Here is a 71336-nt window from a genome sequence, read left to right on the forward strand (position 1 = left end):
TACCACTACTATAACTATAACCAGTCACTACCATTACTATAACTATAACCAGTCACTACCACTACTATAACTATAACCAGACACTACCACTACTATAACTATAACCAGTCACTACCACTACTATAACCAGTCACTACCACTACTATAACTATAACCAGTCACTACCACTACTATAACTATAACCAGACACTACCACTACTATAACTATAACCAGTCACTACCACTACTATAACTATAACCAGTCACTACCACTACTATAACTATAACCAGACACTACCACTACTATAACTTAATTCAAAATCATACATACTTTAAACCAAGCTTGCAAGCACACCACATTTTCTTCAGGAAATGTACTTTTTCTAGTTAAGTATCAATTCCTAGTTCTATTCAGCATTTATTTCTGGAAAACCAAAAGTTTATTTTGAGTCTATAACACTACAACACTATTCAAGGCAAAATATTATTGGGAAAGAAGGAAAACTCTTATCGTGTATTATTGGGAAAGAAGGAAAACTCTTATCGTGTATTATTGGGAAAGAAGGAAAACTCTTATCGTGTATTATTGGGAAAGAAGGAAAACTCTTATCGTGTATTATTGGGAAAACGATGTTGTCTGACCAATCACTTGCATGTTGAATAATAATAAACTGTAAAGATATTATTGTCATTTATTTAGTTGTTGTAGCTATGGTGTAAATATGATTGGTTCTAATGTTGATTAGCAGCAGTGACACCATGTGGGTAGTTATTACGCCATGTGGGTAGTTATTACGCTATGTGGGTAGTTATTACGCCATGTGGGTAGTTATTACACCATGTGGGTAGTTATTACACCATGTGGGTAGTTATTACGCCATGTGGGTAGTTACTACGCCATGTGGGTAGTTATTACGCTATGTGGGTAGTTATTACGCCATGTGGGTAGTTATTACGCCATGTGGGTAGTTATTACGCTATGTGGGTAGTTACTACGCCATGTGGGTAGTTATTACGCCATGTGGGTAGTTATTACGCTATGTGGGTAGTTACTACGCCATGTGGGTAGTTATTACGCCATGTGGGTAGTTACTACGCCATGTGGGTAGTTATTACGCCATGTGGGTAGTTATTACGCCATGTGGGTAGTTATTACGCCATGTGGGTAGTTATTACGCCATGTGGGTAGTTATTACGCTATGTGGGTAGTTATTACGCTATGTGGGTAGTTATTACGCCATGTGGGTAGTTACTACGCCATGTGGGTAGTTATTACGCCATGTGGGTAGTTATTACGCCATGTGGGTAGTTACTACGCCATGTGGGTAGTTATTACGCCATGTGGGTAGTTATTACGCCATGTGGGTAGTTATTACGCCATGTGGGTAGTTATTACGCCATGTGGGTAGTTATTACGCTATGTGGGTAGTTATTACGCTATGTGGGTAGTTATTACGCCATGTGGGTAGTTACTACGCCATGTGGGTAGTTATTACGCCATGTGGGTAGTTATTACGCCATGTGGGTAGTTATTACGCCATGTGGGTAGTTATTACGCCATGTGGGTAGTTATTACGCTATGTGGGTAGTTATTACGCCATGTGGGTAGTTATTACGCTATGTGGGTAGTTATTACGCCATGTGGGTAGTTATTGCATGTTTTCTTTGCCAAGTAGAACAAGTAAACAAACAAATGTGTTTTTTGATTATCAAAAGTCACTCTGTAAACACAATGGCTTTTTATTTATTTATTGATAATATCCATATTTATATCATCGTTGATACAAAAAAAAAATCTTACAGATTTCCAATAATTTTCTGCATATTGTATAACATACACACCAGTAATATTGTGATAATCAATCCAACTCATTTGGAATGCATTGCAACTTTCTAGAATGAATCGTTTTGCATCATAACTTTGTTTAATGTGTAAGAAATATATTTACTGACATAACATTTTGTAATTTTATATTTAATCCATTTCGATATAATGATACATCTGGTCAAAATGTTTTGATTATAAAATGGAATATGAACTATTCTTAGAATGTATTTATTCTTGTATTTTTAATAAAACCACCACATTTACATATTCGAACATTGTAGATGTGTTTGAAGAGAACTCTGATTGTTCTACCTTTTATCTAGTTGGTGTTAAAGTTCAGATAACAGACAAAATAATGTATTATCTTTTCACACTTCCATGTAACAAAACGGTGCCTTCGAAAAGTATTCAGACCCCTTGACTTTTTCCACATTTTGTTTTACGTTACAGCCTTATTCTAAAATGGATTAAATAGTTCTTTTTCCTTCACACCTGTATTTGGGGAGTTTCTCCCATTCTTCTCTGCAGATCCTCTCAAGCTCTGTCAGGTTGGATGGGGAGCGTCGCTGCACAGCTATTTTCAGGTCTCTCCAGAGATGTTCAATCAGGTTCAAGTCCGGGCTTTGACACGCACTGTCAACTGTGGGACCTTATATAGACAGGTGTTTGCCTTTCCAAATCACGTCCAATCAATTGAATTTACCACAGGTGGACTCCAATCAAGTTGTAGAAACATCTCAAGGATGATCAATGGAAACAGGATGCACCTGAGCTCAATTTCGAGTCTCATAGCAAAGGGTCTGAATACTTATGTAAATAAGGTATTTATTTTTGTTATTTGTAATAAATTGGCAAAAATGTCTAAAAACCTGTTTTTGCTTTCTCATTATGGGGTATTGTGTGTAGATTGATGAGAAAAAACAACAACTATTTAATCAATTTTAGAATAAGGCTGTAACGTAACAAAATGTGGAAAAAGTCAAGGGGTCTGAATACTTTCTGAATGCTCTGTATGCAGGCTTGTATGATGTGTAACATCCACAGAGTATACCAAACATTAAGAACACCTTCCTAATATTGAGTTGCACCACCCTGTATAAAATGAGCAATGTTGAGGTGGTCGAACTAACTAAATGAAACATGCTTGGCTCATGTCTGTTATTTCCATATAGGCTATGTAAGTATTTGTAAAAAAAAACTGCCCATTATTAAATTGGAGAAATGATTTCATTGAGCTTTTTATTTTTTTTATTCACTTACTTGTTCTATTGTTGATGCATTGTCGTGAGGTTAACCTGCAAGGAAGCATTTCACTGCACTGTGTACTCCATGTACTGGGCTCCCGAGTGGCGCAGCGGTCTAAGGCACTGCATCTCAGTGCTTGAGGCGTCACTACAGACCCCCGGTTCGATTCCAGGCTGTGTGTCTCCTTGGTAACCAGATACTCTTTCTGCCATAAAATCCTTAAATAATGATGCCTTTATCTTAGGAAATATTTGAGGGGCTCTATGCAACGCCCTTAGGTAAGGGAAAACTATTCCTTAAGGGAAATACTTCAGATGTTTTATGCAACCGGGCCCTGACCTACAGTAGGTATATGTATGAATGCACACTACCAGTCAGAAGTTTGGACACACCTACTCAGTCAAGGGTTTTTCTTTATTTTTTTACTATTTTCTACATTGTAGAATTATAGTGAAGACATCAAAACTATGAAATAACACATATGGAATCATGTAGTAACCAAAAAAGTGTTAAACAAATCAACATATATTTGATATTTGAGATTCTTCAAATAGCCACCCTTTGCCTTGATGACAGCTTTGCACACTCTTGGCGTTCTCTCAACCAGCTTCACCTGGAATGCTTTTCCAACAGTCTTGAAGGAGTTCCCACATATACTGAGCACTTGTTGGCTGCTTTTCCTTCACTCTGCCGTCCGACTCATCCTGTCGGGCTGTCGGGCTGTATCACCGCCTGGTACGGCAACTGCACCGCCCACAACCGCAGGGCTCTCCAGAGGGTGGTGCGGTCTGCCGAACGCATTATCGGGGGCAAACTACCCGCCCTCCAAGACACATACAGCACCCGATGTCACAGGAAGGCCAAAAAGATAATCAAGGACATCAACCACCCGAGCCACTGCCTGTTCACCCCGCTATCATCCAGAAGGCGAGGTCAGTACAGGTGCATCAAAGCTGGGACCGAGAGACTGAAAAACAGCTTCTATCTCAAGGCCATCAGACTGTTAAATAGCCATCACTAGCACATTAGAGGCTGCTGCTGCCTATTGAAATCACTGGCCACTTTAAGAAATGGAACACTAGTCACTTTAATAATGTTTCCATATCTTGCACTACTCATCTCATATGTATATACTGCATTCTATTCTATAATATTCTACTGTATCTTAGTCCATATATGTATATATTCTTAAATTCCATTCCTTACTAGATTTGTGTGTATATGTTGTGAAATTGTTAGATATTACTTGTTAGATATTACTGCACTGTCAGAGCTAGAAGCACAAGCATTTCGCTACACCCGTAATAACATCTGCTAAACACGTGTATATGTGACAAATAAAATTTAATTTGATTTATTGAAACCAGGGCACCTCCACAAATGCTGTTTCCATTTATATCCATACTGAATGAAGCAGTTCAGGGACCTCATGGGCACCCTTAACTTTTTCACTTAATTTATGGGGGAAATTCACCTTAAAATGTTTTGTGCAACTGACTTAAAGTTAAGGAAACTTTCAGGGCAATTATGAGGAGAAAAATAACTTCAGACGTTTTATGCCACCTGGTCCTGGTTGACTAAGTCAGTTGCACAAAACATTTTAAGGTGAATTTGTGCAGGTGAATGTTTTCCTCTGCCCTGGTTGCAAAAAGGAAAACATCAACCAGCTAGCTAGGTGTAAAGCTAGCTAGCTACTTAGCGAAACAATGGAAGGGGCACAATCCATTGCCTACAAAGCTAGCTACTTGGCTAGCTACCTGGCTAGCTAGCTAGCTACCTACTCTGTAAGTTAGCTCGATGTGCTAGAAAGTAATAGAAACAAGCTGAGATTAAAGTAGAGAAACATGTTTTATTATCTTCTGAATCAACTTGTTTCCTCCTGTCTTGAATGTAGAAGTTCTATTTTGCGATCTCCCAAAATAAATGCTCTTTGATGAGACGTTCAGTGAGTGAATCGGGTCATCTCCCGCCTTACATGACTTCAAACTACCATAAAACCCCTTAAGTATGCCCTTACATGACTTAAACCCCTTAAGTATGCCCTTACCTACATAAGGACCCGAAACGGCGGCGTCCGTATGATCGGTGGGACTCACCATATGGCAAATGGACGGCCCCTTACTGGACGTATGCGCGCAACGCCCTTAAACAATTCCCTTAAGGAATCATTTCCCCTTACCTAAGGGAAATCCTTAAGGGAAACACTTAAGATGTTTTATGCAACCGGGCTCAGGGCCCCAAGTGAAACTTAGTTGCTGGCCGGTAGTACTTTATTGTCCATTAACTTAGAGAATGGAAATATGTCTTTATGGTCACAACCCAGTCCCCCGAGACACACCCCCCCTGCTGGACTGGAGGCAATGGGTCATCTGCAGTGCAGCGCCCCTTACCAATCAATTATTTATTTTTTTGCCGACATGGGCTAGTTGAGGGATGATGCACAACTACATTTCGAAACGGCACCTTGTGTTTTCTACTAGTAAGTTGACACCCCGACTGAACTCCATTTATTTACATTTTATATAATTTGGAAATCGATCCACGGGCCTACAAAAGGTTGCAAGTACATGATCAGATAAAACAAACAAAAAATATACTTTAGTAGCATCTTCGACAAAAAGACTAATGTCAACCATAATCAAAATCATTGATAAAAGTCTAGAAATATTTAATAATATTAAAGTAGCCTAGTGGTTAGAGAAGCGGGCCAGCACCCGGAGGGTTGCCAGTACGAATCCCAGCTCAGATGGGAAAATCTGGTGCATAGTGAGCCGGCAACCGGAGGGTTGCTGAAATCATCCTAGATACCGTCCCTTGCCGTTGTGCCAATGACCAAGGCACTAACCCCCTACAAATTGTTTCAGAGGCGCGGCACTGCAGATGACCCATTGCCTCCAGTCCAGCAGGGGGTGTGTCTCTCGGGGGACTGGGTTGTGAGCATAAAAGACACATTTATATTCTCTAAGTTAATGGACAACACCCTTTACTGGATGTCCTGTATGTGTGAGTATGAGACACATTGAGTTATATACACCATATTAACACAAGATATTGACAGACAGGTTGAAATGATCTAGCAGTAATCTGTTTAAATAATTATATCTATTTAGCCCACATATGGTCATCCTCAGAGTTTACAGTCATTGACAAACTGGATTTAAAAAGGTCAATTATTCTCCTTCTCTTTGGGTTTGGTCTTCCGCTGCTTTTCCATGCCTTTGAGTTTGGAGTCCAGCTTCCTGTGTAGATAGGCCTTCTTGTTAGGATCTACAGACCTGTCCTTGTGTCCACTACCAGCATACAGCACACCTTCTTTACTAATCCTCATCCTGGCATTGGCCTTGGCTTGATCTCCACACCCATGGACCTGGAGGAGTTACAACACAGTACATAGAGGAGTTACAACACAGTACATAGAGGAGTTACAACACAGAGGAGTTACAACACAGTACATAGAGGAGTTACAACACAGAGGAGTTACAACACAGTACATAGGAGTTACAACACAGTTACATAGAGGAGTTACAACACAGTACATAGAGGAGTTACAACACAGAGGAGTTACAACACAGTACATATGAGTTACAACACAGTTACATAGAGGAGTTACAACACAGTACATAGAGGAGTTACAACACAGTACATAGAGGAGTTACAACACAGTACATAGAGGAGTTACAACACAGTACATAGAGGAGTTACAACACAGTACATATAGGAGTTACAACACAGAGGAGTTACAACACAGTACATAGAGGAGTTACAACACATAGGAGTTACAACACAGTACATATGAGTTACAACACAGTTACATAGAGGAGTTACAACACAGTACATAGAGGAGTTACAACACAGTACATAGAGGAGTTACAACACAGAGGAGTTACAACACAGTACATATGAGTTACAACACAGTTACATAGAGGAGTTACAACACAGTACATAGAGGAGTTACAACACAGTACATAGAGGAGTTACAACACAGAGGAGTTACAACACAGTACATAGAGGAGTTACAACACAGAGGAGTTACAACACAGTACATAGGAGTTACAACACAGTTACATAGAGGAGTTACAACACAGTACATAGAGGAGTTACAACACAGTACATAGAGGAGTTACAACACAGAGGAGTTACAACACAGTACATATGAGTTACAACACAGTTACATAGAGGAGTTACAACACAGTACATAGAGGAGTTACAACACAGTACATAGAGGAGTTACAACACAGTACATAGAGGAGTTACAACACAGTACATAGAGGAGTTACAACACAGTACATAGAGGAGTTACAACACAGTACATATAGGAGTTACAACACAGTACATATAGGAGTTACAACACAGTACATAGAGGAGTTACAACACAGTACATAGATGAGTTACAACACAGTACACAGATGAGTTACAACACAGTACATAGAGGAGTTACAACACAGAGGAGTTACAACACAGTACATAGAGGAGTTACAACACAGTACATAGAGGAGTTACAACACAGTACATAGAGGAGTTACAACACAGTACATAGAGGAGTTACAACACAGAGGAGTTACAACATAGAGGAGTTACAACACAGTACATAGAGGAGTTACAACACAGTACATAGAGGAGTTACAACACAGTACATAGAGGAGTTACAACACAGTACATAGAGGAGTTACAACACAGAGGAGTTACAACACAGAGGAGTTACAACACAGTACATAGAGGAGTTACAACACAGTACATAGAGGAGTTACAACACAGAGGAGTTACAACATAGAGTTACAACACAGTACATAGAGGAGTTACACCACAGTACATATAGGAGTTACAACACAGTACATAGAGGAGTTACACCACAGTACATAGAGGAGTTACACCACAGTACATAGAGGAGTTACACCACAGTACATAGAGGAGTTACAACACAGTACATAGTGGAGTTACAACACAGTTACATCAGAGAAGACCGTTTTCAAAAATGTGAAACTAAATTCAGTCTACCAAATACAAAATATTCCTTAACGTGACCATTGGTAGATAAGAGTTACTAAAAATTAGGGCTCTGGATAAGAGCGTCTGCTAAATGACTAAAATGTAAATGTAAAATGTAGACCAATAACAAAGAGAGTTTGCCCTCTTCTCTGCCAATAAGAGCTGGTTTTCTCCCATTAGGCCCCTCCCCCTCAGACCACTTACAGACTGTCCTAGATACATTCTTGCTTGAGAAATTGCATTTTGCTAAGAAGCTATTTTTGTGTCTTTGGCCATTTTAATTAAAAACAATCATAGTAAGGTACTTATTTGTTAACCAGAAATGATTTGATAGAGATCAAAACGGCTGCATTGGACTTATGATTTTTCATGCTAAAAACATTACAAGAATATAGACATCTTGATTAAATGAACTCGAGTTAACGGATTAACTCTGACAGCTAAAAACGCCAATGTATACTATACAGTGGAACACAATACAGGCAGAAAATGATTTTCCTACATCTAGAAACAACCTGAGTCTTACCTCAGGGATGTGGTGACCGAGGCAGTACTGAGTCTTACCTCAGGGATGTGGTGACCGAGGCAGTACTGAGTCTTACCTCAGGGATGTGGTGACCGAGGCAGTACTGAGTCTTACCTCAGGGATGTGGTGACCGAGGCAGTACTGTCTGTTGCAGAACAGACAGAGTTGTCCCAGATGAACTACTGACGTTTTACACTTGACAAAACTACAGACGCGTTCTGCCTTCAACACAGCATCTATTAGGGTGTCGAAGTCATCGTCCGCTGTGGCAGCCGCAGCGATCTCACAGGCACCCGCTTTGGTCTTCTTGGTCTTCCCTAAGGGGAGAGAAATGATCAATATAAATATCGGATCAAACATGAAGCAGGCAATTAGAGTGAGCCTTGACAAATGTTGATCAAACATTTTTTACACTAACCTTTTGCCTTGGTCTTCTTAGCAGACGGAGTCTGTCCTGCTGAACGGACGGCTGATGCTTCTAGATGCTTCTCCTCCCTCTTCTCCTGCTCCCGTCTCATTCGTTCCAGATGTAAAGTCTTCAGATCTACAGGTGCTGCTGGTTGACATGAAGGTCCTGCAGGAGGCTCTGTGACGCTCTTCTCTCCCTCCAGGACGGCTGCTGGTTGACATGAAGGTCCCGCAGGAGGCTCTGTGACGCTCTTCTCTCCCTCCAGGACGGCTGCTGGTTGACATGAAGGTCCTGCAGGAGGCTCTGTGACGCTCTTCTCTCCCTCCAGGACGGCTGCTGGTTGTAGGGATTGTTGCCCCTCTCCTTCCCCAGCCTCGCTAGGCCCTGCTGGGAGTCTGGAGACGGTGATGCATCTGTCCTTTCCCTCTCCCTGGCTCTCATGGTTCAGGCCCAGCTCCTCTGCAACCTGTTTTAGATTTTAGTTGTATTTATTTGCACAGTAACAAACAAAGTACAACACAGGCCCAGCTCCTCTGCGGTGTCGAAGAGAAACACAAAATGAAAAGCCTCACCACAATTTGTACATTGATAAATGTACAACTACAAAAAGGTAATTTTCCTGAAGAAAAACGGTGCTTGTTTCAGCTGTCCAGAAGTATTTTAATGGTAGCGGTAGAAGTTAAGTTGCAGATGCAAGCACACTAATAAAAACTGTCAGTCAACAAAGCATTATATACCTGGTGAACCAGCAGGCGGTCGTGGGAGTTGAGGGTCGAGGGAAACCGTAGCTCAGTCTGGTCTGGGTCCCGTAGGAACCACTCCACCTGGTCCTTGATCTCCAGGTACTTCATCTGGGTCTGTCTCTGCTCCTCCTCTGTGGGGGTGGAACGTCTGGCTCCGCTCTGTGCGCTGGGACCTGTGTCATGCGAATCAACGTGAACATGTTCAAAGTTTTGATTCATTTTTGAGTTGCGTGCATATTTCTGTATCACTACCACAGCAAGGGGTTAGATTAAACCTGCAATAAAAAAAGTATTTTTCAATTGAGGTTCTCCATTGAGCTTGATTTTGTAGTCTAGGACTAGGCTTAATCTGTGTCTGGAAAACCAGCCTCCCCAAACCGTTAACCTTGATGTCCATATTATTACAGTGTACGAGTGACGCCACACCTGAACCTGTCCGGGTCTGGGTCTGGGTCTGGGGGTCTCCTCCCTGGGACTTGTTCCCCCCAGAGGTCCTCTTGTGTCCTGGCTCCACTTTGCTCCCAGCCTGGCCCTTCTGCTTATTGGAGGAAGAGCTGCTAGCAGTAGCTTTAGTGTTGTTAGTCTTGGTGTCTCTGTGGTCTCTGGTGTAGTTCTGGGGCACAATGTCCTGTAGGTAGGGATGGATTTATACCAACTTATTTCTCAGGCTAATATTGCCGATATGGATAACAATATTTTTTTAGACTAGTATTGCCAATATCGTAATCAATATTTTTTTGGCTAGTATTGCCAATATCGATATATTTTAGGCTAGTATTGCCAATATCGTAATGTTATGACTAACTACTGTTCCCTCAGAGGGAAACGAGGTACAACATACTATGGGAGTTGCACTCTCGCGACTTCGGTTGAAGGATCTACACGCCTGACAAGGCCAATGAAATCCGCGCCTCGCTAGAAGCCCCGCCTTCCACAGGTGATAAGCGTGAGGCTCGGATTAATTCCTTCAAGTTAATCCCGCTCTTCACCGAGCCCAGGAACGGGCGGCGCGGGGCAAAACAGGTGTTGTACCTAGTTTCCCTCATTCAGGGAACAGTAGTTATATAGTCATAATGTTACGTTCCCTTTCAGTCAGTCAATTTCGGTACAACTTGCTATGGGGAAATATAATCACGCCCCAAGCCGGCCCCAACGGATACCAAATGAAACGGCCCGTGGCAGACCACCCAGACCTGACCCCGCCAGATGCAACCGTCTGGGTATTGCGCACACGGCGTGCTGCCTAGTGACTTTCCCCGGTCCCAACCGTAAGCACGCTGTGGGCTACACTGGGAGCAGTGACATCCAAGACATAAAACTTCACAATAGTGTGGTGATGCCCAACTCGCAGCAGCACAAATATCTCCTATTAAAAACAAACGCCCAAGACGCCGGCAGACCCCTGGTGGAGTGGGCGCTGACACCACTAGGTAACCCTTGCTGCTATATGCCAGGGAGATAGCCACCACTAGGTAACCCTTGCTGCTATATGCCAGGGAGATAGACACCACTAGGTAACCCTTGCTGCTATATGCCAGGGAGATAGACACCACTAGGTAACCCTTGCTGCTATATGCCAGGGAGATAGCCTCCACTAGGTAACCCTTGCTGCTATATGCCAGGGAGATAGCCTCCACTAGGTAACCCTTGCTGCTATATGCCAGGGAGATAGCCTCCACTAGGTAACCCTTGCTGCTATATGCCAGGGAGATAGCCTCCACTAGGTAACCCTTGCTGCTATATGCCAGGGAGATAGCCTCCACTAGGTAACCCTTGCTGCTATATGCCAGGGAGATAGCCTCCACTAGGTAACCCTTGCTGCTATATGCCAGGGAGATAGCCTCCACTAGGTAACCCTTGCTGCTATATGCCAGGGAGATAGCCTCCACTAGGTAACCCTTGCTGCTATATGCCAGGGAGATAGCCTCCACTAGGTAACCCTTGCTGCTATATGCCAGGGAGATAGCCACCACTAGGTAACCCTTGCTGCTATATGCCAGGGAGATAGCCACCACTAGGTAACCCTTGCTGCTATATGCCAGGGAGATAGCCACCACTAGGTAACCCTTGCTGCTATATGCCAGGGAGATAGACACCACTAGGTAACCCTTGCTGCTATATGCCAGGGAGATAGCCACCACTAGGTAACCCTTGCTGCTATATGCCAGGGAGATAGCCACCACTAGGTAACCCTTGCTGCTATATGCCAGGGAGATAGACACCACTAGGTAACCCTTGCTGCTATATGCCAGGGAGATAGACACCACTAGGTAACCCTTGCTGCTATATGCCAGGGAGATAGCCTCCACTAGGTAACCCTTGCTGCTATATGCCAGGGAGATAGCCTCCACTAGGTAACCCTTGCTGCTATATGCCAGGGAGATAGCCACCACTAGGTAACCCTTGCTGCTATATGCCAGGGAGATAGCCACCACTAGGTAACCCTTGCTGCTATATGCCAGGGAGATAGCCTCCACTAGGTAACCCTTGCTGCTATATGCCAGGGAGATAGACACCACTAGGTAACCCTTGCTGCTATATGCCAGGGAGATAGCCTCCACTAGGTAACCCTTGCTGCTATATGCCAGGGAGATAGCCTCCACTAGGTAACCCTTGCTGCTATATGCCAGGGAGATAGCCTCCACTAGGTAACCCTTGCTGCTATATGCCAGGGAGATAGCCTCCACTAGGTAACCCTTGCTGCTATATGCCAGGGAGATAGCCTCCACTAGGTAACCCTTGCTGCTATATGCCAGGGAGATAGACACCACTAGGTAACCCTTGCTGCTATATGCCAGGGAGATAGACACTATATGCCAGGGAGATAGCCTCCACTAGGTAACCCTTGCTGCTATATGCCAGGGAGATAGCCTCCACTAGGTAACCCTTGCTGCTATATGCCAGGGAGATAGCCTCCACAATCCAGTGGGAGAGACCCTGTTTAGAGAGCGCCTTGAAGAAGCACTGAAAAGGAACAATTCCTTTACCTTGGCACCAGAGCTCAAAACGCTTGCCACTTATATGCATACAGCCATCTCATGGAGGGCGCCCCTGCAGACTGAATGGTAGCAATAACATTCAGAGGTAAACCTCTAGCCATCAGATTGGCCCTCTCAGGGGCCAGGACCATGAGATCCGAATCTCTGGCCTCACTTGCCAAACCTGCCTGTGGGCCTGGGACAACAGGTCCCTGCACAACGGGAGTTTCCACGGGTCCCCGCCTAAAAGGCGATTGATCTCCGTGAACCAAGGCTGCCTGGGCTAATGGGAAGCCACAAAATTAAATGGCGCACCCTCTCCAACTTGGGCTGAATCAGAACCACTGGTGGAAACGCGTAAAGAAGGGGACCGAGGCCACTGGGGCGCCAGAGCGCCCGTTTCCAAGGGGGGCACTCGGGTCCCTCATCGAGAAAACTAGACTGCGTGTTTTCTCACGATGCGTAAAAATCTACGTCGGCCCTGCCGAAAATGTCCCATACTTGGGAGAGCCGCCACTCCAGAGAGAGAGGGTCCCACCTGGATAAAAGATCTGCACCCAAGTTGAGGCAACCGGGGACATGCGTCGCCCAAAGCAAAAGCATGTGCGCACTGCTCCCCAGCAATAGGGAGCGAGCCAAGGTTAGGAGGGAGAGGGACATCAACCCCCAGGGTGGCAGGGAGGCAGGGTGGCAGGGAGGCAGGGAGGCAGGGTGACAGGGAGGCAGGGTGGCAGGGAGGCAGGGTGGCAGGGAGGCAGGGTGGCAGGGAGGCAGGGTGGCAGGGTGGCAGGGTGGCAGGGTGGCAGGGAGGCAGGGTGGCAGGGAGGCAGGGTGGCAGGGAGGCAGGTTGGCAGGGAGGCAGGGTGGCAGGGTGGCAGGGTGGCAGGGAGGCAGGGTGGCAGGGAGGCAGGGTGACAGGGAGGCAGGGTGGCAGGGAGGCAGGGTGGCAGGGAGGCAGGGTGGCAGGGAGGCAGGGTGGCAGGGAGGCAGGGTGGCAGGGAGGCAGGGTGGCAGGGTGGCAGGGAGGCAGGGTGGCAGGGAGGCAGGGTGGCAGGGAGGCAGGGTGGCAGGGAGGCAGGGTGGCAGGTTGGCAGGGAGGCAGGGTGGCAGGGAGGCAGGGTGGCAGGGAGGCAGGGTGGCAGGGTGGCAGGGTGGCAGGGAGGCAGGGTGTCTCTCCCTGTCTGTTGATGTACGCCACCACTGACATATTGTTGGTTCTGTCCAGCATAAGCCGGACCGACAAAAACAGGGGAAAGTGCCTGAGTGCCAGATACTCAGGGTAATTGACATGCAGTGCGCTCCGCACCAGTGTCCATACCCCCCCCAAATCAATTTGCCTTAGTGCAGCGCACCCCTCCTCAGGGTGGATGAGTCTGTTGTGATCACCTTGCAGGATACAACTCAGCCCATGGGAGCCCCCTGACGGTAGCAGATGGTCCCCACCACAGGGCCAGGGCCCGTAGGCCTGACAGTAGCAGATGGTCCCCACCACAGGGCCAGGGCCCGTAGGCCTGACAGTAGCAGATGGTCCCCACCACAGGGCCAGGGCCCGTAGGCCTGACAGTAGCAGATGGTCCCCACCACAGGGCCAGGGCCCGTAGGCCTGACAGTAGCAGATGGTCCCCACCACAGGGCCAGGGCCCGTAGGCCTGACAGTAGCAGATGGTCCCCACCACAGGGCCAGGGCCCGTAGGCCTGACAGTAGCAGATGGTCCCCACCACAGGGCCAGGGCCCGTAGGCCTGACAGTAGCAGATGGTCCCCACCACAGGGCCAGGGCCCGTAGGCCTGACAGTAGCAGATGGTCCCCACCACAGGGCCAGGGCCCGTAGGCCTGACAGTAGCAGATGGTCCCCACCACAGGGCCAGGGCCCGTAGGCCTGACAGTAGCAGATGGTCCCCACCACAGGGCCAGGGCCCGTAGGCCTGACAGTAGCAGATGGTCCCCACCACAGGGCCAGGGCCCGTAGGCCTGACAGTAGCAGATGGTCCCCACCACAGGGCCAGGGCCCGTAGGCCTGACAGTAGCAGATGGTCCCCACCACAGGGCCAGGGCCCGTAGGCCTGACAGTAGCAGATGGTCCCCACCACAGGGCCAGGGCCCGTAGGCCTGACAGTAGCAGATGGTCCCCACCACAGGGCCAGGGCCCGTAGGCCTGACAGTAGCAGATGGTCCCCACCACAGGGCCAGGGCCCGTAGGCCTGACAGTAGCAGATGGTCCCCACCACAGGGCCAGGGCCCGTAGGCCTGACAGTAGCAGATGGTCCCCACCACAGGGCCAGGGCCCGTAGGCCTGACAGTAGCAGATGGTCCCCACCACAGGGCCAGGGCCCGTAGGCCTGACAGTAGCATCCCAGAAATGTTCCATTCGCACAAAAAGCTTATTTCTCTCACATTTTTTACACACATTTGTTTACATCCCTGTTTGTGAGCATTTCTCATTTGCCAAGATAATCCATCCACCTGACAAGTGTGCCATATCAATAAGCTGATTAAATAGCATGACCATTACACAGGTGCACCTTGTGCTGGGGACAATAAAAGGCCACTCTAAAATGTGTAGTCTTGTCACACAACACAATGCCACAGATGTCTCATGTTTTGAGGGAGCGTGCAACTGGCATGCTGACTGCAGGAATGTCCACCAGAGCTGTTGCCAGAGAATTTAAATGTTCATTTCTGAACCAACGTCGTTTTAGAGAATTTGGCAGTACATCCAACCGGCCTCACAATAGCAGACCACATCCGCCCAGGACCTCCACATCCGGCTTCTTCACCTGCAGGACGTCTGAGACCAGCCACCAGGACAGCTGATGAAACTGTCTGTAATAAAGCCCTTTTGGGGGGGAAAAACTCATCCTGATTGGCTGGGCCTGGCTCCCCAGTGGGTGGGCTTGGCTACCAAGTGGGTGGGCCTAGTCCCACCCATGGCTGTGCCCCTGCCCAGTCATGTGAAATCCATAGATTAGGGCCTAATTTATTTATTTCAATTGACTGATTTCCTTATATGAACTGTAACTCAGTAAAATCGTTAAAATTGTTGCGTTTATATTTTTGTTCAGTATATATATATATATATATATATATATATATATATATATATATATATATATATATACACACACACACAGTGCCTTCACTTTTTCAAAATTGTATTTAGTTACAGCCTGAAATTTAAATGGATTAAATTGAGATTTATTGTCACTGGCCTACACACAATACCCCATAATGTCAAAGTGGAATTATGTTTTTATACATTTTTACAAATTAATTTAAAATGAAAAGCTGAAATGTCTTAAGTATTCAACCCCTTTGTTATGGCAAGCCTAAAAAGGTTCACGAGTAAAAAAAAATGCTTAACAAGTCAAATAAGTTGCATGGACTATAATAATAGTCTTTAACATGATTTTTGAATGACTACCTCATCTCTGTACCCAACACATACAATTATCTGTAAGGTCCCTCAAGCGAACAGTGAATCTCAAACACAGATTCAACCACAAAGACCAGGGAGGTTTTCCAATACCTCGCAAAGAAGGACACTGATTGGTAGAACGGTAAAAAAAGAAGAAGAAGCAGACATTGAATATCCCTTTGAGCACGGTGAAGTTATTAATTACACTTTGGATGGTGTATCAATACACCCAGTCCCTACAGAGATACAGGCACCGTTCCTAGCTCAGTTGCCGGAGAGGACACCCGAGAGCAGTAAATAGAAAACTGCTTACGGTGAATAATCTGGTATTAGCATGACCGTTCTATTAACAGCCTTTGACCTCACAGCAGATTACTGGATGATGTTTTCACTTTGTCATTACGGGGGTAATGTGTGTAGATTTGTGAGAGATTTTTTTTTACATTTAATCCATTTTGAATTCAGGCTGTAACACAATGTGGAATAAGTCAATACTTTCTGAAGGCCCTGTATTTTTGGCTAGTATTGCCAATATCGATAGCAAAATAATTACATTTAAATGGGGAGGACTACAAAAACATTCCTTGATTGATTGATACGTTATTGATCCCAAAAGGATATTGACCTACCTGCAGGTACTCAAAGGCGGTGCGTACATCTCCGTGCTGGGTCATGTGATCGACGAGGGACTTGAGGAAGGCGTGGGTCTGGACGGTCTGCGTGTCACACACTAGGGCCAGGTGACGTCTGGCTCGAGTCACCGCCACGTTGATCCTCCGGTCCTCAGCTAAGAACCCTATCTCACCTGAAGGAGAGACGTAAACTTAGTACATCAGCACATTGGTGATGAAACAGACTACACACACACACACACACACACACACACACACACACACTAGTTTACCTTTCCTGTTGGATCTGACCAAGGTCAGCACCACAGCCTCCTTCTCTCTGCCCTGGAAGCCGTCTACAGACTTGATCTCCAGATCAGGATGTCTCGCTGAGAGACGCTGGCGCAGGAGATCCACCTAAAACACAGACCATCAGAACACCCACCTTCTGTCACAAACACGTTTCAGATCTTACAACACACTGGGCTCTGCAAAACTCAACTGATCTCCACTAAAAACAGAGGTGAAAGTTCAACACGGCAGAAAAGCAGCCCTGACTCACCTGCAGATTATAAGGGGCAATAACAGCGATGTCTTTGGGTTTCACCCCTGCTTCAGTCAACGCTTTGATGTGCAGTTCCACAATGTCCACCTCACCTGTTTGTCAGAATAAGAGTTAATCACAATTAGTTTATTCGATTTAAGAAGACAAGATACCCGAGTGAGCTTCCTCTTAGTTTAGACTATGTCATAGTGTTGAGTTAGGGGACATTCTGGTTTGGTAATAGTAAAAAAACATTATCACAACAGAATCATATACATAAAAACGACCAACCAACAGGGAATAGGACACCTTATCAGAACATTTAGAAAGCTGACCTTGGTTTCCTTTGGACTGTTCGTCGGTCACCTCCATCTCACTGAGCCCACACCCTGCTGTGTCTATGAGGAGGAGAGGGGTGCTGGTCTCGTCAACACTGGCTACTCCTGGGAGATCTCTGTTCAGGGGAAAGATCAATGTTAGAACTGGGTTCCTTACAGGGTTGGGGGTCAATTCCATTTCAATTTATGAAGTGAAAGCGAAAGTCAACTTCATTCAGTCAATCCAGGAATTAACTGAAAGTCTGGAATGAAAGTCAAAATTGGACTTTCAGTTTAATTACAGAATTCACTGATTTGAAATGGAATTGACCCCAACCCTGATCCTAAACCCTCATTAAAATGTATAATAATTTATGTGAGATCAATGGACTGCGTTTACACAGGCAGCCCAATTCTGATATTTTGCCTAAATTATTGATATTTTGACCAAATCAGACCAGATGCCAATAATTGGGCAAAAGATCAGAATTGGGCTGGCTGTGTAAACGCAGCCATGGAGCCAGTTGTTACTTGAGCAGATGTTTCTCCACTGAGCTGTGTGCGGTGAGCTTGCCCTGGTACATCTGCTCCGAGGCCCAGGTCATGATGTTACTGTTCATTCGGTACTGCACGGTCAGCATCCTGACTACGGAGTCTCCATACTTCTGAATCAACCTCTCCATCAGGCTGACAGAAAGGCCTTTAGATGCAGCCCTGGATGAGGAAAATAGCATTGATTGAAATCAAAGTCTCTATTTTAAAATACGGCAACAGTATAGACACCACCACCTGTTTAACAAACTATTTACCTGGCAGGAACGACTGGGGACAAGTCAGAACCCATCACCTGTGGTGTCCCCCAAGCAGGGCTCGAAACTCACTTTTATTCATCACCTTTCCAGAATCGTCCCGAACTGAAGATGAACCGTCCCAAATGAAATAGTTTTATGGGTCTACTCTAGGTCATTCACAGGGATTTAAAGGCAGTGGTGTAAAGTACTTAAGTAAGAATACTTTAAAGTACTACTTTTGACAACTTTTACTTCACTCCATTTCCTAAAGAAAATTATGTACTTTTTACTTCATACATTTTCCCTGACACCTAAAAGTATTCGTTACATTTTGAATGCTTACCAGGACAGGAAAATTGCCTAATTCACAGACTTATCAAGAGAACATCCCTGGTCATCCCTACTGCCTCTGATCTGGGGGACTCACTAAACACACATGCTATGTTTGTAAATGATGTCTGAGTGTTGATGTGCCCCTGGCTTTCTGTAAATAATAAAAACTAGAAAATGGTACCGTTTGGTTAATTTAAGGAATTTGAAATTATTTATACTTGTACTTTTACTTTTAATACTTAAGTTTATTTGCGCAATTACATTTACTTTTGATACTTAAGTATATTTAAAACCAAATACTTTTAGACTTTTACTCAAGTAGTATTTTACTGGGTGACTTTCACTTGAGTCATTTTCTATGAAGGTATCTTTACTTTCACTCAAGTATGACGACTGGGTACTTTTTCCACCGCTGCTAATATGTGTACTACTCAGATAGATGAGTCAACTCAGCCACACTCACATTTAAATATTTGTCTCTAAAAAGCCCAACATTGGAATAATATTCAAATCTACTATCTATTTTGCATAAATGTACATACATAATTAGTTTCAAGTTGTATTAGTCGTATGTACAGGATACACATGGTTTACACCGTCCAAACAAAATGCTTACTTGCAGGTTCCTTCTGGACAATTCAACAACAATAAGAAATAATACAAGGTAAGAATATGAACACAAAGTAAATGTCTCAGTAGAATAGAATAGACATTTTAGTATCAGTATAATACAGGAAGGGACCATTTATAGTCCAATATTTACACATGTTTTGGGGAAGGGGGGATTGGGGGGCAAATGTTTAAATTGTGCAGTATTTAGCAATCATACTACAAGTCTGGTAGCAGGTGTGATGTGTGTGTAGCATGAATGTATGTCTGTGTGGGTGTGGGTGTGTGTGTGTGGGTGTGTCTGTGTGTGTGTGTGTGTGTGTGTGTGTGTGTGTGTGTGGGGGGGTGTGTGTGGGGGTGCTAAGCTGCAGAGAATCAGAGCAGGGGGTCAGTCCAGTTCAAGTGTTCAGCAGTCTGATGGCTTGTAGATAGAAACTGTCTCTGAGCCTGTTGGTATCAGACCTCATGCTCCGGTACCGTCTGCCCGACGGTAAGGGAGAGAACAGCTCGTGGCTGGGGGGTGTGGGGGGTCCTGGATGATGCTGCGGGCCTTCCTCAGTCACGGTTTCGTGTAAATGTCCTGGATGGGTGGGAGCATGGTTCCAGTGAGTCACCTCTGGAGGGCCTTGCGGTCATGGACGGAGCAGTACCAGGCCGTGATGCAACCGGTCAGGATGCTCTTGATGGTATAACGCTAGTATTTGGAGAGGACCCGGGGCGGAATGCCGAATTTCTTCAGCCGCCTTAGGAAGTAGAGACACTGTTGCACCGTCTTGACAAGAGTGGTGGTGCTGTTGGTCCACGTCAAGTCCTCAGTTATGTGGACGCCGAGGAACTTAAAAATTGCTGACTTTGTTTTGCTGACGTTGAGGGAGAAGTTGTTGTCCTGGCACCACAATGCCAGTTCACTGACCTCCTCCCTATAGGCTGACTCGTCGTTGTTGGTTATGAGGCCTACGACCGTGGTGTCGTCAGCAAACTTGATGATGTCGTGCAAAGCCACGCAGTCATGGGTGAACAGGGAGTACAGCAGAGGGGTGAGGACACACCCCTGGGGAGTCCCTGTATTAAGAGTCAGTGAGGAGGAGGTGTTGTTGCCAATCCTCACAGCCTGTGGTCTGCCCGTCAGGAAGTCCAGGATCCAGTTGCAGAGGGTGGTGTCCAGACCCAGGGGCTCTGAGCTTGGTGTCGAACTTGGAGGGAACAATAGTGTTGAATGCTGAACTGCATTCTCAAATAGGTGTTGCTTTTGTCCAGATGTGTTATGGCCGTGTGAAAGGCGATATAAATGGCATTTTCCGTGGATCTTCCTGGCATGCTGACCTTGATGTGGGTCATAACCAGCCTCTCGAAGCACTTCATGATGACCGGGGTGAGTGCGATAACCAGCCTCTCGAAGCGCTTCATGATGACCGGGGTGAGTGCGATAACCAGCCTCTCGAAGCGCTTCATGATGACCGGGGTGAGTGCGATAACCAGCCTCTCGAAGCGCTTCATGATGACCGGGGTGAGTGCGATAACCAGCCTCTCGAAGCGCTTCATGATGACCGGGGTGAGTGCGATAACCAGCCTCTCGAAGCGCTTCATGATGACCGGGGTGAGTGCGATAACCAGCCTCTCGAAGCGCTTCATGATGACCGGGGGTGAGTGCGATAACCAGCCTCTCGAAGCGCTTCATGATGACCGGGGTGAGTGCGATAACCATTCGAGCATGTCACCTTGTTTTTCCATGGGCACTGGGATGATGGTGGACTCCTTGAAGCAGGTAAGGACTACAGCCTGGGACAGGGACCGGTTGAAGACGCCCGCCAGCACTCTGAGGCCTCGGCCAGGGACGCCATCTGGGCCGGCAGCTTTGTGAGTATTCACTCTTTTTAAGGTTTTCCCTCACATCAGCGTTGGAGAGCGAAAGCACCTGGTCTTCCAGAGCAGCGAGAGTCTTCCTAGATTAGGTATGTGACAAATGGGGAAAAAATCTTACCGTTTAAACTGCAATCTTCCCCTCCCGGTTTTCAGTTACAATTCCCCGTGAATTCAAAATGCAGCTGTGCAACGGTTTGGGTCTCACGGTGCGACCCGTTCAGATGGTTTGGGTCTCACGGTGCGACCCGTTCAGATGGTTTGGGTCTCACGGTGCGACCCGTTCAGATGGTTTGGGTCTCACGGTGCGACCCGTTCAGATGGTTTGGGTCTCACGGTGCGACCCGTTCAGATGGTTTGGGTCTCACGGTGCGACCCGTTCAGATGGTTTGGGTCTCACGGTGCCACCCGTTCAGATGGTTTGGGTCTCACGGTGCCACCCGTTCAGATGGTTTGGGTCTCACGGTGCCACCCGTTCAGATGGTTTGGGTCTCACGGTGTGACCCGTTCAGACGGTTTGGGTCTCACGGTGCGACCCGTTCAGATGGTTTGGGTCTCACGGTGCGACCCGTTCAGATGGTTTGGGTCTCACGGTGCGACCCGTTCAGATGGTTTGGGTCTCACGGTGCGACCCGTTCAGATGGTTTGGGTCTCACGGTGCGACCCGTTCAGATGGTTTGGGTCTCACGGTGCGACCCGTTCAGATGGTTTGGGTCTCACGGTGCGACCCGTTCAGATGGTTTGGGTCTCACGGTGCGACCCGTTCAGATGGTTTGGGTCTCACGGTGCGACCCGTTCAGATGGTTTGGGTCTCACGGTGCGACCCGTTCAGATGGTTTGGGTCTCACGGTGCCACCCGTTCAGATGGTTTGGGTCTCACGGTGCCACCCGTTCAGATGGTTTGGGTCTCACGGTGCGACCCGTTCAGACGGTTTGGGTCTCACGGTGCGACCCGTTCAGATGGTTTGGGTCTCACGGTGCGACCCGTTCAGACGGTTTGGGTCTCACGGTGCGACCCGTTCAGATGGTTTGGGTCTCACGGTGCGACCCGTTCAGATGGTTTGGGTCTCACGATGCGACCCGTTCAGATGGTTTGGGTCTCACGGTGCGACCCGTTCAGATGGTTTGGGTCTCACGGTGCGACCCGTTCAGATGGTTTGGGTCTCACGGTGCGACCCGTTCAGATGGGTTGGGTCTCACGGTGCGACCCGTTCAGATGGTTTGGGTCTCACGGTGCGACCCGTTCAGATGGTTTGGGTCTCACGGTGCGACCCGTTCAGATGGTTTGGGTCTCACGGTGCGACCCGTTCAGATGGTTTGGGTCTCACGGTGCGACCCGTTCAGATGGTTTGGGTCTCACGGTGCGACCCGTTCAGATGGTTCAGCATTGCACCTGTACTACCATTACTGTACCTCAATTCCACCTCACAAAATCTGCATTTCCTTCTCATTTAACTCCTCAAAGTATTGCCATACAGGACTTCCCTGCTGCCGCTGGCCTTTCTCTGCCTTTCTTCCAACTGTTAACGACGATGAGGTAGTGGTGGAGAGTCGACTTCAAAATAATTGATTCCTCGACTCCTTGCAAGTCTACTCCCATTTCTGAGTGTCAAGATTCGATTCCCCTAGGAATCGACTCCTAAGATTCTGTATTTTTGGAACAGTGGAGACTGAATAGTTGCCATTCCTCCGAGATCACAAACACTGACATCTTTCATAGCGAGGGACGGAGAGAGAGAGGAGGGGCACAGTATAGTCAGGTCAGCCACCAGACAGTCAGAACCGTACACTAGGCCTATCTATCAGTATAGTCAGGTCAGCCACCAGACAGTCAGAACCGTACACTAGGCCTATCTATCAGTATAGGCAGGTCAGCCACCAGACAGTCAGAACCGTGCACTAGGCCTATCTATCAGTATAGGCAGGTCAGCCACCAGACAGTCAGAACCGTGCACTAGGCCTATCTATCAGTATAGGCAGGTCAGCCACCAGACAGTCAGAACCGTGCACTAGGCCTATCTATCAGTATAGGCAGGTCAGCCACCAGACAGACAGTCAGAACCGTGCACTAGGCCTATCTATCAGTATAGGCAGGTCAGCCACCAGACAGACAGACAGAACCGTGCACTAGGCCTATCTATCAGTATAGGCAGGTCAGCCACCAGACAGTCAGAACCGTGCACTAGGCCTATCTATCAGTATAGGCAGGTCAGCCACCAGACAGACAGTCAGAACCGTACACTAGGCCTATCTATCAGTATAGGCAGGTCAGCCACCAGACAGAACCGTACACTAGGCCTATCTATCAGTATAGGCAGGTCAGCCACCAGACAGACAGTCAGAACCGTGCACTAGGCCTATCTATCAGTATAGGCAGGTCAGCCACCAGACAGACAGTCAGAACCGTGCACTAGGCCTATCTATCAGTATAGGCAGGTCAGCCACCAGACAGACAGTCAGAACCGTGCACTAGGCCTATCTATCAGTATAGGCAGGTCAGCCACCAGACAGACAGTCAGAACCGTGCACTAGGCCTATCTATCAGTATAGGCAGGTCAGCCACCAGACAGTCAGAACCCTGCACTAGGCCCATCTATCAGTATAGGCAGGTCAGCCACCAGACAGTCAGAACCGTGCACTAGGCCTATCTATCAGTATAGGCAGGTCAGCCACCAGACAGAACCGTACACTAGGCCTATCTATCAGTATAGGCAGGTCAGCCACCAGACAGACAGTCAGAACCGTGCACTAGGCCTATCTATCAGTATAGGCAGGTCAGCCACCAGACAGACAGTCAGAACCGTACACTAGGCCTATCTATCAGTATAGGCAGGTCAGCCACCAGACAGTCAGAACCGTGCACTAGGCCTATCTATCAGTATAGGCAGGTCAGCCACCAGGCAGAACCGTGCACTAGGCCTATCTATCAGTATAGGCAGGTCAGCCACCAGACAGACAGAACCCTGCACTAGGCCTATCTATCAGTATAGGCAGGTCAGCCACCAGACAGTCAGAACCGTGCACTAGGCCTATCTATCAGTATAGGCAGGTCAGCCACCAGACAGTCAGAACCGTGCACTAGGCCTATCTATCAGTATAGGCAGGTCAGCCACCAGACAGACAGTCAGAACCGTACACTAGGCCTATCTATCAGTATAGGCAGGTCAGCCACCAGACAGACAGTCAGAACCCTGCACTAGGCCTATCTATCAGTATAGGCAGGTCAGCCACCAGACAGTCAGAACCCTGCACTAGGCCTATCTATCAGTATAGGCAGGTCGGCCACCAGACAGACAGTCAGAACCGTGCACTAGGCCTATCTATCAGTATAGGCAGGTCAGCCACCAGACAGACAGTCAGAACCCTGCACTAGGCCTATCTATCAGTATAGGCAGGTCAGCCACCAGACAGACAGTCAGAACCGTGCACTAGGCCTATCTATCAGTATAGGCAGGTCAGCCACCAGACAGACAGTCAGAACCGTGCACTAGGCCTATCTATCAGTATAGGCAGGTCAGCCACCAGACAGATAGTCAGAACCGTGCACTAGGCCTATCTATCAGTATAGGCAGGTCAGCCACCAGACAGACAGTCAGAACCGTGCACTAGGCCTATCTATCAGTATAGGCAGGTCAGCCACCAGACAGACAGTCAGAACCGTGCACTAGGCCTATCTATCAGTATAGGCAGGTCAGCCACCAGACAGACAGTCAGAACCGTGCACTAGGCCTATCTATCAGTATAGGCAGGTCAGCCACCAGACAGACAGACAGAACCGTACACTAGGCCTATCTATCAGTATAGGCAGGTCAGCCACCAGACAGACAGTCAGAACCCTGCACTAGGCCTATCTATCAGTATAGGCAGGTCAGCCACCAGGCAGACAGTCAGAACCGTGCATTAGGCCTATCTATCGGCAATCAAAAGCTGTATCTCACAATTTCTTGGCTTGCAATGTCTCGCAACTAGGATAGGATATTCTACACGCAACAGAAGGAAGACTGAACAAACTTGCAACATAATCGGCGTAATGAATCCACCCCAGGCGAGCCAGCGTTTAAGAGAGAGAGGAGGGGGCAGAAAAGAAAAGAAAAGGTGGCATGTCTTGGTAATCTGTCTTGCATGCCACGCAAATTCACCAAAGTAGCCTAAAGTTCGCCTCTTCCTCTCTGATTTTATTTAATTTACACAACTTTCCCCTTTATAGCCATATAGTCTAATTAGGCTACAAGGTTCCAGTACCGAGTCGATGTGCAGGGGTACAAAGTAATAACTTGGCTATATACAATTTACAGTACCAGTCAAAGTTTGGACACACCTACTCATTCAAGGGTTTATCTTTATTTTCTACATTGTAGAATAATAGTGAAGACATCAAAACTATGAAATAACACATATGGAATCATGTACTAACCAAAAAAGTGTTAAATCAAAATATATTTTATATTTCAGATTCTACAAAGTATCCACCCATTCTCTCAACCAGCTTCACTGCATCGCAGTGCTAGCTGTGCCACTAGAGATCCTGGTTCGAGTACAGGCTCTGTCGCAGTCGGCTGCGACCGGGAGACCCATTGGGAGGCGCACAATTGGCCCAGCGTCGTCCAGGTTAGGGGAGGGTTTGGCCGGTAGGGATGTCCTTGTCCCATTGCGCACTAGCGGGCCGGGCGCAGTGCACGCTGACACGGTCGCCAGGTGTACGGCGTTTCCTCCGACACATTGGTGCGGATGGCTTCCGGGTTAAGCGGGCATTGTGTCAAGAAGCAGCGCGACTCGGTTGGGTTGTGTTTCGGAGGACGCACGGCTCCCGACCTTCGCCTCTCCCGTGTCCGTACGGGAGTTGCAGTGATGGGAGAAGACTAACTACCAATTGTATCCAACCAATCACGAAATTGGGGAGGAAAAAACGTTTGAGCCAATAAGTTGTGTTGTGACAAGGTAGGGGTGGTATACAGAAGATATCCCTATTTGGTAAAAGACCAAGTCCATATTATGGCAAGAACAGCTCAAATAAGCAAAGTGAAATGACAGTCCATCATTACTTTAAGACATGAAGGTCAGTCAATACAGAACATTTCAAGAACTTTGAAAGTTTCTTCAAGTGCAGTCGCAAAAACCATCAAGCGCTATTCTGAAACTGGCTCTCATGAGGACCGCCACAGGAATGGAAGACCCAGAGTTACCTCTGCTGCAGAGGATAAGTTCATTAGAGTTACCAGCCTCAGAAATCTGCAATTAACTGCACCTCAGATTGCAGCCCAAATAAATGCTTCAGAGTTCAAGTAACAGACACATCAACTGTTCAGAGGAGACCGCATGAATCAGGCGTTCATGGTCGAAATGCTGCAAAGAAACCACTACTAAAGGACACCAATAAGAAGAAGAGACTTGCTTGGGCCAAGAAACATGAGCAATGGACATTACACCGGTGGAAATCTGTCCTTTGGTCTGATGAGTCTAACTGTGAGATTTATGGTTCCAACTACTGTGTCTTTGCATGTGTGGTTCCCACCGTGAAGCATGGAGGAGGTGGTGTGATGGTGTGGGGATGCTTTGCTGGTGACACTGTCTGTGATTTATTTAGAATTCAAGGCACACTTAACCATCATGGCTACCACAGCATTCTGCAGCGATACACCATCCCATCTGGTTTGCGCTTAGTGGGACTATCATTTGTTTTTCAACAGGACAATGACCCAACACACCTACAGGCTGTGTAAGGGCTATTTTACCAAGAAGGAGAGTGATGGAGTGCTGCATCAGACGACCTGGCCTCCACAATCACCCTACCTCAACCCAATTGGTTTGGGATGAGTCGGACGGCAGAGTGAAGGAAATGAAGCCAACAAGTGCTCAGCATATGTGGGAACTCCTTCAAGACTGTTGGAAAATAATTCCAGGTGACTACCTCATGAAGCTGGTTGAGAGAATGCCAAGAGTTTGCAAAGCTGTCATCAAGGCAAAGGGTGGCTACTTTGAAGAATCTCAAATATAAAATATATTTTGATTTGTTTAACACTTTTTTGGTTACTACATGATTCCATATGTGTTATTTCATAGTTTTGATGTCTTCACTATTATTCTACAATGTAGAAAATAGTAAAAATAATTATAATATAAATAATTCTTTAATCAGCACAACAGTTTTCAGCTGTTCTAACATAATTGCAAAAGGGTTTTCTAATGATCAATTAGCCTTTTACAATGATAAACTTGGATTAGCATATGTAGATATTCCATAAAAAAAATATTAAAAAAATCAGCCGTTTCCAGCTACAATAGCCATTTACAACATTAACAATGTCTACACTGTATTTCTGATCAATTTGATGTTATTTTAAAATGTACAATTTTTTTTTGCTTTTCTTTCGAAAACAATGACATTTCTAAGTGACCCCAAACTTTTGAACGGTAGTGTATATATAAATTCCAGTCGTACTTTATCAAAAGCCTTTTCGAAGTCTGCTATGAATACCAGGCCTGGTTTCCCAGATTTTTCATAGTGTTCTATTGTTTCCAGTACTTGCCTTATATTATCTCCAATGTATCTTCCATGTAAAAAACCTGTCTGATTAGAATGAATAATATCCGACAATACCTTTTTAATTCTATGCGCTATACATTTTGCTAGAATTTTTTAAATCACAACACTGAAGTGTAAGGGGCCTCCAATTTTTTTAATGAACTAGATCTATATATTTCCCACTGGTATCCTGTTTCAGCAATAATGAAATCAGACCTACTTGTTGAGTGTCTGATAATCTACCATTTACATACGAGTGGTTAAAACATGCTAGTAACGATCCTTTGAGAATATCAAAAAAAGTTTGGTATACCTCAAACTGGTATGCCATCCAGCCCTGGAGTTTTCCCGGACTTAAAGGCTTTAAATGCATCAAGAAGTTCCTCCTCCGTAATTTCACCTTCACATGAATATTTCTGTACGGCTGTTTATTTTACATTATCAATAGAAAAAATTATCCATACAATTAACTTTGGTTAGAGGAGATGGAGGAGACAAACCAAAACATATGCTTAAAGTACTTTGTTTCCTCCTTCAAAATATCATTTGGTGAATCATGGGTGACTCCGTCATTTGTTACCAGTTTCAGTAAATTATTTTTGGTAGCATTTCTATGTTGAAGATTAAATAATAATTTTGTGCATTTTTCCCCATATTCCTTCCAGTTTGCTTTATTTTGTATCTTTCTTGAATAAGTTCCTCCATTTAGTTTTGTTTTTCCTCTAATTTATTCTGAGCCTCTATGTTACAGTTTTTATTGCCATCTATCTGTTCTGTTGCTTGCAGGGTTGATCATTTATTATATATATTGTCAAAGAAGTGTGGATCATCATTATTTGGTCCGTAAAGGTTAATGAGCCATATCTGTTTATGGTCCAATAACATATTTTAAATAATCCATCTACCTTGCGTATCTGTTTGGACAATTTGCACATTCGGATCGAAATTACTGTTAATTAATATCATCACCCCTTTTGAGTTTCTTAGCCCATGGGAGAAGTATATTTGCCCCCCCAGTCCTTTTTCCACACAACTTAATCTAGAATTGTTGAATGAGTTTCCTGTAAACAATAGATATTATATTCGTTCTCTTTGAGCCATGTAAATATTGTTCTTCTTTTGTTATTATCTGCTAAACCAGATATACCTATACTTATTTCACCATTACATATATTTGTTGGTGGGACCAATAAAAAGAGCTGGTATTTACGTCTGAGACTTGATGGTGGGTGGCAGCTGCTTGTAGTCTCCAGCCAGGACACACCTCCTGCCTCTGAGCAGAGCGATCCAACAGGAGCTCTCCAAGGCCTGGGCGCACTCGTCTATCACCACCCAGTCAAAATGGTCTACAGGTAGGTTCTTCAGAGGGCCACCGTCATTAGCACCTGGAGACAACACAGACAGGTCATATTATTGTTCAGTAGGACGCCACCCAGTCAAAATGGGGACAGAGGGTCATGTTCAGTAGGCACCAAAGGGAAGGAAACATATTTAAACAGGAGGGCTACCAGGACTTGTCCAATCAGAAATGCAAATTGTCCTTTTTTTGTTGCAAAACATTTTGAAACATTTTATACAGTGGGGAAAAAAAGTATTTAGTCAGCCACCAATTGTGCAAGTTCTCCCACTTAAAAAGATGAGAGAGGCCTGTAATTTTCATCATAGGTACACGTCAACTATGACAGACAAAATGAGAAAAAAAATCCAGAAAATCACATTGTAGGATTTTTAATGAATTTATTTGCAAATTATGGTGGAAAATAAGTATTTGGTCAATAACAAAAGTTTCTCAATACTTTGTTATATACCCTTTGTTGGCAATGACACAGGTCAAACGTTTTCTGTAAGTCTTCACAAGGTTTTCACACACTGTTGCTGGTATATTGGCCCATTCCTCCATGCAGATCTCCTCTAGAGCAGTGATGTTTTGGGGCTGTCGCTGGGCAACACAGACTTTCAACTCCCTCCAAAGATTTACTATGGGGTTGAGATCTGGAGACTGGCTAGGCCACTCCAGGACCTTGAAATGCTTCTTACGAAGCCACTCCTTCGTTGCCCGGGCGGTGTGTTTGGGATCATTGTCATGCTGAAAGACCCAGCCACGTTTCATCTTCAATGCCCTTGCTGATGGAAGGAGGTTTTCACTCAAAATCTCACAATACATGGCCCCATTCATTCTTTCCTTTACACGGATCAGTCGTCCTGGTCACTTTGCAGAAAAACAGCCCCAAAGCATGATGTTTCCACCCACATGCTTCACAGTAGGTATGGTGTTCTATGGATGCAACTCAGCATTATTTGTCCTCCAAACACGACGAGTTGAGTTTTTACCAAAAAGTTATATTTTGGTTTCATCTGACCATATGACATTCTCCCAATCCTCTTCTGGATCATCCAAATGCACTCTAGCAAACTTCAGACGGGCCTGGACATGTACTGGCTTAAGCAGGGGGACACATCTGGCACTGCAGGATTTGAGTCCCTGGCGGCATAGTGTGTTACTGATGGTAGGCTTTGTTACTTTGGTCCCAGCTCTCTGCAGGTTATTCACTAGGTCCCCCCGTGTGGTTCTGGGATTTTTGCTCACCGTTCTTGTGATCATTTTGACCCCACGGGGTGAGATCTTGCGTGGAGCCCCAGATCGAGGGAGATTATCAGTGGTCTTGTATGTCTTCCATTTCCTAATAATTGCTCCCACAGTTGATTTCTTCAAACCAAGCTTCTTACCTATTGCAGATTCAGTCTTCCCAGCCTGGTGCAGGTCTACAATTTTGTTTCTGGTGTCCTTTGACAGCTCTTTGGTCTTGGCCATAGTGGAGTTTGGAGTGTGACTGTTTGAGGTTGTGGACAGGTGTCTTTTATACTGATAACAAGTTCAAACAGGTGCCATTAATACAGGAAACGAGTGGAGGACAGAGGAGCCTCTTAAAGAAGAAGTTACAGGTCTGTGAGAGCCAGAAATATTGCTTGTTTGTAGGTGACCAAATACTTATTTTCCACCACAATTTGCAAATAAATTCATAAAAAATCCTACAATGTGATTTTCTGGATTTTTTTTCCTCAATTTGTCTGTCATAGTTGACGTGTACCTATGATGAAAATTACAGGCCTCTGTCATCTTTTTAAGTGGGAGAACTTGCACAATTGGTGGCTGACTAAATACTTTTTTTCCCCACTGTAGTGTGCCCCCTAATGAACAACTGTTGATATCCACCATCGCTCACCTGTGTTAGTGGCTAGGACAAAGTTGATATCCACCATCTCTCACCTGTGTTAGTGGCTAGGACAACGTTGATATCCACCATCGCTCACCTGTGTTAGTGGCTAGGACAACGTTGATATCCACCATCGCTCACCTGTGTTAGTGGCTAGGACAACGTTGATATCCACCATCGCTCACCTGTGTTAGTGGCTAGGACAACGTTGATATCCACCATCGCTCACCTGTGTTAGTGGCTAGGACAACTGTTGATATCCACCATCGCTCACCTGTGTTAGTGGCTAGGACAACGTTGATATCCACCATCGCTCACCTGTGTTAGTGGCTAGGACAACTGTTGATATCCACCATCGCTCACCTGTGTTAGTGGCTAGGACAACGTTGATATCCACCATCGCTCACCTGTGTTAGTGGCTAGGACAACGTCAGCTCGTTTGAGGACCTCCGTAATGGCCGCAGCTTCCCTGGTCCTCAGCTCTTTCCTCAGCTCTCCTACCTCCCTCTTCAGGTTGACCCGATCTCCTTTGTCACGAATCTTCTTCATCCCCATCTACACATTGAGAAAACATTCATATCTAACCTAGAAGCCTTCCAATACATCCAGAAAATACACTAAAGAAAATTACCTTACTTTCTAAGCTTAAAAGCCTTTTCACAAATACTAATGAATGCCAGGAGCTGGGAGTTAACCAGTGATATGACATGTAGAGTTTCTGGACATTGATATTCTGTATATTACAGTAACTTCTGATACCAAATAATCTGTTATCATAATTTACCAGTCAAATAATTAGAGACCAAGCTGAAGTTAGCGCTAATGGAAACCCATCACACTCACAAACGCTTTCATATTAAGATGTCATTATCATTGATGCCATATTATCAATACTTACAAAAGCTTTGTCGATGTCTTTGCGTATGTCAGCGATGATGTTGCTGTTGTCACTGTGAGCGAGGACGGCGTCCAGTGAGTGTTTCTGAATGGACTCTAGCAGGCGGGCAGGGTGACCCAGTCTCAGCACCTTAGCTTTGGCCTTGACCAGGCGCTCTACCAGGTTATCCACCGCCACGTTAGAACCAGCACAACACAGGACCTACAGGACAAACAGACAAACACCAATAAGAGTCAACATCTGGTCCAAGTGTGACGAACAAAACAATGAACCAATGATTACAAAGGATTACCTAAACCATATTTAAAAAGGATTACCTAAACCATATTTAAAAAGGATTACCTAAACCATATTTAAAAAGGATTACCTAAACCATATTTAAAAAGGATTACCTAAACCATATTTAAAAAGGATTACCTAAACCATATTTAAAAAGGATTACCTAAACCATATTTAAAAAGGATTACCTAAACCATATTTAAAAAGGATTACCTAAACCATATTTAAAAAGGATTACCTAAACCATATTTAAAAAGGATTACCTAAACCATATTTAAAAAGGATTACCTAAACCATATTTAAAGCCAGATTCAGCAATTTTTCAATAGAACATATTGACTTGTGTGTCAAAAGACTGTCATAACTTGATACTTCTCTTGATCAGAATGGACACACCAATGTACTGTATGACATCATCTCTACCTTCTGTCCCCGTTTGACCACCTGGAGGATAATTTCCACCACAGTGGTTGTCTTGCCAGTGCCTGGTGGTCCGTGTATCACAGCTACCTCTCTCTGAGACAGAGCAAACGACACCGCCTCCCTCTGAGACTCATCCAGACCAGTGTTCAGGAAAGACAGATCATCTGAACAAATAAGAGGAGACAATTGTCAATCTTATATTTGCGTCTAAGAAGTTTTTTCAGACAGGTGAATATTTTTTCTGATGTCCAATTTAAGAAGGGTATAATCTGGTGCGCTACAGTAGGCTAATAGCATCTGGTGTGCTACAGTAGGCTAATAGCATCTTCCAGAGAGGCAGCCTTACTTGGTTGTGATAAAGAGCCAGGTTCGGAATAGCCAAAGAGAACGCTGATCAAATCCGAGGCTGGTCCACTGCTGTACCCATTCAGAGTGTTCAAGGCCCTGCGGACAACAAGTATTGGAATATGTCGATATTAGAGTCAGAGTTAGGGAGTGAGGTCGGGATTAGAGTCAGAGTTAGGGAGTGAGGTGGGGGATTAGAGTCAGAGTTAGGGAGTGAGGTCGGGGATTAGAGTCAGAGTTAGGGAGTGAGGTCGGGGATTAGAGTCAGAGTTAGGGAGTGAGGTCAGGATTAGAGTCAGAGTTAGGGAGTGAGGTCGGGGATTAGAGTCAGAGTTAGGGAGTGAGGTCGGGATTAGAGTCAGAGTTAGGGAGTGAGGTCGGGATTAGAGTCAGAGTTAGGGAGTGAGGTCGGGATTAGAGTCAGAGTTAGGGAGTGAGGTCGGGATTAGAGTCAGAGTTAGGGAGTGAGGTCAGGATTAGAGTCAGGGTTAGGGAGTGAGGTCGGGATTAGAGTCAGAGTTAGGGAGTGAGGTCGGGATTAGAGTCAGAGTTAGGGAGTGAGGTCGGGATTAGAGTCAGAGTTAGGGAGTGAGGTCAGGATTAGAGTCAGAGTTAGGGAGTGAGGTCGGGATTAGAGTCAGAGTTAGGGAGTGAGGTCAGGATTAGAGTCAGAGTTAGGGAGTGAGGTCAGGATTAGAGTCAGAGTTAGGGAGTGAGGTCGGGGATTAAAGTCAGAGTTAGGGAGTGAGGTCAGGATTAGAGTCAGAGTTAGGGAGTGAGGTCGGGATTAGAGTCAGAGTTAGGGAGTGAGGTCGGGATTAGAGTCAGAGTTAGGGAGTGAGGTCGGGATTAGAGTCAGAGTTAGGGAGTGAGGTCGGGATTAGAGTCAGAGTTAGGGAGTGAGGTCAGGATTAGAGTCAGAGTTAGGGAGTGAGGTCGGGGATTAAAGTCAGAGTTAGGGAGTGAGGTCAGGATTAGAGTCAGAGTTAGGGAGTGAGGTCGGGATTAGAGTCAGAGTTAGGGAGTGAGGTGGGGGATTAGAGTCAGAGTTAGGGAGTGAGGTGGGGGATTAGAGTCAGAGTTAGGGAGTGAGGTGGGGGATTAGAGTCAGAGTTAGGGAGTGAGGTGGGGGATTAGAGTCAGAGTTAGGGAGTGAGGTCAGGATTAGAGTCAGAGTTAGGGAGTGAGGTCAGGATTAGAGTCAGAGTTAGGGAGTGAGGTCAGGATTAGAGTCAGAGTTAGGGAGTGAGGTCGGGGATTAAAGTCAGAGTTAGGGAGTGAGGTCAGGGTCAGAGTCAGGGTTAGGGAGTGAGGTCGGGATTAGAGTCAGAGAGTGAGGTCAGGATTAGAGTCAGAGTTAGGGAGTGAGGTCGGGATTAGAGTCAGAGAGTGAGGTCAGGATTAGAGTCAGAGTTAGGGAGTGAGGTCGGGATTAGAGTCAGGGTTAGGGAGTGAGGTCGGGATTAGAGTCAGAGTTAGGGAGTGAGGTGGGGGATTAGAGTCAGAGTTAGGGAGTGAGGTCGGGATTAGAGTCAGAGTTAGGGAGTGAGGTCAGGATTAGAGTCAGAGTTAGGGAGTGAGGTCAGGATTAGAGTCAGAGTTAGGGAGTGAGGTCGGGGATTAAAGTCAGAGTTAGGGAGTGAGGTCAGGGTCAGAGTCAGGGTTAGGGAGTGAGGTCGGGATTAGAGTCAGAGAGTGAGGTCAGGATTAGAGTCAGAGTTAGGGAGTGAGGTCGGGATTAGAGTCAGAGAGTGAGGTCAGGATTAGAGTCAGAGTTAGGGAGTGAGGTCGGGATTAGAGTCAGGGTTAGGGAGTGAGGTCGGGATTAGAGTCAGAGAGTGAGGTCAGTGAGGTCTAGGGCGGCAGGTAGCTTAGTGGGTAAGAGCGTTGTGCCAGTAACCGAAAGGTCGCTGGTTCTAATCCCCGAGCCGACTAGGTGAAAAATCTGTCGATGTGCCCTTAAGCAAGGCACTTAACCCTAATTGCTCCTGTAAGTCGCTCTGGATAAGAGCGTCTGCTAAATGACTAAAATGTAAATGTAAAAATGTCAGGATTAGAGTCAGAGTTAGGGAGTGAGGTCGGGATTAGAGTCAGAGTTAGGGAGTGAGGTCAGGATTAGAGTCAGAGTTAGGGAGTGAGGTCGGGATTAGAGTCAGAGTTAGGGAGTGAGGTCGGGATTAGAGTCAGAGTTAGGGAGTGAGGTCAGGATTAGAGTCAGAGTTAGGGAGTGAGGTCGGGGATTAAAGTCAGAGTTAGGGAGTGAGGTCAGGATTAGAGTCAGAGTTAGGGAGTGAGGTGGGGGATTAGAGTCAGAGTTAGGGAGTGAGGTGGGGGATTAGAGTCAGAGTTAGGGAGTGAGGTCGGGATTAGAGTCAGAGTTAGGGAGTGAGGTGGGGGATTAGAGTCAGAGTTAGGGAGTGAGGTCGGGATTAGAGTCAGAGTTAGGGAGTGAGGTCAGGATTAGAGTCAGAGTTAGGGAGTGAGGTGGGGGATTAGAGTCAGAGTTAGGGAGTGAGGTCGGGATTAGAGTCAGGGTTAGGGAGTGAGGTCAGGATTAGAGTCAGAGTTAGGGAGTGAGGTCGGGGATTAAAGTCAGAGTTAGGGAGTGAGGTCAGGATTAGAGTCAGAGTTAGGGAGTGAGGTCGGGATTAGAGTCAGAGTTAGGGAGTGAGGTGGGGGATTAGAGTCAGAGTTAGGGAGTGAGGTCAGGATTAGAGTCAGAGTTAGGGAGTGAGGTGGGGGATTAGAGTCAGAGTTAGGGAGTGAGGTCGGGATTAGAGTCAGGGTTAGGGAGTGAGGTCAGGATTAGAGTCAGAGTTAGGGAGTGAGGTCGGGGATTAAAGTCAGAGTTAGGGAGTGAGGTCAGGATTAGAGTCAGAGTTAGGGAGTGAGGTCGGGATTAGAGTCAGAGTTAGGGAGTGAGGTGGGGGATTAGAGTCAGAGTTAGGGAGTGAGGTCGGGATTAGAGTCAGAGTTAGGGAGTGAGGTGGGGGATTAGAGTCAGAGTTAGGGAGTGAGGTGGGGGATTAGAGTCAGAGTTAGGGAGTGAGGTGGGGGATTAGAGTCAGAGTTAGGGAGTGAGGTGGGGGATTAGAGTCAGAGTTAGGGAGTGAGGTGGGGGATTAGAGTCAGAGTTAGGGAGTGAGGTCGGGATTAGAGTCAGAGTTAGGGAGTGAGGTCAGGATTAGAGTCAGAGTTAGGGAGTGAGGTCGGGGATTAAAGTCAGAGTTAGGGAGTGAGGTCAGGATTAGAGTCAGAGTTAGGGAGTGAGGTCGGGATTAGAGTCAGAGTTAGGGAGTGAGGTCAGGATTAGAGTCAGAGTTAGGGAGTGAGGTCGGGGATTAAAGTCAGAGTTAGGGAGTGAGGTCAGGATTAGAGTCAGAGTTAGGGAGTGAGGTCGGGATTAGAGTCAGAGTTAGGGAGTGAGGTGGGGGATTAGAGTCAGAGTTAGGGAGTGAGGTCGGGATTAGAGTCAGAGTTAGGGAGTGAGGTCAGGATTAGAGTCAGAGTTAGGGAGTGAGGTGGGGGATTAGAGTCAGAGTTAGGGAGTGAGGTCGGGATTAGAGTCAGGGTTAGGGAGTGAGGTCAGGATTAGAGTCAGAGTTAGGGAGTGAGGTCGGGATTAGAGTCAGGGTTAGGGAGTGAGGTCGGGATTAGAGTCAGGGTTAGGGAGTGAGGTCAGGATTAGAGTCAGGGTTAGGGAGTGAGGTCGGGATTAGAGTCAGAGAGTGAGGTCAGGATTAGAGTCAGAGTTAGGGAGTGAGGTCGGGATTAGAGTCAGGGTTAGGGAGTGAGGTCGGGATTAGAGTCAGAGAGTGAGGTCAGGATTAGAGTCAGAGTTAGGGAGTGAGGTCAGGATTAGAGTCAGGGTTAGGGAGTGAGGTCGGGATTAGAGTCAGAGAGTGAGGTCAGGATTAGAGTCAGAGTTAGGGAGTGAGGTCAGGGTTAAGGTCAGGGTAACGGTTAAGTTCAGGCATAGGTTTTCTTACTAACTTTTTCATGCGTTTGTACGTGACATCGTTAGCCAGCTTCATGAGGTTGTACAGAGCGTCTGTGTCCAGGTTGAGCCCGTCTGGTGAGTCCTCACAGGCTACGGTTATAGCTGACTGACTGCTACGGGTCACTACGCCAGTGGCCAGCTGGGAGGACGGCTTACAGCCATCCAAGTCATACACACCCACGATGTCTCCTGCAACCACAGACAAACCAATCAGAGAGTTATTCATTTAGTTTAGCCTATGTAAATAGCCTTTTCATAGACCCGTTTGTGCTTTTTGCCAACTCCAATGGCCATAGAATATATGGTACCAGGCTACCACTGTATGTAAAGTCTTTCATACAGTAGATAATTACATAAAGATGGCTAGACCATGAGCTATGATATTCAACGTTCTTACCGGGTCCAAAGTTGTTGCTAGGTAGCACGGAGACGCCCATGTGTTTTCTGGGTTCTAGAAGGATGAGCGATCGCCCATAAAGGCCAGTCGACTGGCTTCCTATCCGCAGCTTCAGAAGACACACGCCTTTACTCTGGAGATCTTTCAGAGAGACATTCTCCTGCCATAGCCTACAGATACACAACCAGAGGAAACATTCAGATTCATGTCCTCAATGAGGCAATTCATTTAGCAACGAACACAATACATACAGACCAAAACATCTTTAAAAAAACAAACAACAGAAAGGAAACATGGTCAGTTTTGTATGGTTCCTTTGGAAGGGGTCTTCAATACAAAACGACACTGGTTATGGAAGGGGCCACATGCAATACTCTGGCTTCTGGGGCCATACAGTGGCTTGCGAAAGTATTCACCCCCCTTGGCTTTTTTCCTATTTTGTTGCCTTACAACCTGGAATTAAAATAGATTTTTGGGGGGTTTGTATCATTTGATTTACCTACCACTTTGAAGATGCAAAATATTTTTATTGTGAAACAAACAAGAAATAATACCAAAAAAAACCAGAAAACTTGAGTGTACATAACAATTCACCCCCCCAAAGTCAATACTTTGTAGAGCCACCTTTTACAGCAATTACAGCTGCAAGTCTCTTGGGGTATGTCTCTATAAGCTTGGCACATCTAGCCACTGGGATTTTTGCCCATTCTTCAAGGCAAAACTGCTCCAGCTCCTTCAAGTTGGATGGGTTCCGCTGGTGTGCAGCAATCTTTAAGTCATACCACAGATTCTCAATTGGATTGAGGTCTGGGCTTTGACTAGGCCATTCCAAGACATTTCAATGTTTCCCCTTAAACCACTCAAGTGTTGGTTTAGCAGTATGCTTAGGGTCATTGTCCTGCTGGAAGGTGAACCTCCGTCCCAGTCTCAAATCTCTGGAAGACTGAAACAGGTTTCCCTCAAGAATTTCCCTGTATTTAGCGCCATCCATCATTCCTTCAATTCTGACCAGTTTCCCAGTCCCTGCCAATGAAAAACATCCCCACAGCATGATGCTGCCACCACCATGCTTCACTGTTGGGACGGTGTTCTCGGGGTGATGAGAGGTGTTGGGTTTGCGCCAGACATTGCGTTTTCCTTGATGGCCAAAAAGCTCAATTTTAGTCTCATCTGACCAGAGTACCTTCTTCCATATGTTTGGGGAGTCTCCCACATGGCTTTTGGCGAACACCAAACGTGTTTGCTTATTTTTTTCTTTAAGCAATGGCTTTTTTCTGGCCACTCTTCCGTAAAGCCCAGCTCTGTGGAGTGAACGGCTTAAAGTAGTCCTATGGACAGATACTCCAATCTCCGCTGTGGAGCTTTGCAGCTCCTTCAGGGTTATCTTTGGTCTCTTTGTTGCCTCTCTGATTAATGCCCTCCTTGCCTGGTCTGTGAGTTTTGGTGGGCAGCCCTCTCTTGGCAGGTTTGTTGTGGTGCCATATTCTTTCCATTTTTATATAATGGATTTAATGGTGCTCCATGGGATGTTCAAAGTTTCTGATATTTTTTATAACCCAACACTGATCTGTACTTCTACACAACTTTGTCCCTGACCTGTTTGGAGAGCTCCTTGGTCTTCATGGTGCCGCTTGCTTGGTGGTGCCCCTTGCTTAGTGGTGTTGCAGACTCTGGGGCCTTTCAGAACAAGTGTATATATATATATACTGAGATCATGTGACACTTAGATTGCACACAGGTGGACTTTATTTAACTAATTATGTGACTTCTGAAGGTAATTGGTTGCACCAGATCTTATTTAGGGGCTTCATAGCAAAGGGGGTGAACACATATGCACGCACCACTTTTCAGTTATTTATTTTTTAGAATTTTTTTTAAACAAGTTATTTTTTTCATTTCACTTCACCAATTTGGACTATTTTGTGTTTGTCCATTGTGTATGTCCAAATCATTTAAATTACAGGTTGTAATACAACAAAATAGGAAAAACGCCAAGGGGGATGAATACTTTTGCAAGGCACTGTATGTATCACGCATTGTGACCTAAAAGGCTAAACTGACGCTAACTCAACATTGAGACACTTAAATACATACCTTGTCTCCTCGATCTCCGCTTCTCTCTCCTCCTGAAGGAGCTCTAGGGTCTTGGACACAAAGCTTTCCACCTCCATTTCTCACTGAAAAATTACACAAGCATAATGATCCGTTTATGAAAAAAGGTCTTCATAAATACATTTGCTTGATTGATTTCAAAACATAAACACAAGTAGCTAAAGTCTGATGCTCTACCGAGGTTGCAGAAATATGATGACGTGTCGTGGGTACCAAGCTGATAGGGTGCTCCTGACAAACTGTGTAGATAATTCTTACATTTACATTCTATTTGAAGTTGGCTGGCGTTAGGAGCTGAAGGTTGTAACAAAACAAGCCATGCAATGAACGGGGACAAGCTCACAGCTTAAGCAGTGAACAGCTGGCTTTACAACATTAAAACCCATTCAGTCTGTCTACAACAGGCTCTCAAAGGGCTGGATAGACATCATCACTGTAGCATCCACACACAGAATGAGCTCCTGTAGCATCCACACACAGAATGAGCTCCTGAGTTGGGAAATCTTGTGCAATACACCGACGCGTGTCTTGTATTCTAGATCCGAAATGGCCCCCGCCCCTTCCATTCAACCACAAGAGCATTAATGAGGTCGGGCGCACTGATGTTGGGCGATTAGGCCTGGCTCGCAGTCGGCGTTCCAATTCATCCCAAAGTTCTTCCACACCGATCTCGACAAAGCATTTTCTGTATGGACCTCGCTTTGTGCACGGGGGCATTGTCATGCTGAAACAGGAAAGGGCCTTCCCCAAACTGTCGCCACCAAGTTGGAAGCACAGAATCGTCTAGAATGTCCTTGTATGCTGTAGCGTTAAGATTTCCCTTCACTGGAATTAAGGGGCCTAGCCCGAACCATGAAAAACAGCCCCAGATCATTACTCCTCCTCCACCAAACTTTACAGTTGGCACTATGCATTGGGGCAGGTAGCGTTCTCCTGGCATCCGCCAAACCCAGATTTGTCAGTCGGACTGCCAGATGGTGAACCGTTCTGTGAGCTTGTGTGGCCTACCACTTCGCGGCTGAGCCGTTGTTGTTCCTAGACGTTTCTGCTTCACAATAACAGCACTTACAGTTGACCGGGGGCAGCTCTAGCAGGGCAGAAATTTGACGAACTGACTTGTTGGCAAGGTGGCATCTTATGACGGTACCACATTGAAAGTCACTGAGCTCTTCAGTACAGGCCATTCTACTGCCAGTGTTTGTCTATGGAGATTGCATGGCTGTGTGCTCCACTTTATACACCTGTCAGCAACGGGTGTGGCTGAAATAGCCGAATCCACTAATTTGAAGAGGTGTCCACATACTTTTGTATCTATAGTGTACCACCTATCGCACCTTCACAAAAAAAAAAAAAAAAAAGACATGGCTAAAAGACAGACTTGTAAACACATTTACTAGCTGTGTATTGCTGATTTCCATGTTGTCTGTAGCTTGTGAGGTGTGGAAACACTTAGTTGCCTTTATGCATTTTGTTTTGTTGGGCTATTCCTCTGTCTGCATGCTACGTCTTGCTTGTCCTGTGTTGGTCACTGTTATTGGAATGGTTTTTAATAACCAGCCCAGGGACTGCGGTTGAAAATTAGTCGGCACTTTTACTGAAACGTTGATTAATGTGCACTGTCCCTGTAAAAAATAAACTCAATAACGTAAAAGATCCAGCTAGCTAGGTAGGCTAACTAGCTAGCCTACCATAGATCTATGGCTGCTACTGTCATTTAAGAAAATGACACACAAAAAAACGGCAGATTAACAGTGTTAGCTATAATTCCCAACTCCTTATTAGATATCACTTCTATAACGACAGCAAACTAGTGTAGGTAAACAAAAAAAACTACCTGCTAGTTGAATCAGTTTGAGTTGAGCAAATTCATTATTTTCCTCTTCGGTGGAATAATGCGTCATTTAGTTGCAAACGTCTAATGTATATCGCCACCTGCTGAGCTGGAGCGAGGGTTAGGTTGAAAGTTGCTGAATAAATCTACAGACAGTTTATTTTCTTTGGTACCAAAAAAAGATTATTCTCTGTCCTTTGATTTTTCCTAGAAATGTTGTATGCTGTAATATCTGTTTATTTCATTGTGCAACTTCCATGAGCAAAAGTTCCAAATACAAAACTCTTATTTTGAAAACCACAATTGGAGGACCAGGGTCAGGAAACAGAGACTGTGGAGCATGTATTGCTACAGTGTGGGCAGTATCAGAGGGAAAGAGAGAGGATGAGATCTAGTATGAGGGAGAAGGGGATACAGGAAATTAGTTTAAAGAGTATGTTGAGTAGAACGTCATTAGATATAGTCTCACATATTTTGTTATCTTTTTTTTAAGAGAAACTGGGTTGGCAGGTAGGATTTAGTTTCTTCCTGTCTCTGGCCCACACCAGTACAGTAGGTGGCGGTAATGCGCCATAACGTTGGATGCCAACTGCCGATAAACCCCACTGAAGAAGAAGAAGAGGACCAGGAAGTGTCTCTTCTTTCTTTTTTCTTTTTTTGCTAGTTAGCTGTCAAAGAGCTCGTACTCACCATAGAGAACGATAGAGAAAGCATCCCTATATGGTTTTGATTATGGCGTCTGTGCGTGCACAGGCAGGCGCTAACTCCGCCATGGTTCGTTGGACAAAGCCTATGGGAAAATGAATGGAGTTTTTGTTGGGGTTTTGGATAAACTCCAAAAAATAAGGTCTGTGGTAAACACAGGCTTAGGAGATCTTATACGTTTTGGTCTATGTGATCATCTTCATCAGCTAACGTCACTTTTTGTGAATATTGAAGCATTTATGTAATAAAAAAAAGCACATAAAGGCTTGATAATTCATGAAGGTCATGTTAACTGACTGATATTATCATAGAACAAAACATAAAGGCTTGATAATTCATGAAGGTCATGTTAACTGACTGATATTATCATAGAACAAAACATAAAGGCTTGATAATTCATGAAGGTCATGTTAACTGACTGATATTATCATAGAACAAAACATAAAGGCTTCATAATTCATGAAGGTCATGTTAACTGACTGATATTATCATAGAACAAAACATAAACGCTTCATCATTTATAAAGGTCATGTTACCTGACTGATATTATCATAGAACAAAATGTATAAGATTTCCTAAACCAGTGTTAACCTTATTTTCTGCGTTTATCCCAAAACCCTATATTTCCCCATTAATTTTCCCCATAGGAATGGCTGAACGAACCAGAGGTAACTCATTATATGGGTTTTAGGACTACAAACTGGCGAGCTCTATTGAGGCAACCTCCATTTTGAAGTAGTCCATTTTCTTCTTCACGATTGGCTGATCCCTCCTGATGACCCTGTTGGACTCCAAGAGGGATCAGCCAATGAATTGTGAATTTCTTACCCAGTTGATCACATTAAAATGGCGAAAGCCCTCAATGGCGCTGCCAGAGTGAGAGTGGGGAAGAACAAACAAGACACAACCTGAAAGTTGTGTCGAGACGGAAAAGATGGCGGAAGCAGACGATGAAGTGGATTCTGAATCTAATGGCGGTAGAATCAAGGAGAATTTGAATATTGTCCAAAATAATGGAAAACGGAGCAAAGTAAGGTACAGTGATGTCACTTCCTATCTTGTAGGAGGACGGTTTGTTAATGAGGAGCAGCTGATCGAATTACCAATCTTGAGGAATCCATTTGAGCTATCCAAACTGGTGGAGAGAGTGCTGGGTAGAGTGAAGGCTGTGAGGATCACGAGAGGCGGGCTTGTTTTGATTTTTTGTGCTTCTGAGGATCAGAAGAAATGTGTGTTGCGTCTCACCCGATTTGATCCGTTTGAAGTGTGGTGTGTGTCCCTTAGGAACAGGGCACCTCTCAAGGGGGTCATTTCTGGACTCTCCTGGGAAGTAGATGTTGAAGAGATGAAAAATATTACTGGAGTGATTGATGCACGTTGGATGAATCGTGTGGTGAATGAAGAAAAAGTGAAGAGTCTATCTGTTCTTTTGTTTTTTGATATGGAGTCTCTCCCTACTCAAGTGCAGTTGGGGTGTATTAACTACAGAGTCAGAGCATCTATCCCAAGACCAATGCAGTGTGATCACTCGAAAGCTTTTGGTCATGTTTCAAGTGTTTGCAGAAGGGAGAAGCAGAGATGTCCAAGTTGTGGAAAAGATCATATTATGTGTTATAAAAGTGATGAAAACGTGACATGTTGCCATTGTGTTGGGAACCATGAAGCCACGTCTGTTGAATGCCCCACAAGGGTGAAAGAGAGTGAGGTGGCCAAAGTCAGGGCTGTCCAGAGCATTTCATATGCAGCAGCTGTTAAAAGGGTTGAGGGTTTGAATGGTGCTCCTGAAGAGTCCATGGTGGTGGATAGGCCTTCACTGCAGGCTGCAGGTCCAGGAAGATATAAATCATTGTGGAAGCGGCGGAGCGGTTCCTGGGGCTGAAAGATTTCTCTGCGAAGGAGTTACATGTAATATTGTCACAAGCCGTACCAGCGTCTCAGGCCCTAGAGTCTGAGAATGGAGATATGGAGATTTGAAAGAAGGAAGAAGTGGGAGTTTTGTTAATGTACTATATTTATTTGGGTGGATTAAGTTAGTTTCCATGTCACCTATGGATTTTCTTTTTTGACCTCGTTTTGGTTTCAACCCCTCCAGTTGGTGGCGGCAATACACCTTTTCGGGTTGTTGTCCGCCATAAAAGCGTCAGAAGAAGAAGAATGGCGCTGCCCATGAGAATACCTGTTGACATCGCCTTTTGGCCACTAGAGTTCTCTATCATTCTCTATGGTTCACACAAGACACAAGGACCTGCAACTAACTGCATGGGTAGAGTTGAGTGAGATTGCTAGTATATTCGTGATTTCTCACTGGTTATAATTCATATAAAAATGTTGAATTGGCAGTGGGCACCATGCATCTTTGGGTGTCTAGCTGACTCGATAACAATAACATCGTAACTCTAGCCAGGCAGCGTGATTTTGGCCGGAACTCACAAATGCTTCCGACACAGTTTCCTGTATCACACTAGCTAGAACTTGTAATTATCTGATTGGATAAGTTAGCTAGAAATCCGTTTTTCATTTCGTGTTGGTGCAGCCAACTGCAGTAGCAGCAATTGGTATCATTCCCTGTCTCTGTGTAGCTTGACTCAGAGGAGAAGATGAGAGCAGAAGCGATGTTCATCCTTGTGCTACACACCATCCTGTCTGCGCTGTTGGTCAGCGATGTTAGTGCTACGCTGTCCAGGACTGATGCCAAGAAGAAGGACTCCAAAACACAAGAGCCAGAGGTGAGGAAGAGGAGGATAGTGGTGATTTTATGATGAGGATGAGTGGTGGAATCACTCTTTTCCATCCTGGAACCAGTGTATGTAATGGCCTCAATTAGCTACGCATATTATGGACACTGGAGTTAAATGTCCTTAGCTAGGGCTCAGCCCATGTGTGTGGGGAAAGTGTGGACTTTGTATTCCCCCTCTACCCAGTTCTGATTTCAGTAAATGACCAGTATTGTAGAAGGGACATAGACCACAATGAATGAATGATATAAATTGTCACTGTTTGTTCAGCTAGTCTCATCCCAGTTCCCACTGTTGCTGTGTATTCCTCCAAGACTACCAGGGTTGGGGGTCAATTCAGGAAGGTGATTTTGAAGTTAAAATCCAAGAAATTGAACAACTTTTAGAAATACATTTTCTGCCTTTTTCAGGTTATTGAGGAAACCATTGAAAATAGATGCCCTTTTTTCCAATGATTTTGAATTGGAATTTCAGTTTACTTCCTGAATTGACAGCCTTCAAATTCGAATGGACCCCAACCCTGGAGACTACAGTTGGTCTGGTTTTTACAACTACACACGCAGATCGTTTTATCTTGTGTTTTGTGTATTATTGTTGTTATATCAGACGTCCCAGGCGGAGCAGTCGGTGCTGGAGCGAGGCCTTGTTGTTGCTGACCCTCAGTGGAAGGACATCGTAAAGGAGGAGAGGAGATACTGCCAACGGGCTGTGACTAAACACACGTTCCAAGGGCCCGTGCTGGGATATATAACTCCTGTAAGTGCAGTGCTTGATTTGGGCATGAGCTCTCATGGGAGCTGAGATCCGGCAACACAAAAGTTATACTGCTTGACTTCCTGCACCTCTTATAAAAACGATTGGCTTAAAAGTATTGCATAGTTCCTCGACCCTAAATATAAACAGTACCGGCACACAATAATGAGTACCGACACCTATTTTAGTCTATTGTCAGGCGCTGTTTAAGTCTGTAAAAGCAGGTTGGTGTGTTGGTTTGTTGCCAGGTTTAACCAGACTGAACGCTGCGATCACCTTTGAACAACAGTTAAACTTGGTCCTGTTGATGATCACAAGTTTACTGGAGAACGGAGACCAAGTAGAGACTTTCGGACAAGGTGGATAATTGTATAATATAAGGCAGTTTATTCAGAGGTAAAGATATCTGTAAATAGCGTGCACGGACCCGTTCGTCAATCTCGTAGGGAGATATCTGAGAGAGAGCCCCTAAACATTGTGTGCTGACATTTTATACAATAAAATGAAGTAGGTTGAATCTAGTAGTTCTGATCTTCTGATTGGTCCTGATGAGTTGGGCGAGGTCACCTCCAGGCTACTGTCACTGTTGCATTGGCTCTGAGTCGGGTTCTCTGTCTTCAGATGTTCAGCCTAAGAGAAGGGGATTTTTGTGTGTGTGTGTGTGCGTGTGTGTGTTTAACAATGATGATGTGTGTGTGTGTGTGTGTGCGTGTGTGTGTTTAACAATGATGATGTGTGTGTGTGTGTATGTGTGGGTGTGTGTGTGTATGTGTGTGTGTGTGTGTGTGTGTGTCCTCAGAGCAAGAACTCGTGAGTTGGAAGAACTGAGAGACCTATGGCGTGGGTGTTGTCCTTAGCCACCTGCTGATAAGGCTGACAAGATAGGACTCTTTTGTGCATTGTATTGAATACAAAGGCCCAACACAAAATGGGTCATGCACAAGATTTTAGTCAGACCAAGCTATAACATTATATATTTACTACGACAGTCCTCTACAGAAATGTTGTCAATTTTTGCCTGCAGATTAGCCTTTAATCCAGAACCTGGTGTACTCATTGTACTCCATGTTTAGCATGGCAAGGAGAAGCATGATAACTCAGTACAGACTGGTACCCAGCCTATCTGCAGGTACCGATGTGTCTATCTGGTTGATTCTGATCACCCTGCTTTTACTGTTTTAATGTCTGTGTGTTTTAATAGTGGAACTATTATGTTACTACTGTTGTGTAAAAGCTATATCTCATCAATAGGCTCCTTGAATACTTTCTGAATCAATTCTTCATATAACCTCTCACTTTCTCTCTCTCACTTTCTCTCTCTCACTTTCTCTCTCTTCGCTTTCTTTTCCCATCCTCCAGTGGAACTCCCATGGTTACGATGTTGCCAAGGTGTTTGGTTCCAAGCTGAGCTCTGTGTCTCCAGTGTGGCTACAGCTGAGACGGAGAGGACCAGAGAGCTTCCATATCACCGGTCTTCATGACCATGACCCAGGTAAGGGGACCAGAGAGCTTCCATATCACCGGTCTTCATGACCATGACCCAGGTCTGCCATAGACTAGCAGGAGTAATGTCAGCCAAACGTTGTGATGTTGTCAGACAATGTTGTGAAGTTGTCAGCCAGAGTTGTGATGTTGTCAGACAAAAGTTGTGATGCCTAAGAAATATGTACATTTACTAAGGGAGTAGATGTGAAATATAGAGAAAATATAGAAAGTTGTGTCTTTCAAAGATAAAAACTCTCTCCTTCTTTTGTAGGTTGGGTAAAAGCTGTGCGGAAGGCAAACAAAAAAATCAAAATGCGTAAGTGTATGTTAAACTCAGCTTTTTTTACTTTAAGTATATTCCCAGATGACCTCACTACGGTATCATTCAGTCACCTGCAGCTCCAATGATCACTCTCCTTCTGGTCAAACTCTCCTTCTGGTCAAACTCTCCTTCTGGTCAAACTCTCCTTCTGGTCAAACTCTCCTTCTGATCAAACTCTCCTTCTGGTCAAACTCTCCTTCTGGTCAAACTCTCCTTCTGGTCAAACTCTCCTTCTGGTCAAACTCTCCTTCTGGTCAAACTCTCCTGCTCTCTAGTCCTAAAATAGGGCCCGGTGTTTGGTAATCATGTGACATGTCTGGATTTGAACGTTTATTTCAATATTTTTCATCAAACTGTCCCCTTGTCTTTTTATGTCAGATGGTCCAGCACTGTACTCAGACAACTGCTTTCATTTTTGGTGTAATTCTCATTTCTGGACGAGGCTTAAAATACGGGATAGAATCTTGCTGTATTTCACATGATTCCCAAACACATGGCACATGATCCTGTTCTTCTCTTCTCTTCCGCTCAGTTCCTCGCCTGTTATTTGACGGCTGGTCGTACCAGGACTACATGAGTGTTCTTGGCAGTGAGGATGAGATCGAGGAGCTGGGGACTGAGATGGTGGACGTAGCTAAGGTAAGGAGGGGCATTTTTGCTTTATTCAGACATTTTGGGACACTGTAAAGTCCATGGTGAATAAGAGCACCTCCTCCCAGCTGCCCACTGCACTGAGGCTAGGAAACACTGTCACCACCGATAAATCTACAATAATCGAGAATTTCAACAAGCATTTTGCTACGGCTGGCCATGCTTTCCACCTGGCTACCACTACCCCGGCCACCAGCTCTGCACCCTCCGCTGCAACTTGCCCATGCCCCCCCCCCGCTTCTCCTTCACACAAATTCAGACAGCTGATGTTCTGAAAGAGCTGAAAAATCTGGACCCCTACAAATCAGCTGGGCTAGACAATCTGGACCCTTTCTTTCTAAAATTAGCTGCCGAAATTGTCGCAACCTCTCTTTCGTAACGTCTGAGATCCCCAGAGATTGGAAAGCTGCCGCTGTCATCCCCCTCTTCAAAGGGGGTGACACTCTAGATCCAAACTGTTACAGACATGTATCCATCCTGTGCTGCCTTTCGAAAGTTTTTGAAAGCCAAGTTAACAAACAGATCACCGACCATTTCGAATCCCACCGTACCTTCTCCGCTATGCAATCCGGTTTCCGAGCTGGTCATGGGTGCACCTCAGCCACGCTCAAGGTCCTAAACGATATTATAACCGCGATCGATAATAGACAGTACTGTGCAGCCGTTTTCATTGACCTGGCCAAGGCTTTCGACTCTGTCAACCACAGCATTCTTATTGACCTCCCGAGAGGCGCAGTGGTCTAAGGCAGTGCTAGCTGTGCCACTAGAGATCCTGGTTCGAATCCAGGCTCTGTCGTAGCCGGCCGCGACCGGGAGACCCATGGGGCGGCGCACAATTGGCCCAGCGTCGTCCAGGGTAGGGGAGGGAATGGCCGGCAGGGATGTGGGTTTGACTCCCACGGGGGGCCAGTATGAAAAAAATATATAAAAAAAAAAAAATACAAAAATATAAAAAATGATGTATGCACTCACTAACTGTAAGTCGCTCTGGATAAGAGTAAATGTAAAATGTAAATATAAATGTTATTGGCAGACTAAATAGCCTTGGTTTCTCAAATGACTGCCTCACCTGGTTCACCAACTACTTCTCAGATAGAGTTCAATGTGTCAAATCGGAGGGCCTGTTATCTGGACCTCTGGCAGTCTCTGGGGGTGCCACAGGGTTCAATTCTTGGGCCGACTCTATTCTCTGTGTATATCAATGATGTCGCTCTTGCTGCTGGTGACTCTCAGATCCACCTCTATGCAGACGACACCATTTTGTATACATCTGGCCCTTCATTGGACACTGTGTTAACAAACCTCCAAACGAGCTTCATCGCCATACAACACTCCTTCAGTAGCCTCCAACTGCTCTTAAACACTAGTAAAACTAAATGCATGCTCTTCAATCAAACGCTGCTGGCACCCGCCCACCCGACTAGAATCACTACTCTCGGCGGGTCTGACCTAGAGTATGTGGACAACTACAAATACCTAGGTGTCTGGTTAGACTGTAAACTCTCCTTCCAGACTCACAATAAGCATATCCAATCCAAAGTTCAATCTAGAATCGGCTTCCTATTTCGCAACAAAGCCTCCTTCACTCATGCTGCCAAACATGCCCTCGTAAAACTGACTATCCTACCGATCCTTGACTTCGGCGATGTCATTTACAAAATAGCCTCCAACACCCTACTCAGCAAATTGTATGTAGTCTATCACAGTGCCATCCGTTTTGTCACCAAAGCCCCATACACTACCCACCACTGTGACCTGTACGCTCTTGTTGGCTGGTCCTCAATACATATTTGTTGCCAAACCCACTGGCTCCAGGTCATCTATAAATCACTGCTAGGCAAATCTCCGCTTTATCTTAGCTCACTGGTCACCATAGCAACACCCACCCGTAGTCTGCGCTCCAGCGGGTATATCTCACTGGTCATCCCCAAAGCCAACACCTCCTTTGGCCGCCATTCCTTCCAGTTCTCTGCTGCCAATGACTGGAACGAACTGCAAAAATCTCTGAAGCTGGAGACACTTATCTCCCTCACTAACTTTAAGCATCAGTTGTCAGAGCACCTTACCGATCACTGCACCTGTACACAGCCCATCTGAAATTAGCCCACCCAACTACCTCATCCCCATATTGTTATTTATTTTGCTCTTTTGCACCCCAGTATCTCTATTTGCACATCATCTCTTGCACATCTATCACTCCAGTGTTAATACTAATTGTAATTATTTTGCATTATGGCCTATTTATTGCCTTACCTCCATAACTTGCTACATTTGCACACACTGTATATATATTTTCTGTGATATTTTTGACTTTATGTTTTGTGTTACCCCATATGTAACTCTGTGTTGTTGTTTTTATCGCACTGCTTTGCTTTATCTTGGCCAGGTCGCAGTTGTAAATGAGAACTTGTTCTCAACTGGCTTACCTGGGTAAATAAAGGTGAAATAAAAAATTAAACAGAAAAGAAACAGCTTGGAGGGAGACAAAATGGGAAAGGAGGAGACGGGGCTCAAACCCTGGTCTCTGGGGTACCAGGTCTGTCCATGTGGGCTCCCGAGTGGCGCAGCGGTCCGGTCCTGGGCTCCCGAGTGGCGCAGCGGTCTGAGGCACTGCATCTCAGCGGTCTGAGGCACTGCATCTCAGCGGTCTGAGGCACTGCATCTCAGCGGTCTAAGGCACTGCATCTCAGCGGTCTGAGGCACTGCATCTCAGCGGTCTAAGGCACTGCATCTCAGCGGTCTGAGGCACTGCATCTCAGCGGTCTAAGGCACTGCATCTCAGCGGTCTAAGGCACTGCATCTCAGCGGTCTAAGGCACTGCATCTCAGCGGTCTGAGGCACTGCATCTCAGCGGTCTGAGGCACTGCATCTCAGTGGTCTAAGGCACTGCATCTCAGTGCTAGAGGCGTCACTACAGACCGAGTGGAGCAGCGGTCTAAGGCTCTGCATCTCAGTGCTAGAGGCGTCACTACAGACCGAGTGGAGCAGCGGTCTAAGGCACTGCATCTCAGCGGTCTAAGGCACTGCATCTCAGTGCTTGAGGCGTCACTACAGACCGAGTGGAGCAGCGGTCTAAGGCACTGCATCTCAGCGGTCTAAGGCACTGCATCTCAGCGGTCTAAGGCACTGCATCTCAGTGCTTGAGGCGTCACTACAGACCCCCTGGTCTGATTCCAGGCTGTATCACAACCGGCCGTGATTGGGAGTCCTATAGGGCGGCGCACAATTGGCCCAGCGTCGTCCGGGTTTGGCCGGTGTAGGCCGTCATTGTAAATAAGAATTTGTTCTTAACTGACTTGCCTAGTTAAATAAAGGTAAAATAAAAAAAACAATACAAAAAAAACTTAAGGAGTTGATTTCACGATATAATACTAATAGTAATGCAGTATAGTACATTTATATAACATCAGTTGGCAAGTGAGATTGAAAACAATTTACCAACCGCCAAAAAGCTGAATGTGTTGTGTGTTTTTCTAACGGTAAATATGATCATATACAGTAGGATGCCCCAAAGTGACTGTTTGTTGCAGACGTTGACTTCCGCTGTTTATTTCATAGGAGTGTTTCCTAAACGACTAACATGTAAAATGGAAATGCTCATTGTGTTCTGCCTTTGCAGACAGAAGGCTTTGACGGCTATACACTGGAGCTGTGGAGTCAGTTAGGAGGGAACAAGAGACAGTGAGTAACCCAGTACGACGTGATACCATTACCTGTCTTAGCCATGTTAAGAACCCCTCTGAACTTGTCTTAGCCATGGTAAGAACCCCTCTGAACCCGTCTTAGCCATGGTAAGAACCCCTCTGAACCCGTCTTAGCCATGGTAAGAACCCCTCTGAACCCGTCTTAGCCATGGTAAGAACCCCTCTGAACCCGTCTTAGCCATGGTAAGAACCCCTCTGAACCTGTCTTAGCCATGGTAAGAACCCCTCTGAACCTGTCTTAGCCATGGTAAGAACCCCTCTGAACCTGTCTTAGCCATGGTAAGAATCCCTCTGAACTTGTCTTAGCCATGGTAAGAATCCCTCTGAACCTGTCTTAGCCATGGTAAGAATCCCTCTGAACCTGTCTTAGCCATGGTAAGAATCCCTCTGAACCTGTCTTAGCCATGGTAAGAACCCCTCTGAACCTGTCTTAGCCATGGTAAGAATCCCTCTGAACCTGTCTTAGCCATGGTAAGAACCCCTCTGAACTTGTCTTAGCCATGGTAAGAACCCCTCTGAACCCGTCTTAGCCATGGTAAGAACCCCTCTGAACCTGTCTTAGCCATGGTAAGAACCCCTCTGAACCTGTCTTAGCCATGGTAAGAACCCCTCTGAACCTGTCTTAGCCATGGTAAGAATCCCTCTGAACCTGTCTTAGCCATGGTAAGAACCCCTCTGAACCTGTCTTAGCCATGGTAAGAATCCCTCTGAACCTGTCTTAGCCATGGTAAGAATCCCTCTGAACTTGTCTTAGCCATGGTAAGAACCCCTCTGAACCCGTCTTAGCCATGGTAAGAACCCCTCTGAACCCGTCTTAGCCATGGTAAGAACCCCTCTGAACCTGTCTTAGCCATGGTAAGAACCCCTCTGAACCTGTCTTAGCCATGGTAAGAACCCCTCTGAACTTGTCTTAGCCATGGTAAGAACCCCTCTGAACCTGTCTTAGCCATGGTAAGAACCCCTCTGAACCTGTCTTAGCCATGGTAAGAACCCCTCTGAACCTGTCTTAGCCATGGTAAGAACCCCTCTGAACCTGTCTTAGCCATGGTAAGAACCCCTCTGAACCTGTCTTAGCCATGGTAAGAATCCCTCTGAACTTGTCTTAGCCATGGTAAGAACCCCTCTGAAGACACATTTTGAACCGTAGTTTGTATTTACTGTAAACACTATTCCATTCAGGGAGCTGGTCCACATGGTGACACACATCTGTGAGGCTCTTAAGGAGAAGAAACTGGACTGTGTACTGGTCATTCCGCCAGCCGTCACACCAAGGTAGGTGATACAGACGTCACAGAAATATCACAACATGATTGATTTACTATTTTAGCAGATCATTAAAACACAGCCCGGCTGAATTTTGTAGAACATTTTAGAGACCTTGGCGGTGTAGATACATGTATTTTGTATTTTTAATACAATTTCCTGCAATTCTACAGATGTCTCCATGGAGCTGGGAGAAAACGTTGCAGATTTAAAGCTAATTTCCTGCAATTCTATGCATTATGCCATGGCTAAAGCTGTGTTCTTTTCCTCAAACATAATACAATCAATACTGTTAAATTCATTGTTTTTGTCATTTTCAATTCTCCTTGAATGTCTAGCTTTTATTTGGGTGATTGTTAGTTCTCAAAGATTATATTATTAAAAAATCTATAGGTCTGTTAAGGGAAAAAGGTGAGCAGTCATTGATAAAGTAAATCAAAAATCAATCCGTTGCAACAGGGAGACAACCTCCAGCGTTGGAGCGTAGAAGAATGTGTAACAGGCCTAGAGAAGGACTTTATAACCACTATCAGGAACAGGGAGACAACCTCCAGCGTTGGAGCGTAGAAGAATGTGGAACAGGCCTAGAGAAGGACTTTAGAACCACTATCAGGAACAACTGTTCTGTCAACAATGTAACTAAATCCTGTAGGAACTCTAAACAAGGCGTAGTGACCCTGGGCTAATGGTACCGAAGATGAAATCAGCTGCTCCAGAATCACACCAGTGAGAGAGGCTTGTAGGAAGATGACATTAGCTGCTCCAGAATCACAGAGTCACAGATACATTATCATTATCATTATTATCATTATCATTATCAGTGTGTCCTTGAATCCGGTCTGGCATCAAACTTTAACCAGAACATTTGATAGTGGCAGTTTAACAGGTCATCAACGGGTATGACTTTAACTCATCTTAAATTCCCCGTTATCTTTCCTACATACTTTATATCTGGTTTTAGTCGTTTTTAATTTACACTGAAAGTGTTTTTCCATCCCGAAAATACATTACAATGTTTTGACTTAAGCATCCCGGAAGAATGCTTAGGCTGCCCGCCCAAGGATTTCAATGGCAGGAAAATCCCTGCAATACCATTCGTACCATGTCTTTGATCTAACTGATCCATGTAATAACGGCAGGGAGGAGGTTCATATTTCTGTTGTGATCAGTTCAGGCCAGCCGGGGATGTTCGGGAGAGAGGAGTTTGAGCAGTTAGCTCCCGTAGTGGACGGATTCAGTCTAATGACCTACGACTTCTCCTCTGAACGGTAAGATTTCCTTCTCACTGAAACAATCATATCCTTTCATTAAAAATATTATATTCGTAAAATGACCATCACTGAACATTTGACAGATGTTATAGGCCACTCCTATGTTGTTAGTATATCAGTAAGTCAGGTTCTCTGCTACCTCCTAGACCGGGCCCCAGCTCCCCTCTACCCTGGGTCAGAGAATGTGTTCTAGAGTTGTCCCCCAACACCCAATGGAGACACAAGATACTGCTGGGACTGAACCTGTATGGACAGGACTTCTCCACCCACGGAGCTGAACCACTGCTGGGGGGCAGGTAGGATACTCCTAATAATACTTAATACTGGTAGTCGTTCTCTAGTAGCAGTAATCTATACAGAAGACGGTACAGAAACTGCCAGGTTATTTTATGGGACAGAAATGGCCTCTCTCTTTCTGTCACCTCCAGTCCCCTTCACCCCTCTCTCTCTCTTTGTCACCTCCAGCCCCCCTTCACCCCTATCTCTCTCTCTTTGTCACCTCCAGCCCCCCTTCACCCCCCTCTCTCTCTCTCTCTCTTTCTGTCACCTCCAGCCCCCCTTCACCCCTATCTCTCTCTCTCTCTGTCACCTCCAGCCCCCTCTCTCTCTTTCTGTCACCTCCAGCCCCCCTTCACCCCTATCTCTCTCTCTCTCTGTCACCTCCAGCCCCCTCTCTCTCTCTCTTTCTGTCACCTCCAGCCCCCCTTCACCCCTCTCTCTCTCTCTCTCTCTGTCACCTCCAGCCCCCTCTCTCTCTCTTTCTGTCACCTCCAGCCCCCTCTCTCTCTTTCTGTCACCTCCAGCCCCCCTTTACCCCTATCTCTCTCTCTTTCTGTCACCTCCAGCCCCCCTTCACCCCTATCTCTCTCTCTCTCTGTCTCCTCCAGCCCCCCTTCACCCCTATCTCTCTCTCTTTCGGTCACCTCCAGCCCCCCTTCACCCCTATCTCTCTCTCTCTCTGGTATTTCCTGTAAAGGTTCATTGAGCTCTTGAAGGAGCTGAAGCCTAAACTACGTATTACCCAGCAATAACACACGAGTTACTCCATATAATATTCAACAGGCAAATAGTTTAGATTTATACTCCTTTCCCAGACCTTATCCCCCTTCCTTTCTTCTCTTCCCTGTAAAGGTTCATAGAGCTCCTGAAGGAGCTGAAGCCCAGACTACTATGGGATGACCAGGCTGAGGAGCACTACTTCAGTTACAAGAGGTACAGTTAGTCTACTTCAGCTTCATATTATGACAACTCAAAGAACCATCATTCCCAGATTATATGAAGTGCAGTTTCCATTCAGGTCTCCTTTTATTTACAGTTTTTGTGAAGAAATGGGGCTTGTCTTGTCTGATATCTTGCCAGTATCATCACACCACAATAACTCACTTGATTTTATGTTCCACATTCTAGGAGCAATGGAGTCAAGCATGTGGTCTATTACCCAACGCTGAAGGTATGACCTTTTGACCTCCATTTGATGTACAGAATACATCAGACACCATATACATCTGCAGATGATTCTCAAAATAACCAAATAAATACACACGTATAGAGTATCATGGCACACCAGGTTTAAGTTAAGTTGATTAATGATCAAACATTTTCCAGAAACACAGATCCTTATCATGTATTGCCCTCTTCTCCAGAAACACAGATCCTTATCACGTATTGCCCTCTTCTCCAGAAACACAGATCCTTATCACGTATTGCCCTCTTCTCCAGAAACACAGATCCTTATCACGTATTGCCCTCTTCTCCAGAAACACAGATCCTTATCATGTATTGCCTTCTTCTCTGCATCTCTCCCTCTCTTCTCTAGTCTCTCCATCAACGAATCTCTTTAGCCACTGAGTTGGGTACAGGAATCTCCATGTGGGAACTGGGTCAGGGATTGGACTATTTCTACGATCTTCTATGAGAAAGACACTCAAGCTCCTTTCTTTAGCAAATTAATCAACCGCTAAAATATCTGCAAATGTACAGTCCATGGTAATATTTGCTGAGCACCAACTAGCATGAGGATTACACTGTTATTTCTTTGACTACCTGGAATGAACGACGTCTCTTACCTCATGAAGACCAGGGTGATCATCGGTTGATTGTAGGAGACGGAGGCCAAGTTGTGTATATAGAGTAAATGTGACTGAACTAAGGAACTTGAAGCTGCCAACTTGGCAAGAGTTAGTTAATCATCCATCAAAGCAGCTTTCAACTGGGGCTTATAACAGGGTTATTATGGGATGTGGCACACAGAAGGTGTTCATGTTTTTAAATGGAAATACTGATATGAAATGGTAAGATAGTATAATACATAATATAATTTTTAAGGTCTGGTTTCCCGGACAGAGATTAAGCCTAGTCCTGAATCTCAATTGAAAATAGATTTTTAGTCCAGGACCAGGCATGTTTGTCAGGGTGACCGTTATAATCAGACATTAGTCTGCTGCCCACTGCAGGAATGTGTTATGTTTCTTTAGAAGACATTTGACATGAAATAAAAAAGGTACATTGTTCAGTGTTGTTTTTTTAATATAAAAATGTAATCGACAATAGAAATTGAAGTCCTACATAGATACAGTGCTACTTTTTCTAATACCTTCACTGGTTGCTGCTTGATTAGGTTTGACATGTGGTGGCCGATCTAGAAGTACTAGAAACAGCTACTGTACTGCAGGGCTGGGGTCAATTCCATTTAAATTCCAGTCAATTCAGGATGTGAACTGAAATTCAAATTCTCTTCAATGCTTTGTAGCTCAATTGGTAGAGCATGGCGCTTGTAACGCCAGGGTAGTGGGTTCGATCCCCGGGACCACCCATACGTAAAAATGTATGCACGCATGACTAAGTCGCTTTGGATAAAAGCGTCTGCTAAATGGCATATTATTTATATTATTATAAGGAAAATTTGGAATCTAATTGTAATTTGGTTGACTTACTTTCTGAATTGAAATGGAATTGACCCAACCCTGGTGTACAATACATAAAACAGGAGTCACACGTACAGCATGTCCTCAAGGCCCAACCAAACGTCATGATCAAATATATTACTAAATCCCTTTTTACCCAGACCCTTTATATTTGTCCTTCATAGCACTAAATGTAAAGGAAGTCTACTTTAAGGTTTTGCTTCTGTATTTGAAAGGTTCCGTTTTCTTACTGTGTTGTATGAGCCGTGTCTGCTAAATGATATCGATCATATCCCGTTCATGTCAAAATAAGGCTGGGATTTAAATCCGATCGCGCTTTGTGGGCAATGCACCTTTTAAAGAGCCATGGAACACGCAGATTGGCCAGTGTTTTTCTGTTGCTCATTAGAAAAACCACATTTCAGTCTTGCAGGTGTGTTTCCTGACCGATTCCGTGTTTGGTTAATTATGTTTGTCCCCCATGAGACACTGTAGACGCGACAGCCAATTTTCACTTCCTCAAAATCCCCAGAATGAATCTAAGATAACTCAAGAAATCTGTAATAAATGTAGACGTTTTTGCCAAGGATGTTTTAGTTGTGTAATTTTACATCTAAGGTGTTTGGTGCAGTATTTCTCAAGTAAAGAAATGCGTGACTTGTTGTCTTATGTAAACAAAGTCGACGCTGCTGAGCAGGTCTGTCTCACTTGTCTATGCTATTGGATAGAGAGCAATCACTGCAGCTGTTCACCCCATGTTAGCGGGCAAAAGGACATTGTCAAATCAAAACCCCAACCTTCATTTACCCGTAGTGACGCACGGATGTTCCAAACTCTGTTTTAGATGACTGACTTTATGACCAGAATTATCCTATTTACACTTTGTAGTAAATGTTGACACTAGAACAACAGTTTCTAACTCATATCAATACCAAATTGGCCGTTTTCAAATGGATTTGTTGCTTTTTAAAAGGCAGTTGCTCTTTAAAGGCAATGTTCCCGCACATTCTCAGCTGGTAGAGCACGGCGCTTGTAACGCCAAGGTAGTGGGTTCGATCCCCGGGACCACCCATACACAAAAATGTATGCACGCATAACTGTAAGTCGCTTTGGATAAAAGCGTCTGCTAAATGGCATATTATTATTATTATTATTATTAAATGCTGCATATGTTGATTCAATGGCAGATTACCTTTAAAATGGCACATAGCCGACAAAGCACGATCGGATTGAATCCCGGCCAAGGCTTGTTAGCTTGGTTCCTACGTAGCAGAACAGAAGACATGTTACTTTCCATTACAGAGCATGATGAGGTTATTGACAGCGACTGACGTAGACTGTATGTTCTGTCCGGTCACCAGGTGTCTGTCGATCACTACATGCACGGCATCCTCCTGACTAGCTGGAAAATAACAGCGATATGGAAATACGTCAGGTTACACACAACACTAACATCCACATCAGAGTCCTATTGATTGGGTTCCTGGCGTGTTCAACACTACTTCCTCATGTGTAGAGACCTGAGACCAATCAGATCTCTGTACATTCTGAAGGAGTGTTGAACATGGCAGGAAACCAATCAATATGATTTACTGATAGGGTCGCAAAATTCCACTAACTTTCCCCACCAAAAAACAGGTTTTCCACAAATCCTGGTTGTAGTATTCTGGATGTTATTGCTTATTCCATCCTGATTCTGGGACTCTTCCAACCCTGATTTTTTGGAAAGTTACCGGAATTATGCAACCCTACTTATTGATCATTTGAGCAACTCCTCTGCAATGTAGATCTCCTGAAACAACAACAACACTGTGCTGTAATGTTGACCTCCTGGAACAACAATACTAGTTATCTCCCACACTCACCGGTGTATGATCCTCCGCTGTCCTTGACAAAGTCCTCCACGATCAGAGGCAGGTTGGCAAAGTCTGGGCTCCTCACCAGCTCAAACACAGACGGCTGGGAAATAACACAACCGGGAGACTGGAAGTTGTATAAAACGAGTAGCCATATCTTTTAAAGCTAATCGGGTATATCATTGGCTTCTATGGATTTGGAATGTGGAGGTATTTCCCCCCCTTAAAGAGACACTAACCCCTGTGAGACTGTAGCCAGAGAAGATCCACCTCTGTCCCTCTACTACGGCGCAGCACAGACCAGATACACCTTGTCCCACAGCGCACACCGGCTCTGGTAGGTACAGACATGGTAGTGTCATGCAAAACAACGTCTCACAAACCACGCGACAATGTTTGACAATATTAGTTTCTAAACGTTTTGAGTCCCAAGATTTAGCTGGATGGCTGAAGTGTTGCAGACTGTGATAGAAACGTTAAGGTCATTTCCTCTTCAGCCGACACATGCAGCGTTTACCATGAATGCAGGAACATTACCTTTTAAATTTGTATTGGGCTTTAGCGGATTGAATAAAGACCTGATCTGGGTTAGGGGGATCTGCCCTATAGAGAGCTACACTAGAGACTAGGGGGATGGAGCACAGGGTACTAACTCTGCTGTGAGGTGAAGTGTGCGAGGATACGTGCCAGAGAGCCACTGTGCGCCAGGTCAGTGAGAGCCCCAGGACAGTCTGGAATCAGCAGAGCTTGGTACCGAGCACCTGGAATAGAGTGACGGTCATGACATCATCACGTGACCGTCGGCAAAGTATTATGCCAATTATTTCCATTTGTAATGATCTTAACAGTCAAAAGAACTGACCGCTGAATTACTGTCTAACAACTAACACATTTTGGATGAGGCTAAGAAGTATACAAAGGCTACATACTTTTTAAAATGTTTAGTCATTTAGCAGACGCTCTTATCCAGAGCGACTTACAGGAGCAATTAGGGTTAAGTGCCTTGCTCAAGGGCACATCGACAGATTTTTCACCTAGTCGGCTCGGGGATTAGAACCAGCGACCTTTCGGTTACTGGCACAACGCTCTTAAAAATTAAGCTACCTGCCGCATGTAATCATAAGTGGATCTTACCATCTATTGACTCCAACTTGGCTGGGGTTGCAAAAGACTTTTGGCTGAAGTCTTGTACCCATCTGGCTGTGGTTTCATCCACCCCGACAAAATCTATGGGCTTCCCCTGGAAATAACAAAAAGACACCAACATCGTGTGTGTGTTTTTCGGTGTGTGTTTGTCTGTTTGTGGGTCTGTGTTTTTTCGGTGTGTGCGTCTCCGTGTGTGTCTCACCCCTGGTGTCGCCGTCTGCAGGTTGAACACCGAACTGCAGAGACAGAAGGCTTGATGGAACGACCGAGCAGACACTCCTGTTGAGAGAAGAGAGAATTGACACACAGTAGGCTAGCCACTAAAGCAGCAGCATGATAAGCCATTCATGGTGATGATTGTACGATATGATAATGATTATGTGTCAAACAAACAAGCCGGGATAAGATATAAGCACAGCTATAAATTATTAATATTGCCATTTTTGAAACAGAAAAGATACTGTAAAACATGACTAATATGGGTACAGTAGCTATCAAGTTAGTTCAAATATGAAGACGCATTGTGTCCGTCACATGACATACACCCACAGTCAGCAGCGCCAGTTTGAGGTGCTCATATCGACAGAAGTGGATAAAGTGAAATGTTAATAATATGTAAACGCATTCAGTAGTTAACGCCTACCTTGTGCAGCTGCACTGGCCACAATTAGACAAGTGGGTTTAGAAGACATTTTAGTGGTTTATCAAAATCAAATCCGTTGCCTACCACCACAGACCATTAATCCAAAAAAAATATGAAAACAGGAAGTGATCACAGTTCAACTTCCGTTTCATCTAGCCAATGACAGTACAACACCCGTTTTCACACTGAACGAATTTCAAAATAAAAGTCTTAGGTAGATCGGATGGTAGCAAGTGAAGAGAGCTTAAAACAATGTGAATATCTTTGACAAAAACGCTTCTTCTTCTTCTTCTTCAATGAGGTTTAACGGCGGTTGGCAGCCAATAAATGTTGTATTACCGCCACCTACTAGACTGGAGTACAACTCCCTTATAATAATAATAATAATAATAATAATAATAAGCCATTTAGCAGACGCTTTTATCCAAAGCGACTTACAGTCATGCGTGCATACATTTTTTTGTGTACGTGTGGTCCCGGGGATCGAACCCACTACCTTGGCGTTACAAGCGCCGTGCTCTACCAGCTGAGCTACAGAGGACCACTTTGCTTTAAAAAAAAAATACAACAAAAAAATATATAATAATAATAATAATAATAATAATAATAACTACCATCCTCCACTATTTACATCTATTTATTCCTACCTCTGGCTAACAGTCTGAAAGGATGGGACGCCACCACTTAACACACCCTGTAACTCTTCTGATGTCAAGTCTCGCACACCCATATACCTCTCTGCAGCTGCCACCACAACATCTATTTTCTGCGACTTATGTTCCATCCCTGCAGTACAGTTGATAACCATTGCTATAAATGGCTAAAATCCAATCTTACTGAAACATATATCACTTGTTGGTTTATCCCTCTGTACTGGTACAGATCTACTACTCACACCACTCCTCTCAGGATCCCTCCCCCTTGACCCATCTTCCTCTACTTCCTTCACTGCCTCCGCATATGACAACTTCTGCTCTAACCCTGGAAACCTCAACCTGCCTTTCTCGCACCGGACATTTCTGATCCCCAGCCCCATGGCCACCCCTACAATAGCACACACTACTTTCCCCAATGCTGCACATTCCTTTGTCTCATGCCCTTCTGCACACTTCTCACACCTAAGAACCTCCCACCTACACACTGCTGCCACATGCCCATAAGGTTGACACCTGTAACAACGTAATGGCACACTAGCTCGTACCGGCTAACTTATATATCCTAACATCACTTTATCAGGCAGACTCAATTTCAAAACTCAAAAGACAATGACTCTTCTATTTCTCCACTCACGCCACCCTGTCTGCGTCGCACCAAACAACGAGCATCACAAACACCGGGAATCTTCCCCTTCAGTTGGTCAGCTTTTACATTTACCGCTACCCCAGTAATCACGCCTTTCAATGGAGCCCTTTTCTTGAGAGCAAAACAGTTCACATTTCTTGTCCCTATTCGTTCAACACGGAGCGCCTACTCCCTCTGATCAGCAGAAACACAAACAATTATCACCAGACCACTTCTGGTTACCCTCACCGATTCCACAGGATCCAACTCTGTTTTCACCCATCCTGAAACCACAAATGGATCAGCCGAAAGGCAAGGGTCCACTTTTTCCAAAACCTTCACTCCTACTGTCACAGACTCATCTTTATCCTGACCCTCTGTGCAAGCCTCAGGCTCCGAGTACTTCACTCCTACCACCTCTGATACTTCACCCTCATTCACTTCCATTTCTCCTCCTGTCTTCAGCTCACTCTGCTTACATTTCCTACCATTCTTCTTTAACAAACCTTCTCCCTTTTTCCCACCATTTTTAACCGACTCAATCTCACCCTCTTCCTCCCTCTCTCTCTTAGACCTCCTTTGCCTCTCTTTTTCCCTCCATTCCTCCTCCGTATTCCAAGTATAACTCTCCTTGTGATAATATTGCACTTCTCCTGACATACATCCTGTTCTCGCCTTCACAAGGGACGCCATTTAACCAGCTGTCACAATCTCCGTCCAATCAGCACCAACCCCTGGGGATGTCAGGTTTGAGCCTTGACAAAATACCTTTGAATATATGTACAGTGGGGAGAACAAGTATTTGATACACTGCCGATTTTGCAGGTTTTCCTACTTACAAAGCATGTAGAGGTCTGTAATTCAAAAATCCAGAAAATCACATTGTATGATTTTTAAGTAATTAATTTGCATTTTATTGCATGACATAAGTATTTGATCACCTACCAACCAGTAAGAATTCCGGCTCTCACAGACCTGTTAGTTTTTCTTTAAGAAGCCCTCCTGTTCTCCACTCATTACCTGTATTAACTGCACCTGTTTGAACTCGTTACCTGTATAAAAGACACCTGTCCACACAGTCAATCAAACAGACTCCAACCTCTCCACAATGGCCAAGACCAGAGAGCTGTGTAAGGACATCAGGGATAAAATTGTAGACCTGCACAAGGCTGGGATGGGCTACAGGACAATAGGCAAGCAGCTTGGTGAGAAGGCAACAACTGTTGGCACAATTATTAGAAAATGGAAGAAGTTCAAGATGACGGTCAATCACCCTCGGTCTGGGGCTCCATGCAAGATCTCACCTCGTGGGGCATCAATGATCATGAGGAAGGTGAGGGATCAGCCCAGAACTACACGGCAGGACCTGGTCAATGACCTGAAGAGAGCTGGGACCACAGTCTCAAAGAAAACCATTAGTAACACACTACGCCGTCATGGATTAAAATCCTGCAGCGCACGCAAGGTCCCCCTGCTCAAGCCAGCGCATGTCCAGGCCCGTCTGAAGTTTGCCAATGACCATCTGGATGATCCAGAGGAGGAATGGGAGAAGGTCATGTGGTCTGATGAGACAAAATTAGAGCTTTTTTGGTCTAAACTCCACTCGCCGTGTTTGGAGGAAGAAGAAGGATGAGTCCAACCCCAAGAACACCATCCTAACCGTGAAGCATGGAGGTGGAAACATCATTCTTTGGGGATGCTTTTCTGCAAAGGGGACAGGACGACTGCACCGTATTGAGGGGAGGATGGATGGGGCCATGTATCGCGAGATCTTGGCCAACAACCTCCTTCCCTCAGTAAGAGCATTGAAGATGGGTCGTGGCTGGGTCTTCCAGCATGACAACGACCCGAAACACACAGCCAGGGCAACTAAGGAGTGGCTCCGTAAGAAGCATCTCAAGGTCTTGGAGTGGCCTAGCCAGTCTCCAGACCTGAACCCAATAGAAAATCTTTGGAGGGAGCTGAAAGTCCGTTTTGCCCAGCGACAGCCCCGAAACCTGAAGGATCTGGAGAAGGTCTGTATGGAGGAGTGGGCCAAAATCCCTGCTGCAGTGTGTGCAAACCTGGTCAAGACCTACAGGAAACGTATGATCTCTGTAATTGCAAGACCATAAGCAAATAGGTAAACTGGGATAGTATATATATTTTCTGTTGTATTTCTGACTTTATGTTTTTTTTTTTACCCCATATGTAACTCTGTGTTGTTTTTATTGCACTACTTTGCTTTATCTTGGCCAGGTCGCAGTTGTAAATGAGAACCTGTTCTCAACTGGCTTACCTGGTTAAATAAAGGTGAAATAAAAAAATAAATAAAAAAATAATACTAAAGAGTTAATCAGGGTGATCTTTCCACAAATTGACAGGCACCCACCTTTCCATGGTAGCAAGATCTTATCTATTTTTGCTAACTTTCTATTATAATTTATTGAAGTGAGATCATTTATTTCCTTTGGGATATGTATTCCGAGTATATCCACATCACCATCAGACCATTTTATTGGTAAACTACATGGTAATGTATAGGAAATATATTTTTTACGCGCCAAGCGCTTTAGCACTCGGCGGTCCCGTTCTGTGAGCTTGTGTGGCCTTAGCCTTTGTTACTCCTAGACGTTTCCACTTCACAATAACAGCACATACAGTTGACCCGCTCACCTCTAGCAGGACAGAAATTTGGCGAACTGACTTGTTGGAAAGGTGGCATCCTATGACGGTGCCACGTTGAAAGTCACTAAGCTCTTCAGTAAGGCCATTCTACTGCCAATATTTGTCTATGGAGACTGCATGGCTGTGTGCTCGATTTTATACACCTGTCAGCAACGGGTGAGGCTGAAATAGCCGAATCCACTAATTTGAAGGGGTGTCCACATACTTTTGTATATATAGCGTATATGGAGCCCTCCGCATGGTTTAAAAATTTGGGAGGCGCACGGCATCGCCGTAGAGAGCTCGATTTGGCCTCTGCAAGCCTCCGGAAGCTCCGCAATTGTGTCATACCCTCCATATTGAGCATCCAGATCACAAATTACCGGATCAAGCATTCATTGGCTTTTATCGTAGCCGATTTATGGTCAATCCGGCCTCTGAAGTGGCTGTGTAGCATTTACAGCGATACGGCCTCCGTAGAAGTCAGAACATTCATACTTCTTGAATGGTCTGCCTCGTGGAGCTGTCATCCTCTACCAATAAACTGGTCTGCCTCGTGGAGCTGTCATCCTCTACCAATAAACTGGTCTGCCTCGTGGAGCTGTCATCCTCTACCAATAAACTGGTCTGCCTGGTGGAGCTGTCATCCTCTACCAATAAACTGGTCTGCCTCGTGGAGCTGTCATCCTCTACCAATAAACTGGTCTGCCTGGTGGAGCTGTCATCCTCTACCAATAAACTGGTCTGCCTGGTGGAGCTGTCATCCTCTACCAATAAACTGGTCTGCCTCGTGGAGCTGTCATCCTCTACCAATAAACTGGTCTGCCTCGTGGAGCTGTCATCCTCTACCAATAAACTGGTCTGCCTCGTGGAGCTGTCATCCTCTACCAATAAACTGGTCTGCCTCGTGGAGCTGTCATCCTCTACCAATAAACTGGTCTGCCTGGTGGAGCTGTCATCCTTTACCAATAAACTGGTCTGCCTCGTGGAGCTGTCATCCTCTACCAATAAACTGGTCTGCCTCGTGGAGCTGTCATCCTCTACCAATAAACTGGTCTGCCTCGTGGAGCTGTCATCCTCTACCAATAAACTGGTCTGCCTGGTGGAGCTGTCATCCTCTACCAATAAACTGGTCTGCCTCGTGGAGCTGTCATCCTCTACCAATAAACTGGTCTGCCTCGTGGAGCTGTCATCCTCTACCAATAAACTGGTCTGCCTCGTGGAGCTGTCATCCTCTACCAATAAACTGGTCTGCCTGGTGGAGCTGTCATCCTCTACCAATAAACTGGTCTGCCTCGTGGAGCTGTCATCCTCTACCAATAAACTGGTCTGCCTGGTGGAGCTGTCATCCTCTACCAATAAACTGGTCTGCCTCGTGGAGCTGTCATCCTCTACCAATAAACTGGTCTGCCTGGTGGAGCTGTCATCCTCTACCAATAAACTGGTCTGCCTCGTGGAGCTGTCATCCTCTACCAATAAACTGGTCTGCCTCGTGGAGCTGTCATCCTCTACCAATAAACTGGTCTGCCTGGTGGAGCTGTCATCCTCTACCAATAAACTGGTCTGCCTCGTGGAGCTGTCATCCTCTACCAATAAACTGGTCTGCCTCGTGGAGCTGTCATCCTCTACCAATAAACTGGTCTGCCTGGTGGAGCTGTCATCCTCTACCAATAAACTGGTCTGCCTGGTGGAGCTGCCATCCTCTACCAATAAACTGGTCTGCCTCGTGGAGCTGTCATCCTCTACCAATAAACTGGTCTGCCTCGTGGAGCTGTCATCCTCTACCAATAAACTGGTCTGCCTCGAGGAGCTGTCATCCTCTACCAATAAACTGGTCTGCCTGGTGGAGCTGTCATCCTCTACCAATAAACTGGTCTGCCTGGTGGAGCTGTCATCCTCCACCAATAAACTTGTCTGCCTGGTGGAGCTGTCATCCTCTACCAATAAACTGGTCTGCCTCGTGGAGCTGTCATCCTCTACCAATAAACTGGTCTGCCTGGTGGAGCTGTCATCCCCTACCAATAAACTGGTCTGCCTGGTGGAGCTGTCATCCTCTACCAATAAACTGGTCTGCCTGGTGGAGCTGTCATCCTCTACCAATAAACTGGTCTGCCTCGTGGAGCTGTCATCCTCTTCCAATAAACTGTAGCCAGCTAATTGCGAGCAACTGGCTAAAAGACAAGGCCTTACCTCTTCTGAGATGTTGGGAGTCCGTTTCCCGGTGCTTGACACAGCTCAGCCAAGATAGCGTGAAGTCAAAAGACTGCAACGTTTTCCCACCTGCATCTCCACTTCAACCCTTCAGTTTTTTTTTTGTGCTTTACAAACTTGTCCTGCAACTGCCTCCACTTCTTGTGGTAAGCTTCTCCCCTTCTATAGAGGCGGTAAAGAGATCACCACCGATTTCTGTATGCTAGCTACGCTACCGGTTTATACGAACAGGAGTTAGCATTTAGCAGCCACTTCTTCTAAACCTGAAAAGGGACAACTTCTAAATGTTACGCAGTGAAAACAGCCAAATATATCCAAATAGGACTTTAACAACCACATTGTGAGTTATCTCTCAGTAAGCCACGCCCCCAGTGGACAGAGCTAGGCATGTTGGACTGGGACACGTTTTAATACGATGTAAAAGCTGGGGGTAGAGACTAGTGAGACTAAGACCATAGTACATAGACCGTGGTCCTCTGTAGCTCAGCTGGTTAGAGCACGGCGCTTGTAACGCCAAGGTAGTGGGTTCGATCCCCGGGACCACCATACACAAAAAAATTATGCACGCATGACTGTAAGTCGCTTTGGATAAAAGCGTCTGCTAAATGGCATATTATTATGTTATTATTACACCACATACACTGGAGGTAGAGACTAGTGAGACCAATCTGGAAGGATCCAACGAAGTCAATAGCTTTAACATCACATGTATGTAAGATTATGGAACGTATGATCACGGAGAGGCTAACTTACTTCCTGGAAAGCAGAGGGCTAGTAACGCCACATCAGAGTGGGTTCAGGAAGGGTAGGGGAACTATGGATCCAGTGCTCTGCTTAGATGCAGAGGTCAGGAAGGGGAGGGGAACTATGGATCCAGTGCTCTGCTTAGAAGCAGAGGTCAGGAAGGGTAGGGGAACTATGGATCCAGTGCTCTGCTTAGAAACAGAGGTCAGGAAGGGTAGGGGAACTATGGATCCAGTGCTCTGCTTAGAAGCAGAGGTCAGGAAGGGTATGGGAACTATGGATCCAGTGCTCTGCTTAGAAGCAGAGTACAGGAAGACTCAGGTGAACAAGGGGACTGTTGTAGCTGTCTTTTTTGATGTGGAGAAGGCGTATGATATGATGTGGAAGGAGGGGCTGTTAATCAAGCTAGATATTATGGGGGTAGGAGGAAGAATGTACAACTGGATAAAGGATTTCCTGTTTGGAAGGTCTATCCAGGTGAGGGTGGGGAAGTCTTTATCAGGCAGCTACTTGGTGGATAATGGTACACCGCAGGGGAGCGTGATAATAATGATAATAACATGCCATTTCGCAGACGCTTTTATCCAAAGCAACTTACAGTCATGTGCGCATACATTTTTACGTATGAGTGGTCCCGGGGATCGAACCCACTACCCTGGCGTTACAAGCACCATGCTCTACCAATTGAGTCTCAATCACGATCAATGATGTTTACTCTCAGCTACAGCCGGATATAGGGAGGTGGTTATTTGCAGATGATGGTGCCTTATGGAAGAGGGGAAGAAATGTGCCATACATAGTCAGGAAGGTACAGGAAGCAATTGATGAGGTAGAGCGGTGGGCATTAATGTGGGGATTCAGGTTCTCTGTAGAGAAAACTCAAACAGTGTTCTTTACCAGGAGGAAGGTGGGAGATGAGGTATGCTTGAGGTTATATGGGAGAAACTTGGAGAGGGTGGGGGCCTTCAGGTTCCTTGGGGTATACTTTGACACTAGACTGACCTGGGCAGAACACATTGAGAGAGTGGTGGGAAAGTGTAAGAAGGTGCTAAATGTGATGCGCTGTCTGACGGGGAAGGAGTGGGGGGGCGTTCCTCATTGAGGACCATGTATGTTCCATTGATCCGATCTGTAATAGACTATGTAAGTATAGCATATGATTCGGCAGCCCGGACCTCACTGGAAAGGCTAGATGTCATACAGGGGCAAGGACTCAGAATATGTAGTGGGGCGTTTCGGACGTCCCCAGTGGCTGCATTACAGGTGGAGATGGGGCATATGCCATTGCAGATTAGGAGACAGCAGCTGGCAATGAATTATTGGGTCAACCTACAGGAACATGGGGTGTCTCATCCTGCAAAAGGGGTTTTACAGGCATGCTGGGAACATGAGCGAAGACAGAACACAAGCTTTGGGTGGGTGGTAATACCCAGGCGAGGGAGATGGGACTATATGGAAGGGAGTTTAGTCCAACGGTAGCTATTCCTGTAAATCCACCACGGCTACTCCCGCCTCCAGTAGTTGATCTAGAAGTGTTGGAGAGACTACAGAAAGATAGGGAGGCTGTTGATCCAGCTGATTTCTTTAAGAGACGTCTGGAATCTGTGTATCAGGATTTTGTGGCCATTTACACAGATGGTTCAAAAGATCCAAGGACAGGACGTACTGGGTCAGCATTTGTAGTGCAGGAATGTGGGGTGGAAGTCAGGAAACGTATTACAGATCATCTGGCTGTATATACGGTGGAGCTGATGGCCATACTGTTGGCCTTGCAGTGGGCGGAGCTGGTGGCCATACTGTTGGCCTTGCAGTGGGCGGAGCTGATGGCCATACTGTTGGCCTTGCAGTGGGCGGAGCTGATGGCCATACTGTTGGCCTTGCAGTGGGCGGAGCTGATGGCCATACTGTTGGCCTTGCAGTGGGCGGAGCTGATGGACATACTGTTGGCCTTGCAGTGGGCGGAGCTGATGGACATACTGTTGGCCTTGCAGTGGGCGGAGCTGATGGACATACTGTTGGCCTTGCAGTGGGCGGAGCTGATGGCCATACTGTTGGCCTTGCAGTGGGCGGAGCTGATGGCCATACTGTTGGCCTTGCAGTGGGTGGAGCTGATGGCCATACTGTTGGCCTTGCAGTGGGCGGAGCTGATGGCCATACTGTTGGCCTTGCAGTGGGCGGAGCTGATGGCCATACTGTTGGCCTTGCAGTGGGCGGAGCTGATGGCCATACTGTTGGCCTTGCAGTGGGCGGAGCTGATGGCCATACTGTTGGCCTTGCAGTGAGCGGAGCTGATGGCCATACTGTTGGCCTTGCAGTGGGTGGAGCTGATGGCCATACTGTTGGCCTTGCAGTGGGCGGAGCTGATGGCCATACTGTTGGCCTTGCAGTGGGCGGAGCTGATGGCCATACTGTTGGCCTTGCAGTGGGCGGAGCTGATGGCCATACTGTTGGCCTTGCAGTGGGCGGAGCTGATGGCCATACTGTTGGCCTTGCAGTGGGCGGAGCTGATGGCCATACTGTTGGCCTTGCAGTGGGCGGAGCTGATGGCCATACTGTTGGCCTTGCAGTGGGCGGAGCTGATGGCCATACTGTTGGCCTTGCAGTGGGCGGAGCTGATGGCCATACTGTTGGCCTTGCAGTGGGCGGAGCTGATGGCCATACTGTTGGCCTTGCAGTGGGCGGAGCTGATGGCCATCCTGTTGGCCTTGCAGTGGGTGGAGCTGATGGCCATCCTGTTGGCCTTGCAGTGGGTGGAGCTGATGGCCATACTGTTGGCCTTGCAGTGGGCGGAGCTGATGGCCATACTGTTGGCCTTGCAGTGGGCGGAGCTGATGGCCATACTGTTGGCCTTGCAGTGGGTGGAGCTGATGGCCATACTGTTGGCCTTGCAGTGGGCGGAGCTGATGGCCATACTGTTGGCCTTGCAGTGGGCGGAGCTGATGGCCATACTGTTGGCCTTGCAGTGGGCGGAGCTGATGGCCATACTGTTGGCCTTGCAGTGGGCGGAGCTGATGGCCATACTGTTGGCCTTGCAGTGGGCGGAGCTGATGGCCATACTGTTGGCCTTGCAGTGGGCGGAGCTGATGGCCATACTGTTGGCCTTGCAGTGGGCGGAGCTGATGGCCATACTGTTGGCCTTGCAGTGGGCGGAGCTGATGGCCATACTGTTGGCCTTGCAGTGGGCGGAGCTGATGGCCATACTGTTGGCCTTGCAGTGGGTGGAGCTGATGGCCATCCTGTTGGCCTTGCAGTGGGTGGAGCTGATGGCCATCCTGTTGGCCTTGCAGTGGGTGGAGCTGATGGCCATACTGTTGGCCTTGCAGTGGGTGGAGCTGATGGCCATACTGTTGGCCTTGCAGTGGGTGGAGCTGATGGCCGTACTGTTGGCCTTGCAGTGGGTGGAGCTGATGGCCATACTGTTGGCCTTGCAGTGGGCGGAGCTGATGGCCATACTGTTGGCCTTGCAGTGGGTGGAGCTGATGGCCATACTGTTGGCCTTGCAGTGGGTGGAGCTGATGGCCATACTGTTGGCCTTGCAGTGGGTGGAGCTGATGGCCATACTGTTGGCCTTGCAGTGGGTGGAGCTGATGGCCGTACTGTTGGCCTTGCAGTGGGTGGAGCTGATGGCCATACTGTTGGCCTTGCAGTGGGCGGAGCTGATGGCCATACTGTTGGCCTTGCAGTGGGCGGAGCTGATGGCCATACTGTTGGCCTTGCAGTGGGCGGAGCTGATGGCCATACTGTTGGCCTTGCAGTGGGCGGAGCTGATGGCCATACTGTTGGCCTTGCAGTGGGCGGAGCTGATGGCCATACTGTTGGC

General features: G+C 45.9%; 3 protein-coding genes across 3 annotated transcripts; 1 reads left to right on the forward strand and 2 right to left on the reverse strand.

The window, feature by feature from the left end:
* Positions 1-5979: 5979 nt before the first annotated feature.
* LOC311134767 (DNA-binding protein SMUBP-2-like) lies at positions 5980-41275 on the reverse strand. The gene is made up of 19 exons (XM_084168545.1): positions 41201-41275; positions 39349-39431; positions 37255-37424; positions 36851-37046; positions 32859-32956; positions 32513-32676; positions 31811-32011; positions 31320-31467; positions 28908-29082; positions 18113-18295; positions 17600-17718; positions 17283-17377; positions 17014-17137; positions 16739-16914; positions 10143-10344; positions 9711-9889; positions 8983-9439; positions 8679-8881; positions 5980-6419 (listed from the first exon to the last, which is right to left on the reverse strand). The coding sequence occupies exons 2-19, from the start codon at positions 39423-39425 to the stop codon at positions 6219-6221; spliced, it is 3168 nt and encodes a 1055-aa protein (XP_084024671.1). The 5' UTR covers positions 39426-39431; positions 41201-41275; the 3' UTR covers positions 5980-6218.
* A 2858-nt stretch (positions 41276-44133) lies between these two features.
* Positions 44134-56596, forward strand: LOC311134972 (chitinase domain-containing protein 1-like). The gene is made up of 13 exons (XM_084168761.1): positions 44134-44170; positions 44482-44628; positions 45244-45393; positions 46750-46882; positions 47147-47191; positions 47730-47836; positions 51468-51529; positions 52732-52824; positions 53985-54083; positions 54233-54382; positions 55218-55298; positions 55494-55536; positions 55903-56596. The coding sequence occupies exons 1-13, from the start codon at positions 44162-44164 to the stop codon at positions 55999-56001; spliced, it is 1218 nt and encodes a 405-aa protein (XP_084024887.1). The 5' UTR covers positions 44134-44161; the 3' UTR covers positions 56002-56596.
* On the reverse strand, positions 56590-60727 carry LOC311134973 (glutamine amidotransferase-like class 1 domain-containing protein 1). The gene is made up of 7 exons (XM_084168762.1): positions 60635-60727; positions 60194-60270; positions 59980-60085; positions 59499-59606; positions 59085-59179; positions 58855-58948; positions 56590-58391 (listed from the first exon to the last, which is right to left on the reverse strand). Exons 1-7 carry the CDS (start codon positions 60681-60683, stop codon positions 58276-58278), a joined length of 645 nt encoding a protein of 214 aa, XP_084024888.1. The 5' UTR covers positions 60684-60727; the 3' UTR covers positions 56590-58275.
* Between the last annotated feature and the right edge of the window lie 10609 nt (positions 60728-71336).

This window comes from Coregonus lavaretus (genome assembly GCF_964263955.1).
Source record: "Coregonus lavaretus genome assembly, chromosome: 9".
In the NCBI taxonomy this organism is placed as follows: domain Eukaryota; kingdom Metazoa; phylum Chordata; class Actinopteri; order Salmoniformes; family Salmonidae; genus Coregonus; species Coregonus lavaretus.

Bases quoted from the DNA above. Each gene is read 5' to 3' on its own strand.
- LOC311134767 (XM_084168545.1), bottom strand. From the start codon at position 39,425: ATGGAGGTGGAAAGCTTTGTGTCCAAGACCCTAGAGCTCCTTCAGGAG. The intron at 29,083-31,319 runs GTGAGCGATGGT...TGTTGTCTCCAG, and splicing joins TGTCCTAGCCACTAACACAG to GTGCTAATGACGGTGGCCCT. The intron at 17,719-18,112 runs GTAACAACTGGC...TCCCCTGAACAG, and splicing joins GTGGAGAAACATCTGCTCAA to AGATCTCCCAGGAGTAGCCA.
- LOC311134972 (XM_084168761.1), top strand. The intron at 51,530-52,731 runs GTGAGTAACCCA...TATTCCATTCAG, and splicing joins TTAGGAGGGAACAAGAGACA to GGAGCTGGTCCACATGGTGA. The intron at 55,537-55,902 runs GTATGACCTTTT...TCTCTTCTCTAG, and splicing joins TCTATTACCCAACGCTGAAG to TCTCTCCATCAACGAATCTC.
- LOC311134973 (XM_084168762.1), bottom strand. From the start codon at position 60,683: ATGTCTTCTAAACCCACTTGTCTAATTGTGGCCAGTGCAGCTGCACAA. The intron at 60,271-60,634 runs GTAGGCGTTAAC...TTCTCTCAACAG, and splicing joins GGCCAGTGCAGCTGCACAAG to GAGTGTCTGCTCGGTCGTTC. The intron at 58,392-58,854 runs GTGAGTGTGGGA...GTTATTTTCCAG, and splicing joins CAGCGGAGGATCATACACCG to CTAGTCAGGAGGATGCCGTG.